This window comes from Muscardinus avellanarius, assembly GCF_963383645.1.
Source record: "Muscardinus avellanarius genome assembly, chromosome: 13".
Classification (NCBI taxonomy): Eukaryota; Metazoa; Chordata; class Mammalia; order Rodentia; family Gliridae; genus Muscardinus; species Muscardinus avellanarius.
Genome location: NC_137799.1, coordinates 23,000,320 through 23,072,408, shown reverse-complemented (window position 1 = coordinate 23,072,408; position 72,089 = coordinate 23,000,320). Strand labels below are relative to the sequence as shown.

Sequence of the window (72,089 nt, the reverse complement as noted above, 5' to 3'; positions counted from 1 at the left end):
TGCATTTATTTATATATCATAATGGGGTAAAAAACTTGTATAGACATCATTGCACATACCACCCAGCCAGCCCCACCCAGTCCTCACCCCTTGGATCCTGAATCTGATCAACGGTAGGTAGCTGTGCCAGCTCCAAGGTCTTATTTATTTCCACTTCAACAATTCTTTGATTTCCCTCAGGACCCAGTGCTCTATAAATGAATCTATATAAGTTTCCAAATCAGTAGCTTTTTCTTCTCTTCTTTTAATATCTAACTTTATGGCATTTATGTATTTATTTATTTATTTATTTTTATGGTGCTAAGAATTGAACCTAGGGGCATTCTACCTCCCAGCTACACCACCAGCCCTATTTTATTTTCTATTTGAAAACAGGATCTTGCTAAATTGCCGAGATCCTTACTAAATTGCCGAGGCTGGATTTGAACCTGTGATCCTCCTGTCTCAGTCTCCCAAGTCCTGGGATTACAGGCATGCTCCACCACACCTAGTCTGGCACATCTTATTAATGATGATCATAGTCATACTCTCTGCTTCTTTTTAATGTGTGCTGACCTTGGAGGAACCCAACTGGCATTTAAGTAACTGAGGACTGATGGAAATCTCACAATAGGGCAGGTTGCTATCTCTATCAGTGTACAGACTCCTATTGCAAATGAGCTGTCAAAACTACCCTGCAAACCTACTATGTTTCTCCAGTCAACTTTCACCCTTTCATTCTTCAAAATTGTTAGTTAAGAACTCTTTCATCCACTGCAGACTTTCAAAAATTTTTTTTTTTTTTTTTGGTGGTGGTGGTAATGGAGATCGAACCCAGGGGCACTGTACTTCCGTGCTATACCTCCAGACCTATATTTTGATTCTTTCTTTTGAAATAGGGTCTCAAGTTGTGGAGGGCCTCACTAAGTAGCCATGGCTGGCCGCGAACCTTGGTCCTCCAGTCTCAGCCTCCCAAGTACTGGGATTACAAGCGTGCGCCACCACGCCTGGCTGCAAATTTTTCTACTCTTGCCTTTTCCCTCTTCATATTCACTCTTGGTTCCTGAGTATTTATTCATCTTTTTACTCTGCAAGAAATGGTACGTGTGTGTGTGTGTGTGTGTGTGTGTGTGTGTGTGTGTGTGTGTGTGTTACTGGAGATTGAACCCAGGAAGGAACATTCTACCTCTGAGCTCTACCCAAGACCCTATTTCATTTTTTAAATTTTGGAACAGGGTGTCACTAAGTTGCGGAGGTCCTCACTAAGTAGCTGAGGCTGGCTGCGAACCTATTCCTGTCCCAGCCTCCCAAGTGCTGGGATTGTAACCGTGCGCCACCACACCCGGCTCTGCAGGAAGTCATTTCTAGGTCTCAGGTAACTCCCACATAAAAAAGATACTTATCTACTAGGAAATAGTATTTATCTTTGGATCTGTTTATTTTGTCCTGAATTCTAGTCTGTCATTTTTATGTGGTTTTCTCCTATCTGCAATGGAAATAACTCTAATTAACTAGGAATTAGGGTAGAGAAAGCTTCAATTTTCTTCTCTTTTAAAATTTTCTTTTTGAAGTGGGTGCACAACTGAGATTCCAGGGAGACTGAGGCAGAAAGTAAGAGAGTCTAGGATCAAAACTTTTAGAGATAAAAATATTAAAACTCATTTGAGAATTTTTTAAAATCTGTGAATATGGACACATACTGGGCAAATAAAACAAGAAAAACTAATTTTACACATACTAAATACCATACTCCATACCTCATCAACATCTCATAGAGTAAAAATCTCATAGATTAGAAATTACTCCTGGCTTCTTTTTATTTCTTCAAATTATTGTTTTTTTTTTTTTTTTTTATAAGAGAGGTGAACCCTTTTATGGCCATCATGGATGTGGTCCTGTGGGTATAAGTGCCAACACAGTTCCCTCAGACAGACATTTTGTTTCCAAATATGCAGATAAGATACTAAATACATTTTGGCCTTTATTCTTTTTTTGGGGGGGCATCCCTTCAATGCAGAAAAAGTTTTTTTTCTAATATTATCATTATTTATCTTATTTGTTTTTAATTTTTACTCTTTTGAGATTCTGGGGTTGAACCCAGGGCCTTGTGCATGCTATATCCCCAGCCCCTCAGCATTTATTAATCCTACAAATTCTATAGCCTGAATTTTATTGGTGAAGTTCTTGGACTCATCAGATCAAATAGGTAAGCTGTTATTTTTTAATTACATAGAGCCTCCTCATATTACATACTGTGTCATCAATACATCAACCTATCGTACTGTTTTGAGAGGAAAATATTTTTAGTTTCTCCGATTCCATCTTGCTATAGCATTTTTCTCATGGTAAAGTCACATGCCATTATTATTAGGTTTTTCCCACTGTGGCTTTTTATTTCCTTGATAGCTTTCATTTTTCTTTTATATATTTACATGCATTCAAAATGATAATCATAGCCTGGCACAGTGGTGTACACCTGTAATCCCAGTACTTGGGAGGCTGAGGCAGGACGATCACAAGTTCAAGGCTAGCCTCAGCAAATTAGCAAGACCCTGTTTCAAAATAGGAAATGATGATGATGATGATGATGATGGTGATGATGATGGTGATGATGGTGGTGATGATGATGATGATGGTGATGATGATGGTGATGATGATGGTGATGATGATGATGATGATGATGGTGATGATGGTGATGATGATGATGGTGATGATGATGATGATGGTGATGGTGGTAGTGATGATGATGGAGGTAGAATGCCCCTGGGTTCAATCTCCAGATGGGGGAATAAAAACCACCCTAAAACAAACCAAAATGATAATCAATGCGTCTTCTAAATGTTGCCACTGAGCAGAAAACCTTTTGGAAGCTTTGGAACATGTCCACAGAGTTGGGAGACTCGCCCTGCACAGAGAGAGGGCAGCTGCCTGAGAAGCAGAGAGCTGGGAAAGTGGGGAAGAGATCAAGGCTTGTGCTTCAAAAACCCACCCGTTAGGAGCTGAGAGGGAAGTAGAGTTCTCTTATTGGGAGTGACACTCTGAGCTGCCTGCCTCACCCAGCAGACGAGCAGCCAGCTCAAAATTACAATCTTTACAGTGTTTAAAGAAAAGTGAAGAAATAAGACTGTGAGTACTTGAAACCTGTTTGACATACTGCACTGTGTGAGAGGCAGAGCACAGAGGATTTTTTAGGGCGTGAACTACTCTAGTACTATCATGGTGGACACGTGTCATCCTAAACCTGCCCAGATCACATAATAAACAACACCAAGAGTGAGCCCTGACGTAGACCATGGGCTTGGATGACATGTGTCCATGTAGGTTCATCCTCTGTGACAAATGCACTACTCTAGAGGGGCATTGACATGCTCGTGGTGTATGGTGACGGGGGGCATGTGGGAAATCTCTCTACTTTCTCTCAATTTACTGTGAACACACACATACTCTAAGAAATAGTATTTAAAATAAGGGACAGCTAGGTATGATGTGCCTGTAGTCCCAGCTACTTAGAAGGCTGAAGGGGGGGAGGATTTCAAGGTCAAAGCCAGCCTGGGAGATCCGATCTCAAAACATAACAAAGCAGAAACAACTTGTGTAATTCAGAAGCAAAGAAGGCAAGAACATTTTAAAAGCATTTATCCAGGTGTGGTGGCACGCGCCTGTAATCTCAGTACTCAGGAGGTTGAGACAGGAGGATCGCAGGTTCGAGGCCTGCCTTGGCAAGTTAGTGAGATCCTGTTTCAAAAGTAGGAAAATAAATAAGAACATCTGGGGGCGTGACTCGGGGGTAGAGTGCCCCTGGATTCAATCTCCGGACACACACACATGCAGCGTTCCTGCTACTTAATAACTGAAGTATATTTATGGAGTTCCCCTAAGTCAATAACTTTGACTTATTTGCACTTTCATTTTGAGTCAAAGTTTGCATTGTGAAATGGAACAGACCAGCTGTGGGAGAGCTGGAGCTCTTGCAGTCCTTAAAACACTCCTGAGATGAGCCAAGTAAGATCAGTGTGTAATCGGTGTTGACTCTACACTGTGAAAGACGCAGAAGCACAGACTCTGTGACAAAGGCTGCAATTGAGTCCAGAGCAGTAAAAGCGGCAGCAGAGGCATTTTCTATACATAGGTCTTGGCCAACTTGAACAACTGCAGAAAAGAGGGGCGAAGACCAAACACGTCTGCTTCTCTTTCTGGAGAGGAAGCTCGTGTTCTGAAGATTTAGGCTGAGCCACCCGCTAGCAGGCTGATGCTCACCGCACAGCGCTTCCCTTTAACCAGAACAGGCCCTCTCCTCTCTCTGCTGGGTTGCGTTGGACTTCTCTGTTTCAGTGGAGTTTGCCTTCAATCACATTCGATCTCCTTAGTATTTTCTAGAAGCATCGAGGGTGTTGGTTCACTGAAGGCATCCTTCTCGTTTGCCTTTGATTCAATGACGTGGTTTTTCATTTATTCTTTCTGTAATGTGTGTGTGTGTTTGTGGGGCGGGGAGGCTGGGATTGAACCCAGGGACATTCTGCCTTTGAGCTGCACCCGCAGTCCCATTTTGTTTTTTTTATTATGAAACAGCATCTCACTAAATTGCCAAAGCCCATGCTGAGTGGCTAAGGCTGCCCTAAAACCTACGATTCTCACATCTCAACCTCTCAAATACTAAGATGACAGGTGTGCGCCCCTGCGCCTAGAAATCAGCAGTATTTTGAGAAGGAGAATTAGTCTCTCTATCTGCCCACCATCTTGAGATAAAGGCCGTTTTCTGTCTTCTGTGTATCCAGGCTTTTGGATAATAAAGATAGTTTGGGGTTCATTTGATATTAACCTATTTATGATTATAATACCCAACTCCGTAGTCCAGAAATTAATCAAAAGACATGGAATTAATGTGTTCTATTTCACTGATACTGCATGCAAAATTGTGTGCTTTGACTCACCACTTAAGCAAGTGTAATACAAAATATATTCTGTTGGTTATGGGGTAAGAATTCTTGTCATTATTATAATTTGTTAGATGGCAAGATAAAAGTATGCGACATGGAAGATATCATGCATGCTAAATTGTTTTCTAATAATATTCATGTAAGTGCAATTTCCAAGGTGGATATATGTTCTAAGTAAATAAATATTATTTTATAAAATTAATGTAAAAACACACATAGCCTGAATAAAAAATAAAAATCCAATTCAACAAGAAGATATAACCATGTAAAGATCAAAGCACATCCCAGTGCTTTGTCTTTAATTTTAACCCCCTCTACCCCCACTTCTTATATCACGGGCATCGTCCATATCATGAAAAGAATATATGAAATTCTCGACTGAATATGGAAAAGGATAGAAAGTATTCTGTCACTCAGAATTGAAAATTTAAACCTGAAGTTATTTTTAAAGTGATTTGGGTTTTATTTGATAATATTCTGACAACCAATATCAGTCATGATAATTTGATAATAATGACTCCCAATCTCAGTGACTTAAAATAACCAAGATTTATTTCTCTCAGGGTATACAAAGGATACCATTAAGAAAGTAAAAAAAAAAAAAAAAAAAAAAAAAAGCCGGGCTTGGTGGCGCAGGCTTGTAAAACCCGCGTTTGGGAGGCGGAGACAGGAGGATCGCGCTGGTTCGGAGCCAGCCTCACTGGCTTAAGAGACCCTGTTTCCAAATTAAAAAAAAATATAAAATAGGTCTGGGAGTGTAGCCTGGAGGTAGAAGGGCTTCCAGGAACCCAAGTATCACAAAAAAATAATAATAAAATAAAAAATAAAACAAAACAAAAACAACAGCAACCCACAGAATGGAAAAAAAGCAAATAATGTGTTTGATTAGGGAGTTGTATCTAGAATATATAAAGAACGCTCACAGGTTCTACAGAGGACATATACAGATGACCAATTGGCACATGAAAAGATAATCAACATTACTGACCATCAGAGAAACACAAAATAATTTCACACCCACTAGAATGGCTATAGTAAAAGAAAAGCAATGGTAAGTGTTCCCTTATACACTGTTGGCAGGATCTAAAATGGTGCATCCACCCTGGGAAGCATTCTTGACAATTCTTCAAAAAGGTAAACATAGCTACTATCTAACCCAGCAATTTTAGTCTTAGGCATATACCACCCTTCCCCACTACTGAAAACATTGATTCACAAAGTAGATTTTACTTTTATTATGGATCTCTCTTCTCTCTCTTCTCTCTTCTCTCTTCTCTCTTCTCTCTTCTCTCTTCTCTCTTCTCTCTCTCTCTCTCTCTCTCTCTCTCCCCTCTCCTCTCCTCTCCTCTCCTCTTCTTCCTCCTCCTCCTTCTTTTTTTCTCTCTCTCTCCTCTCCTTCCTCTCCCTCCTCCTCCTTCTTCTTTTTCTTCTTCTCTCTCTCTCCCCTCTCTCCTCTCTCATCCCTCTCCTTCCTCCTCCTCCTCCTCCATCTTCTTCGTCTTCTTCTTCTTCTCTCTCACCTCTCTCCTCCCTCTGCCGCCTCCTCCTCCTCCTCCTCCTCCTCCTCCTCCTCCTCCTCCTCCTCCTCCTTCTTCTTCTTCTTCTTCTTCTTCTTCTTCTTCTTCTTCTTCTTCTTCTCTCTCCTCCCTCTCCTTCCTCCTCCTCCTCCTTCTTCTCTCCTCTCTCCTCTCTCCTTCCTCCTCCTCCTCCTCCTTCTCCCCCCCCCATACTGCAATTGAACCCAGGGACGTTCTATTTCTGAAATGCACCCCCAGCTCCCTTTTTTGAAGCAGGATCTTGCTAGGTTGCTGAGAGTGTTGCTGGACTGCGGATGCTGTCCTTGAACCTGAAGTTCTCCTGTGTCAGCCTCCCAAGTGCTGGGATTATAGGTGTGCACCACCATACCTGGTTAACTTTTTTTTAATAGGATATTGATGCTATACAACATAATGTTCTGATGTATATAAACTGTGTAATGATTACATCAAGCTAATTACTCCTTTCTCTGTTTTGAAAAGGTGTTTTAATTGTTGGGCATTTCTGGCCTCCCCTCTCCTTCCTCCCTCCTTTACTTCTTTCCTGGATTAAGTCCAGGAGTGTTTTGCCTACCCCCCTAGCCCTTTTTAATGTGTTGGTTTTTTTTTGAAACAGGGTCTCAGCCAGGTGTGGTGCTGTACATCTATAATCTCAATACTTGGGAGGCCAAGACAGGAGGATTGCAAGTTTGAAGCTGGCCTCAGATATTCAGCAAGACCCTGTCTAAAAAAGAAAGAAAGAAAGAAAGAAAGAAAGAAAGAAAGAAAGAAAGAAAGAAAGAAAGAAAGGGATGGGGGTATCTCTCAGTGTGACCTTAAGGTCTCTCACTCCTTATTTTCCTCATTTGCAAATGAGAATAATATTAAGGCCTATGCCAAGAGTTGTCTGGACTGATGCATGCCATGTGTTTAAGACAGCAATAATTAATTAATGGTTTCTGTTATTATTGGCCTGATGAAGTCAGATGTTATCATTTTCTAGCTGTCAGGTTGTAGGTTTAACTCTCCCTAGTTTGTCTTCCTACTATAATCATGGTTTTAAATATCAAACTTGTCTTTTGTATTCATTTTAAGTTATAGAAGTTTTGCTTTGTTGAGTTTGGTCTTTACAGGCCCACTGAGATTGTCTTAAAATGAAGGGAGTTTATATTTAGGCCATTTGAGGGCCTGGTTTAAAGGTTTAAAGGTGCTTTTTATATTTTTAGTGCTGGGGATTGACCCAGGGACATTGTACTTCCAAACTATACCCTAACCCTATTATTATTATTATTAAATTTTTTTTGCAGCACTGGGGATGGAACCCAGGGGCACTCTACCTCTGAGCTACACCCGCAGTCCTATTTTTTAGTCTTTATTTTGTAATAGGGTCTAGCTGAGTTGCAAAGGTAACTGAGGCTGTCCATGAACTGTGATCCTCCTATTCTCAGCCTCTCAAATGCTGGGATTACAAGCATGCGCCATCACTTCCGGCTTTATTACTATTTTTATTTTGAAACAGAGTCTCATTAAGTTGTAGAGGGGCTTCACTAAGTTGCTGAGGCTGGCTGCAAACCTGCAATCATCCTATCTCAACCTCCCAAGTACTGGGATTACAAGCATGCATCACCATACCTGGCTAGACCTGTGCTTTTTAAGCAGGAAGAAAGGACTAAATGCTGGGGCAGGGTGGAGTGGCATGGGAGAGGCGGTGAAAGGACCATGAGCTGGGCACGACGGCACACGCCTGTAATCCCAGTACTTGGGAGTCTGAGACAAGAGGATCACCAACCAGCTTCAACAACTTAGTGAGACTTTGGGTAACCTGGCAAGACTCTGTATCAAAATAAGAAGTAAAAAGGGCTGAGGGTGTATCTTGGAGGTAGAATGCCCCTGGGTTCAATCCCCAGTTTTATTTATTTATTTATTTATTTATTTATTTATTTATTTATTTATTGTTGGTACTGGGGGTGGAACCCAGAGGCCTTCTACTTCTGGGCTACACTCCCAGACCTATTTTATATTTTTATTTGGAAACAGGGTCTCACTAAGTTGCTGAGAGCCTCACTAAGTAGCTGAGGCTGTCTTCGAACCTGTGCGATCCTCCTGTCTCAGCCTCTCAAGCGCGGGGATTACAAGCATGCACCACCACGTCCAGCTTCAGTATCATATATTATGAAGGACTACCATGTTAATGTGGCATTGACTTATTTTTTGTGATCCCAGAAGAAAGAGCTGGGGCCACTTGGTATACGTTTTGGTTTCCTATAAGGAAGGAATTTCTTTTTTCTCTTCTCTTTTCTCTCTTCTCTTCTCTTCTCTTCTCTTCTCTTCTCTTCTTTTCTTTCTTTCTTTCTGGTACTGGGGATGGAACCCAGGGACATTCTACCTCTGAGCTACACCCCCAGCCCTATTTTTTAGTCCTTCTTATGTTTGAAACAGGGTCTCACTGAGTTGCGAAGGGTCTCGCTAAGTAGTAGTTGAGGCTGTCTGCGAACTGCGATCCTCCTGTCTTGTCGGGGCCCACTCGGCTGGACCGAGATGGCACCCAGGCTTGTTGCCAGCGTGGACTCAAGATGGCGCCTAGGCATGTTGCCAAGTCACGAGGCTCACGAGGCTGGCGGTGCCCTGAGCCTGCGCAGTGAGCCCTATCAGGCGTCCTACGGATAATTAGTGACGCAGCGCCTCGTGCTACCACCAGCCCGCCTATGAGAGGGTTGAAAATGCGCATGCCCTCGCGGATAAGCGAGGGACAGCGCTGTGTAGGTTCGCAGGAATTTGCGACGATAGGTCGAAAGAGGAGATTTCAGGGAATGGTCAACAGGCAGTCTCTCAGAGGGATGAGGAGTCCTTTGAAAGCGACTCCTCTAACTCTCCTGAGGAGGAGATATGGCCTGTTTCACCAGAAAGAGATAAGAAGGAAGAAGTTCTGTTAGAATCTTGGCGCAGATTTCAAATGTCTTGTGATAAAAAAAAAGAAACACCCTGAACCTTCCGCTCCTCCCCCTCCCTCTCCTAATCCGCCACCATATTTTACTGAGAAAGGAAGGTCTGATAGATGGAAGACACCTGAGGTTAGTCCGTGGGCGGAGATATTGCCTACACCAGGAGCATTTAATGGATATTGCTAACTCTGTTGGTAATGTTTCACATTAAAATGGGTGAAAAAGATCTTTGGGGAATTATTTTTGCTTTCCCTCTTCCTTTACCTTGGTTAATGATAGTCTAGGTTGTTTTATTGATACCTGTTTTCTGACTTTCTGCTAGAATGCTTCTATGCACCCTTGGAGACTTTGGAATTTCTGCTCTTATTGCTGTAATTGTGGCCTCTGTGGCCGTGGCAGTTACAGCTGCTGCCGCTTTGGCAACATCTATAAATACTGCAGCCACTATGAATGCTCTATCCTCACATGTGGCTGCTGCCGTGGCTCAGCAAGCTCAATTATCTGGACTATATATATAACGTATGTGCAGTAAATTTCTCCCATGCAGGCAATTTGTCTTGTCAATTAAGCAAGATGCTTCTGGGGACTTGGAGCCGTGAATTTGAACACACCATGATTGAGCTTCGAGCATCCATCGCTGCAATTAATTCTACCCGCGTAGAAGTCGCCGCAGTACAACAATGGATGGACTTGATACATGGAACATTGGGTTTTTTAAAAGACTGGGGTGGCATGGCATTCTGGGCATTCTTGCTGGTGGTAGCATGCTGTTTCCTGGTTGGATATATCAGGCGAACTCGACAACGCACACTGCAACAACAGCGCATATTGGTGCAAGCTCTGGCAGCCCTTGAAGCTGGCTCGTCTCCCCACGTATGGCTCAGTATGCTGGATCGGTAGTCAGTGACGGGTAAGATCGTCCCCGGGACCATATCAACCTAAGACAGGGAAACAATCATGCTATTGTTCTCCCAATGACGGGTAAGAATGGCCCTTGAGGGTCGACAACCTAAGACAGGCACGATCCCGAGCCTTATTTTTAATAAAACAAAAAGGGAGATATGTCGGGGCCCACTCGGCTGGACCGAGATGGCACCCAGGCTTGTTGCCAGCGTGGACTCAAGATGGCGCCTAGGCATGTTGCCAAGTCACGAGGCTCATGAGGCTGGTGGTGCCCTGAGCCTGCGCAGTGAGCCCTATCAGGCGTCCTACGGATAATTAGTGACGCAGCGCCTCGTGCTACCACCAGCCCGCCTATGAGAGGGTTGAAAATGCGCATGCCCTAGCGGGGAAGCGAGGAGGGTTGGTGGAGTGATGAGGGAGGGGATAGAAGACTGATGTTGTTTTTACCTGAGAGGGCGTTGAGAGAGCATTAAAGAGGAAGGAGCTTCATCAACAGAGTCGGCGTTCGTGTGTTTCTTCCCTAGGCTCTGCTGGTCAGAGCCCTAGGGATGCGACACTGTCTCTGGCCCAAAAGCTGGGATTACAAGCGTGAGCCACCACGCCCAGCAAGAATTTCTAACAGAGCTTTCTGAACCCTACCTTAGTGCAAGCCATCAGCCTCTCTCTCCTGCTCCACTATGGAAATTCTTGTTCTCCACATCTCTAAGTTCTGTTCTGATATAGTAGCCACATTGCAGCCACCATTATCCTTTCAAAGCACAGCTATTCCTCTGCTTATATCCTTTCAATGACTTCCAGTTACTCCGGGGATAAAGATCAAAGTCCATTGTACAGCCCATATACCTTACCAGGTCTGGCTCTCCACCTCTAGCCTTGTCTTCCTGAACCCTTTGCCGGCAATGACCCAGCCCCGCTGTTCCCCATCATTCGCCTCCTCCATGTCCTCAAGGCTTTGGAGCGTATTCTTCTCTCTACTTATGAGGTTCCGCCTCCATCCCTGTAGTAAACAGTCTCTGGACCTTCAGATGCGAGTTCAGCCACCCTGCTCTGAGGGCAGCCTTGCTTGAGGTTCCTGCCTTGGTCTAGTAGATGTTACCTGAGCAGCACGTACCTCTCATTTCCACTGTTGTAGTTTAATGGTGTTTGTATGAATTTTTGATGAGAGCCTGTAAGGCCCATGGGTGCAGAGACTGTCTTTTTATTATCCTTCTTGAAGGAACATCAGAATGAACACCTGGATGGCTTGCCTTAGGTAGGAATCGTACTTTCACTCCAGATATTTTAAATGGTGGTTACGCCAAGTCAAAGCTTATTGGAGAACCTGAGTCCATGATAAGGGTTCACTGGGCTGCTCACTGAATTGCTGAGATTGACTTTGAACCACTGTAGTCACATCATGGGATTGAAAATGCTTGAGCGCCGCCCAGTGGTAGGAGGAAGAAATGCTCCTTCCAGCCATTCATCGTGGCTCATGCATCCTACGCCAGGTGCACCGCTCAGTTTCTTTCACATAGGCTATGAAATCATTGCGCTCTTTGGAGTCGTGCAACGTGGTATTTCTGGCCCTCTGGGAAGCCACATGTTTCTGGTTAACATGGATGTGTGAACAAAAGCTTGCAGGTATGTGTGATAAGGTGTCCTAAAGTTGTGTTTCCAAGATAGGCTTTGCTCAGTGTGGTAATGGGGAAGGGTTTTAGGTTCAGAGAAAAGAGCCAGTAGAAAGGATATAATGGGAGTATTAGAAGAAAGTAGGCAGAACCAAGGGATCGAGGGCCTGCATAAGAGGGAGGGAGCGGGAGGGCTAGCCTCCCTTTGAGTTGGGGGAGGCTGCAGGGAAGAAAGTAGGATGGACCAGAAGTAGCTGAGCCAGGATTGGTTAGGAAGGAGGAGGACACCTTACGAGAGAGCAGTGTCTTGTCTGCTGGACAGTTCTGGTCTTTTAAATTACTCAGTGAGAAGTACTTTTCTACTGAGCATGTCTTGAGAAACAAACATGCAAGGCAAGTTTTCTCAAACTTACTACTTTTCACTACAAAAATGAGACTGCTTTGTGCTGGGGGTGGTGGTGCACACCTGTAATCCCCGCGCTTGGGAGGCGGAAACAGGAGGTTCACATAGGTTTGAAGCCAGCCGCGCTGGCTTAAGAAACCCTGTTTCCAAATTTTAAAAAATGTATAAAATAGGTCTTGGAGTGTAGCCTGGAAGTAGAAGGGTTTCCAGGAACCCCAGTACCACCAAAAAAAAAAAAAAAAAAAAAAAAGTAGAAGGGTTTCCAGGAACCCCAGTACCAACCAAAAAAAAAAAAAAAGAGAGAGAGAGAGAGAGAGAGAGAGAGAGACTGCTTTAATTGAGATCTGGAGTCAGAGAATCCCTCCCTCCCTCCCTTCCTTCCTTCCTTCCTTCCTGATGGGAATCAAACTCAGGACCTCACACAGAGTAGACAAGCGCTCTACCATTGAACTACACTCCTAAATCTGAAATGGGACATTCCTAACTCTTATCTTCTGTCATGTAGGAGACCGGCCAAATCTACGCCTAGAATATTTGGGGGAGTTTTACGCCCAAAGGTAAAGTAATTGCTTAATTATCTTCCAAGGTGGAGAGCTCAACTCTGAATTTGTCCACCTTTCCTTCCTTTCCAATGGAAAACCCCATTTCACACCATGCTGTGTTGGTTCGCAGCCCCTCCTTAGCTCAGTTTTTCTTAGGAGGTAGGAGGGCAGGGCTCAATCTCTCGTTCTCTTGCAGGAGCACCTATTATATACCGAGAGTAAGGATCAAACACCTGCAACACCCAGCTCTGGAGTTTGTTACTGACCCCAGATAGAAACAACCATCTCTTTCATGTCAAACATGAAGTCTTGCCTTTAACCATTTCCAAGATGGCAAAGGACAGCTGGCCAGGTGGTGTAATAGCATGAGAAGAATAGACGTGTGTGTGTGTGTGTGTGTGCATGTGTGTGCGCATGCGTGTGTGTGTGTGTGTGTGTGTGTGTGCGCGCGCACGTGGAGTGACAGAGATATTGAGTCTAGGATTGCAAAGGGAGTCCAGGTTGGTCTCTGGAGTTAAGCATTCCTGCAGGTTAAAGGTCCCTGGAACCCTGTAGATTGGGGCTAAAAGCAGGCCCAAGGTGTGTGTCCACAGACTAAAATTCGCATGCTCACCCTGTGGGGGGTCCTCTGTACTGCTGCCTCCAGAGGTGACCCAGGGTGAGCAGCATCAAGAGCTCAGAGAAAGCCCACGTGACCTTTCATCTACCTCTTGTCTAGAGTTTGCTGTAAGGACATCATGAAGCTTCTCATTGGGCTCTTCTCCACAGGACAGTGCTTAGCAGTATTAAAAGTATCTGATTAGCTGGGCATGGTGGAGCGTGCCTGTATTCCCAGTACACAGGAGGCTGAGACAGGAGGATCACAGGTTCTAAAACAATTTTAGCAATTTAGTGAGACCCACAGCAATGTAGCAAGACCCTTTTACAAAATAAAAAATAAATGTAGCTGGGGGGGGGGAGTTCAGAGGTAGAATGTCCCTGAGTTCAATCCCCAGTAAAACACACACACACACACACACACACACACACACACACACAAACACACTTGATTAGAGTTGACTACATTTATTAAGGATTATTACATAAATCTCCCAGCTCATAGGAAAAATCTGGCAGCTAAGCCAAGATCAGGAACAAGAAATCGGTTAATCATCCCTTTTCCGCTCTAAGTGCATCCTAAGTGCACATGTGTTCCTACCCTCTTCCTATCAAACAGAGTTAGCATCTGCTAACTCATGTAGGTATCAAAATAGTTTTACTTGTTCAGCAAAAGGAAACGTGAATTGAGAAACAATTTAACCTACATAAAATTAGGGATAATGAAGTCTTAAAGTTTTTCTTAAAAATAATAAGACAAATATTTCCAGCTTTTAAAAATGGGTGCCATCTGGGTGCAGTGGTGAATACCTGCAATCCTGGTGCTTAGGATGCTGAGAAAGGAGGATCACAGGTTCAAGGCCATCCTTAGCAACTCTGTGAGATCCTGTTTACAAAATAAAAAATAAAAAGGGCTGAGGGTATAGCTCAGAGATAGAGTGCCCCTGGGTTCAATCACCATACCTACAAAAAAAAAAAAAAAAAAAAAAAAGAGTCCCTAGGTTGTGTTCCCTGCACAGCAGACTCTGAGATAGAGATTTGTGTGTGGGAGGTGTGCTGTGGCATGCTCTGGGGATCAAACCCCTACAGAGGAGTGAGAGAAACAGGATTGGTCAGAGAGAAGTTGTACTGTGACACAGCTGCAATGAAAGCCTCAGCTGACTTTATGGGGAGCTGAGATGATTCTTCAGCTCAGGTAGAGGCAAGAGGGCCACACTGTTCTGATCCCCATCCTACAACACCGATCTGCCATTGGGCAGTGTAGCCAGTATTTCTTTGGTGATTTCTGAGGTCAGATCGTCTCATAGGAGAAAAGAACGAAGCTACAGAAGATCAAGAAGCCGAAGCGCCTCAGGAATCTGAAGTTCTTTTTCAGTGTGCCGGGCCTCACTGTTATACGGACGTTCTGTTCTCTGCTAATGATCCTGTGGCAACTGCCTCACAGCTGTTCTGCTGGCAAGGAGGACGCAACTGTCCTTAAGTTCAGAGGTGCAAAAGGAGACCAAGGGGGGGCTTCTTGGTACGTTCAGGGTTGAAAGAGTGGCCCTAAAGTCAGATCCACAGACTTGATCCTTCTCTTCAGTCATAAATAACATGATCTCATGACACCTTATTTTGTCCGCAGCTGGCAGGTTTTTTTTTTTTTGAAGATTTAAAGAAGTTTATTAAAAAGATAGAAATACAGAAAATAGAAATACAGCCCCAAGCCAAAATGGCATGGGGTGGGGGTGACTCGAAATGAATACACCCCACAGCTGGCAGTTTAAAGAGTACTGTTGGACCCCTGTGGTTTCTTGGAGTGGTCATTACTCATTGTGTGAATTCTTTTTGCCAACTGTGAATGGAGGTTGTGTTTCTCTTGTGACCCTCTTGGTGTCCACACTGAAGTAGCTCTAGAGGCAGCCCTGAACAAAGAATCCTTCCTTCTAAGGCAGCCTCAAACCCTGCCTATGCACTGGGAAGAGCTTTATGATACTGATATGATTCCCACCCTTCACGTAAAAATCTGCTCATGATGAGCTGGGCCTGGTGGCGCACACTTGTAATCCCAGCATTTGGGAGGCTGAGACAAGGAGGATCGCGGTTCGCGGACAGCCTTAGCTACGTAGGCCCTTTGCAACACAGTGAGACCCTGTTTCTAACTAAGGAATAAAAAAATAGGGATGGGGGTGTCACTCAGAGGTAGAATGCAGGTTCCATCCCCAGAACCGCAATAAATAAATAAATAAATAAATAAATAAATAAATAAATAAATAAATAAATCTTCTTGATGTTTTAAATAGTTTGGTAACTGAAACATGTGTAAGATGTGACTAGAAAGATTCAAGTATAAAAAAAGATCATAGGAGCATAAAGTCTAATTTTGTCATGGAAACAGGTGAACACAAATCTTTATTATGCTATATTTGAGAAAACATTACCCTTAGGTAACTGGTATGGCTTTATCAGCTGGTAGATACAAACCGTCTTATCAGTGTCTTCATTCAAAGGGGACTCATTGAGCAGTGGCTTGTGCACAGCACTGTGATATGAGGGAGACAGTCTGCAAGACCGCCTTCACTTTGACACCGGTCTACACTTGGAGGGAGTTCGTAAGACCACCAATTTACTTGGAGGGCTCACAAAACTCCATGAAAGCCGCTGTACCTGTGGTTATGGTTTATTACAGGAAAGAAACACAGACTGAAATCAGCCAAGGGAAGAGGTGCACAGACAGAGTCCAGGGATTCCCAAGAACAGAACCTGAAGTGCACTTTCTTAGTAGCATCCCGGATGGCACAGATCCCCAGCAACAATGTGTGACATCATGCACGGAGTGTTGCCGAACAGGGAAACTCACCTGAGCTCAGTGTCCGGAGTTTTTACTGGGGCTCCATCAGGAGGACTCCGTCAACCTCTGGAGGTACTGGGTGGGCTCCAAATCCCGTCATAAACCACACTGTGGTGTGGTTCAAAGTTGCTAGTGGACCTCTTACCGGGCGGGATATTCCAAGGACCTGGGGATCACCTCCCAGTAACGGAGAGCAAAAGCCAGACTTGCTTTTGGGTATGGTTAATTCTTTACTACACAGGTAGGTCCTAGGCTTTGGGGATCTTGCAGCCAACAAAACAAACATCACTGCCTGCCCTCCCAAACTGCACTGTGTGTGTGTGTGTGTGTGTGTGTGTATTTACTTTTTTTTTTTTTTTTTTTGCAGTACTGGGGATTAAGCCCAGGGGCATTCTGCTTCCGAGCTACACCCCCAGCCCCATTTTTTTTTCTTTATTTTGAAGTTGCAGAAGGCGTCACTAAGTAGCTGAGGCTGTCCATGGACCAAGATCCTCCTGTTTCAGCCTCCCAAATGTTGGGATTACAAGCGTGTGCCATCATACCCGGCTCTATTTTTTTCATTTTTGGCACTGGGGATTGAACCTGAGGGGAATTTCTACCTCTGAGATAGACCTACACACACACACACACACACACACACACACACACACACACTGTTTTGAAACAGGATCTGGCTAGATTGCTAAAGTCTCTCCCACTTAGCTGAGACTGGTGTTGAACTTATGATCCTCCTATCTCAGCATCCCAAGTATTGGGATTACAGGTGTGAACCACCACATCTGGCTTACTATTGTATTTAAAATAGTATCCCAGAGATGCCTCCCCAATACCCCACTGGCTTATTAGTTTGAACTGCATTATTTTTCCAGGAACTGCTCTCTAAATAATCCTAGACATTGCCAGAAACCCATGCAAATATAACTTAAATACGACTCATAATAGGAGCACTTATCCTCGAGATCCTGGAGTAAAGATGAAGGATGATTTTCTTGTAGATGAGCAGAACACCTGCCAGCAGTTCCTTCTGCTCACTAAGCGGCTGAGCTGCTAGTGACAGAATTCTTTCTTCTGGACTTTAACTGTCTCATTTCCATAGTGTCAAACCGTGGCTCACATCCACTGTGTTTGGGGTGCGGGATCACCCAGACTCTAGGTCCTGTACACCCCGTTGATTTGCTCTGCTTGTTTTCTTATCTGTAGTTATTCTTTCATTCCAGTTTAGAACTTATTTATTATTCCAGATGCTTTCAGGAATCTCTCCATTAGACAGATCTGAACCCATTTTCTCTGCTGCTAGGAACTCAGGGCGTGGCATCTGATTCCTAGATGGGAAAGTCATCCTGGTTATGGGATCGAGTCTCGGAGCGTGGATCCTGGATTCTCAGGAGTGGTAGCAGGCAAGTCAGCCTGGATTGACCATGGCTCCTGCCCACGAGGGGCCTGCCAGGGCAGATTCTGGGATGTTTTACAGGAAGGTGCCAGGTGAGAGTGAGGGGTGTGGATAGGAAGAAGCCTTCAGTTGCCTTCGGTGGCCTTGACCCAAGGAGAAAGGAAAAGACATCTTTAAAATGAACATAAAAACATAGATTAACATGTTATACTAGACATTCTAATTTCAGAATCAAGACCATATGTGTGACTTACAGTAACCCCTGGCTATATAAAGATGTTTTAGTAGATGATCTTCTATTGATGAGGACACTGTGTACAGACAAAAGACAGGGAGTCGTTTTCCTTCTCCTCCTCCTAGCATAGTGCTTTGATCTTATTTTCCTTGGCCTTTAGCCACCCCCTCTTATTCACAGGCTTTTGAGTTTGGACCAGTGGGCTCTGCATGATCAGCCAGGAGCATCCCACAAGACGAGTCTGTTTCCAGCTAGGAAAATATCCTGTGAGAATTGCTTTATTCTGGGGGACTGTGTACTTAAAACGGAATGTGTTGACATTCACAGGCCCCTCATGCAAGGCCATATGAAAATTTCTGAGTGTTGGGATTGGTTTAGATGTTATCTATAATAGTTAAAGTGGTACAAGGGTAGCTTCTCACATTATTATTATTATTATTTTTGGTACTGGGGATTGAACTCAGGGGCATTCTCTCTATACCCTCAGCCCTTTTTATTTTTTATTTTGAAACAAGGTCACTCTAAATTGCTGAGGGCCTAAATTGCTGATGCTGGCCTCAAACCTGTGATCCTCCTGTCTCAGCCTCTCAAATACTGTTATACAGGTGTGTGCCACCATGCCCAGTATAATCTATCATTACATGTCATGAATTCTGTTTAATATAAATGTTCATTTTCCAACCAAATATTTGAAAAGAACAGTTTTCAATTTTTCATTTCACAGAGTAACGAGTACAAAAAGCTTTTAATCTAAAAACACAACCAAGAGCTCAGGGTGTAGCTCAGTGTTAGACTGCATGCTTAGTATGCAGAAGGCCCTGGGTTCAATCCCCAGCAAGAAAAGAAGCCAAAAAGTATGATCTGAGGATCAGTGGTATAGGCGTTCAAGTTTAGCATTTTTTACACACATGTTCCTTCTTTTTCTCACTTGCTGACACCTAATCAGAACCTTTCCAGATTCTGGCATTTGGTAACCAAGACCAATGACATCACTTCAGCTGTTGAATTAACACATACACTCTGATAGAGTGGAAAATCCTCTTAGAGCAAATCAATCAGTGTATAATGCACACCACTCCATACTGGTTCTGGTAGGGCACGTCTGTTTGATAAACAGAAAAGATAGCTACCAAAGGAATTTGCTTCTCTATTTGAGACAAGCACTACATGAATTATCTTTATCCCAAACATAATGGAAATTTTGAGAAATTTCAGAGAAAATAGGGATTCCCAATCAGTGATGTTACTTTTTTTTTTTTTTTTTTGTATCATCAATAGGGAGTTGTCCCGGGTGGACTGTGGTAGCAGCGACACTGGTGCACTATAAAAATCCATTTGCAAGCTGGGTGTGGTGGCACACGCTTGTAATCCTCACGCTTGGGAGGCGGAGACAGGAGGATCGCGCAGATTCGAAGCCAGCCACACTGGCTTAAGAGACCCTGTTTCCAAATAAAAAAGTATAAAAAACATAGGTCTGGGAGTGTAACCTGGAGGTAGAAGGGCTTCCAGGAACCCCAGTACCACCAAAAAAAAAAAAAAATCCATCTGCATATAGTGGTTTAATTTGATTTATAAGCTGTTCTGAATTTTTTAAGTTTATGCTATATTGTGACAAAAGGTAGTTTGCTGCCAGGGTAATTCTCCCTTTGTAATATTGCTTATAAGTGGAATGACATGGATTCTTCAACTGATTGAAAGACTATGTTGGCAATCTGATGAAATTATAAAGTCATATAATTGTTTTTACAGATGTATCTAAAGGGGACTGAAAAGCAAAGTCTATCCAACACAAAGATATTGCATGGGGCCTGAGCCCACTCCAGCTTGCTAACCCCTGTTCCAGAGTGGTAGAAAAGAACGAATTAGACTTCATGGCTCAACATGGACAAATGATTCAAATTGTTTGTGGACGAGCCATTGCAGAAGGAAAAGTATGGTATGATATCACTGACATGAAGTTGTGCAAAACATTCTATATATTTTTCAAAGAGCCGTGTATAATGTAGCAAAAGGCTTAACAAGGAGGAGAAAAAGAACACCTTTTTTCAAGTTAAGGAATTTACAATTTAACTCTGGATGCAGCAGTGCCTTACAAAGGAAAACAAGATCATTTTTCTCTCATGGCTTGGCTTTTCAAAGGCTCTCAACCAATCAGCTCTTGGAATCCACAGATTAGAGATTGCTACTTGCCTCCACATGGCTGGGGCTGCTAAACCACCTAGATGCTGAGACTGAGCCTGGGCTCTAGCTGAGGGCTGAGGATATTTAAGAACGTCATCCCTACACGGCCAGGACTTCATAATGTTTGGACCTAGCACCCCAAGGACGTTGAGAGTGGATTCCAGGGTGTCAAGGAGGCTTCTTGGAAGGTAAGCCCTGTCCCAGGGTCTGGAAGAATGAAGAAAAACATTCTCTCTGCCTTTTTATTTATTTTTTGTAAATATTGTATTTTTAATACAGAAAATCTATTTGATATTTATGAATCTTAGTTTCTCCAGCTATGGTTTGGAATTATACAAAGCATCTTATGACACAGAAGAGTTAAAAAGATTTTTACAAATTGAAGTGTGATACCCTTGTCTTTGTCAGTCAAGGTGCTGGACTGAGGGGCAGGATGAGCACACAGGTACAAGACACAAGCCAATCTTTAGTTCCCAGGCAGCATGCCGAGGGTACTTGATATGGAGTGCTTTACTGACTTCCGGTATCAGGTTGGATTTGAGGGCTGGGCTGCTGTCTGACTGTAGGGGTTGTGGGAGCTCGAAGTAGGGAACAGTGTGCTCTAGAAGGGCCACGGTGACCTCTCAGGCTCTTTCTGTTTTTGTGAGAAACACTTCTGTGCATCCTGTTAAAGTGTTTGCGAGGACCAGTAGCTACCAGAAGCCTTTGCAGGCAGGCATGTGAGTGAAATACGTTTGCTAGTCCTCCCCATCAATAGACAGGTTGGAGGAGGGCGGGGGGCTTACCAGCTCCCTCTAAATCAGTCGACAGGCAGGGAATCCTGGGAAATGGACTGTAAGGTGGACTGAAAAGGTGATCCTCTTTCCAACAAAAATGGAATTACCCTATAGAGGGATTTTGCCCCAGCTGGTGGATTGATGAAACTGATGTAATAGTTTCCACTGGGAGGCCGATGGAAGAAGAAGCCAGTTGCTAGAATCCTACAGCCACCCTTCAGGGGTCAGAACCCCAGCTTTGACCACTGCTTAATTCCTCTGGGGAATACTGTGGAGCAGAGGGCTTTGCAGAGGGAGCTGGGGGGCCAGGAATTTTTCGCTGGGGCTCTTTTTGGCTTTCTCTCAGCCTCTGCATTTCCTTTAGTGGAACTGGAGGAGTTTTTTTTTTTTTTTTTTTAACGAAGTCTGTAATGGATAATTGCTGTTTTCTTAGGAAGGAATAGGTTTGGCATACTCAAGGTATACTGCTTCCAGTTGGTTTAGAATCTCAGGTCCGTGTGTGATGGGGTGTTATGACATGCTAAGAGACCCCTCTCTCCATACAGCAGTGTGTGCACCTTCTACATGAAAGTTGTATGAAAAGTCAGTGCTGTGTTGAAGCATAGTCCCTTCCTAACCACGGGGCCCTCATTCAAGCTGAGAGTTCTGTTTTGTGAATGAATGTGCAACCCCTGGAAGTGGGCCTGATTCAGAGGTCTCAGTTAATCTAACTACAGTGTAACTTGATACTCTCTGTGAGAGAGTCACAGCTTGTGACCTATTTTGCATCAGAGTTGGGCTGATGTGTGTCCTATAAAGCTGGTCCTGTACTACAGGCGAAATCAATTGTTTCCACACAGTGGTATTGAAGGGGTGCATCTGTGTTGGGTTTAGGGAGCAAAGCAGCCGGGCTGAGAGTGGTACAGGGCTGAGCAGATCCCCTGAGCCATCTAGGAATAAGGCCTGATACTTCTTTTTATTTTTATTTATTTATTTATTTTGGCGGTACTGGGGTTCCTGGAAGCCCTTCTACCTCTGGGGTACACTCCCAGACCTATTTTTTATATTTTTGAAACAGGGTCTCTTACACCAGCCCGGCTGGCTTCAAACCTGCGCGATCCTCCTGTCTCCGCCCCCCAAGCACGGGGATTACAAGCGTGCGCCACCACACCCCGCAAGGCCTGATACTTCTGAACTCTGCTGTCTGAAAGCCAACAGGCAGCCTTAGGTCTAATGCTTGGTGTGGGGGGGTTGCCAGCGGGGTTGTCCCATGGTTAATCTGGAGGACTCTTCTACTAGGAAGGCCTTAGAGGCCAGGGCCCAGAAATATAGGAGCCATCCCTGAGAGGTGGGTCCAGAGCTTAGTCAGATAAGCCAGTGGGCATTGGGAAGGAGCAGTGTGGCTGGATAAGGACTCCCAAAGCTATCCCTCTTCTTTCATGTAGGAAGAGTGCAAAGGGCTTGGATATATCTGGGAGCCCCAGGGATGGGGCCTCCATTAGAGTCCTCTTTAGCTGTTGTAGGGTGGCCTTTAGTGTTCATTTCTGGAATCCAATAAAGGTCTTCAAGTCCCCTAAGAGCCTCATGTAATGGTCTGGTTGAAAGTCTCTATGTTGGGATCCAATTTAGCAGAAACCCGCCATTCCCAAGAACATTTTAAGCTGCTGCTTTGTGGCTGGAGTGACTGTATCAAGGATCAGAGCCAGAGGCCAGGCTCTGTTTCTGTGGGGTGAGAGTGAGCCCCAGACGTGGTCTCACTGGGCAGGTATCTGCCTTGCTATGGGAACCTTGTAATCGTGCTCTGCTGGTTGGTGGAGAGTAAGATTGGTGTTGTGATCTGATGCCGCTTTGCTTGGGCTGCAGAGCATCTACCTATTGGAACTAGATACCTGCCATCCTTGAGGAACGAAGAGAAGTCCTCAGCTAGTGCCTGTCCAAACAAACAGGGACCGTCCAAGTAAGTTGTTGGGCACATGGAGATGCCTGGATCCTTCCAAGCCAAGGCAAACAGAACATAAAGATTTAGGCATAGGAGGGTACAGAATATGGCATCCTGGTTGAAAACTGGATTCATTATTTTTGTGTGTGTGTGGTACTGGGGTTCCTGGAAACCCTTTACCTCCGGGCTATACTCCCAGACCTATTTTTTATATTTTTATTTGGAAACAGGGTCTCTTAAGCCAGCATGGCTGGCTTCGAACCTGTGCAATCCTCCTGTCTCCGCCTCCCAAGAGCAGGGATTACAAGCGTGCGCCACCATGCCCCATGAAAACTGGATTCTGATTCAAAGCCTACCGAGTTCAGAATTTTTGTGTTTTTTTTTTGGTGGTACTGGGGTTCCTGGAAGCCCTTCTACCTCCACGCTACACTCCCAGACCGGTTTTTACATTTTTATTTGGAAACAGGGTCTCCTAAGCCAGCGTGTATGGCTGGCTTCAAACCTGCGCGATCCTCCTGTCTCTGCCTCCCAAGCGTGGGGATTACAAGTGTGCGCCACCACGCCCGGCATCAGAATTTTGTTTTGAGATGAACACAAAGCACCAAAAGTTCAGGAAAATGTTCTTCCTGACAAGATCTTTGCATGATCCAGTAGATGCACTCAGCCTCTTGGGTTGCCATCCTGTCCCCTGCCAGAGAGCAGACAGCTGACACATACCTCTTTCTACCCATCTTTGCTCCCAAACTGGGAATTACTGCCTAGGAAGTCATGTTGAAGTTACTGTCAATCTGTTCTTTCTGACTGGCATGGATCCCCCTTTGGGGAGGCAGGAAAAATGATAAACAGCCTGTTTATCAAACAGGGGTGCTATGTTCTCTGTAACTGTACAGTTTATGTGCAAGATATACCAGCTTACCTCTTCCTTGAACACAGTGACTTACACCCTGAGGGATGGTCTTAGGGACTTGGATGGACTTAGGAAAATACCATCTTTTTCCTCGCAGGCCCCCAGGTCAGCCTTAATTCACTGACCAGCCTTCTAAAAAGGAGCAAGCTGGGCGTGGTGGCGCAAGCTTGTAATTCCCATGCTTGGGAGGCGGAGAAAGGAGGATCGTGCAGGTTCAAAGCCAGCCTGCTGGCTTAAGAGACTCTGTTTCCAAATAAAATATAAAATAGGTCTGGGTGTGTAGTCCGGAGGTAGAAGGGTTCCATCCCCAGTACTAACACCACCACCACCACCAAGAAAAAAAAAAAAGGAGCGAATCCCTCTAGACCTCCTCCCTGTGAACCATGGTAGAGTCTTTACAGTTACTATTACATCCTACCCCATCTTGGTTAATGCTTTGGGTTAATTCAGAAACGTAAAGAGCAAGACATTTGGCTTTCTAAGGTAGACACTGACAGTTTGTGAAATTTGTTCAGCTGAAATCCTGGGTGCATAGATGATCAATGTTACAGATTGGTCTAACTTTGCTGCTTGGGTCAAAAGTTGAATGAAGCCGGGCGTGGTGGCGCACGCTTGTAATCCCCGTGCTTGGGAGGCGGAGACAGGAGGATTGCGCAGGTTCGAAGCCAGCCACACGCGCTGGCTTAGGAGACCCTGTTTCCAAATAAAAATATAAAAATAGGTCTGGGAGTGTAGCCCAGAGGTAGAAGGGCTTCCAGGAACCCCAGGACCACCAAAAAAAAAAAAAATTTGAATGAATTTGGTCTTAGCTCCTATTGGGCATATTAATCTTAGTAGATGAATAAATGGTATTTTCATGCAAGAATTTGTCAGAGGCTAAGACAATATAGACAATGTGATTGATATTAGCCTGGGGTGGGAAAAGGGCAACTGTGCAGTTCATATGAAAGGAAGGTGGAGAATGAGATGGGAATAGGAAAAACAAAAGAAATAGGAAAGGGGCAGGTGGGGAAGCACAGGGATACATTAGCTTTAAACTAAAACCCCATGATTATCCTCCCCTTCACTCTCAGGGACTGTTTTCCTCCAAGCCTAGACTCTTAAAAAGTCCAGTAAATCTTAGAGCATGACAGGTCTAGTTGGTGCTTATATATATTTTTTTGGGTTAAAGAATGTACTTTAGATGGATCAAAGAAGTCTAGATAAAGGTGTTGTGACAATCCAAGTGCCATCCATAAATTAAACAAGGTCAACCTGAATGTTCCAAGTGCCATTTACCAACCAGACGACACCAGCCTGAAGATGCTCAGAAGAAACCGATCCAGTTGTCTGCTCTGAGCTCCATGAAAGATCAAGCTCAACCTCTCACATGCTCACTGTTTCCCACCCCAGTGGTTCACTGTTTACAAAGTTTCCCGTAGAAGAGCCATGCTCCCCCAGAGGGTCCCTCTCCTCCTCCTCCTCCTCCTCCTCCTCCTCCTCCTCCTCCTCCTCCTCCTCCTCCTCCTCTTCCTCCTCCTCCTCCTCCTCCTCTTCTTCTTCTTCATCTTCCTCTTCCTCCCTCTCTCTCTCTCTCTCATGAGATGGTCACATTCTTTTTTAGAATATGTACTTCTATTCCCCTTAAATACCCCTGTCTGTAGTTCTATTCTTTGTCTTGAAAATTCTTTCCCAACTCGCATCTATGCCATACAGAAGCATATGTATTATTTCATAAGCCACATCTCAAAAGCACTAGAAACACTGTGAAAATTTTAAGCTTAAAACTGACGTTAAATACATTCAGAGAGGGGCCCGAGAATGAAGTGTATGAAGAGTGGCTGTGACGTGGGGAATAGCTAAGAATCATTTGGACACTAAATGCGATCTCTCAGGAAACCTGTGCCTTGTCCTGTTTGTTTCTGGATGCTCTGATAACATTTCTCAGCAATCCCAAGAAACGGGCTATTGATGTACACAACAAAAATGAATCTCAAAATAATTTTGCGGAGTGGAAGTATCCACCCCACGGAGTACATATGATGATGGCATTAAAATAAATCTAAAAGAATGCAAACTACAGGGACCGTGTTAGTTGGCTTTTCATTGTGATGAAACAACATAGCAAAAATAACTTAAAGAGGAAAGAATTCGTTAGTCTCAAGGATTCAGAAGTTTCGGTCCTCAGTCAGTTGTCTCTGTTGTTTGGGGTCTGAGTAAGAGGCAGGAATAGGGAAAGGGTGTGGAGGAGGAAGGTGGCTCACTGCAGGGCAGCCAGTAAGGAGAGAAAGAGAGAGGGGGGGAGGGGGAGGGAGAGAGAGGAAGAGAGAGAGAGAAGGAGAGAGGGGGGAGAGGGAGGAGAGAGGACACGAAAGAGGAGGGAGAGAGAAAGAGGAGGGAAAGAGAGAAAGAGGAGGGAGAGAGAAAGAGGAGGGAGAGAGGGAAAGAGAGAAAGAGGAGGGGGAGAGAAAGAGGAGGGAGAGAGGGAAAGAGAGAAAGAGGAGGGAGAGAGAAAGAGGAGGGAGAGAGGGAAAGAGAAAGAGGAGGGAGAGAGAAAGAGGAGGGAGAGAGGGAAAGAGAGAAAGAGGAGGGAGAGGAGAGGAGAGGAGAGGAGAGGGAAGACCCCAAGAGTGCACTTCCCAGGACCCACTCCCTTCTCCTGGGTCCCATCTCCTCCAGTTTCCACCCTCTCCCATTTGTCATCCAGCTGTGCACCCAGCAGTGGTTAGAGCCCTCTGGTTCGGTCCCTGCCCTAAGCCCTGTGAGCCTTTGCTGTGTTGGGGACCAGGCCTTCGGCACTTGAGCCTTTGGAGGACATTCCACCCAAACCAGCAGAGGCAGAAAGTCAGTTGCCTGTGGCATGGTGAGAGGAGAAATAACAGAAGGTCATGGAAAACTTTCGAGAGTGGTGGAGATACTCATGACTTTCTTTTATGGTGGTATTAGGGGATTGAACCCAGGAGCATTCTACCTCTGAGCTATACCCCTAGCTCTTTTGATTTTGATTTTGAAATGAGGGTCTCATTAAGTTATAACACACCTGCCTCTAACCTGTGATCCTCCTGTCTTGGCCTCCCTACCACTGGGATTACAGGTATGCGCCGCTGTGCCTGGCTTACACTCATGATTTTTTTCTTTTTTTTTTTTTTGGTGGTCCTGGGGTTTTCCTGGAAGCCCTTCTACCTCTGGGCTACACTCCCAGACCTATTTTATACTTTTTTTATTTTTGGAAACAGGGTCTCTTAAGCCAGCGTGGCTGGCTTCGAACCTGCGTGATCCTCCTGTCTCTACCTCCCAAGCACGGGGATTACAAGCGTGCACTACCATGCCTTGCCTACACTCATGATTTTGACTGTGGTTATATAATATTTTTTTTTTTTTTTTTTTGGTGGTGGTACTGGGGTTCCTGGAAACCCTTCTACTTCCGGGCTACACTCCCAGACTTATTTTTGTACTTTTTTAAAATTTGGAAACAGGGTCTCTTAAGCCAGCCAGGCTGGCTTTGAACCTGCTCAATCTCCGCCTCCCAAGCCCAGGGATTACAAGCGTGCGCCACCACACCCGGCTTGACTGTGGTTATAAACTGAGGAATCTATTCATGTTAAAACTTACCAAATTCTACACTTCATATACCATTGATTGCATGCCAATTTCACTTCAATAAAGGTATTAAAAAAAAGGAAATAGCTTTCTAATAGCATTTTCACACAAGACCTCTGATGTAAAACTGGAAATGCCTATGTCTAGAAGATGGGTCTAAAGACTTCCCCACACTGCATGGCACAGAGGCCTTACAGGGGCTGCTGGGATGAGGCCTCAGGCGAATGTGGGGGACACTGTCTTAGTTCCTAAAGGCACTTTCCTTAGGGCCACATTCTGGGGATACTGAGATGGGCTCTGCCATGGTAGGCTAAGGCCCTTGGTTTCCAAAGCGCTTAGGAGGTTGCCCCTAGCAAATCTTTGGATAGCAGAGAACCACAAACAAACCACTGGCTGCAGGTTCTGCCAACACAAGGCCCCTTGCAGGCCCTTATTCCAAGGCCTGCAATTCTTGCAGGCACCCAAATGAGACTAGAGTGCTCTGGGGAGGCTCCCCATGCCCGTGTTCTAAAAAGGATATGCACCAGCCTAACCTTTTGTGAAGCAGGCTGTAGCCCCACCATCCTCCGTCTTCCTAAAGCCTCCTTGGGCTCATTCTCTTCCATGCTCCGTGGGGACCTGGCTTTTCAGGTCTCCAGAGAATCCTGATTCAAAGTAATTCCTGGTGGCAGCTGCGAGGAATACACAATACACTCAGGCATCCACCAGAGGGCGCCCTGCCTCTGCCCACCTGGAGTGGCTGCAAGTGCGAGATGCCTGAGCCAGAAGCGGCCCAGAGGCCTCTAGTAAGCGCCTAAGACATTCTTGGGGCTTCTCTGAGCAGATTTGAAGGGGCCAATCAGCGACCCACTCACACTGCTCCCCCACCCCCGCCAATTTGTAAGCTCTTGGGGAGGGAGGAAAGGAAGTGGGGAGAAAGGAAAGAGAGGGACAAAGCCACAAAACTAAGAGATTTCTTCTATGGTGACCAAAAGCATTGTTGGGGGCTCTCTGGGCACCCCCTCTACAGGACACTGGGCCAGGGTTCCATTCGTAGAGATTCGGGTTTGGAAATACATAGCATAACCAACTCGTTCCATCCCCACATAAGTGCCTTTCGACTTTGGCTGCACTTTTTGTGTGTGTGTATGTACTGGGGATGGAATCTAGGGGCATCCTACCACTGAACCACACCCCCAACCCTGTTTTTTATTCTTCTTATTTTGAAGCAGGGTCTCACTAAGTTGCAGAGAGCCTCAGTAAGTAGCCAAGGCTGGTGGCGAACCTGCCATCCTCCTGTCTCGGCCTCCCAAGTACTGGGATTACAAGTGTGCGCCACCACGCCTGGCTTGGCTGTACACTGTACTTTTGAATCATCTGGGAAGGTTTTTAGAATTCTGATGCCCAGAACGTCAGTGGCTCCCACTCACTTTTTACCGATCAAAGCAAGTCATGAGGCCACATCTTCCTTCAAGTTACAGAGTATTGTTATAATGGCTCTATTTTATTATTGTTGTTAAGCTCCTGTTGCGCCTAATTTATAAAGTAAACTTTATCACAGGTACATGCATACAGGTAAAATTGAGGAGAAGGGGCCTGCCAGAGGTTAACATTTCCCTTGGAAAAGTCTAAGGGTCTTGGAAAGCCATCAATGGACTTTTGAACTCGCCGAAAGCAGCAAGCTTCTCCAAGGTAAACGTTCCTGTTTTCCTTGCTGGCATAAACTCCTGAGTATCCCATCCTCCTTGTTAACCATTGTGTCAAGGATATTTTGTACTTCCAAAGCAGTTTGCCTATTAATGGTTCCCTCAAGGACTTTCTGGACGTATACAGAGGTGTTTGAATGTAACCTCCTGCTTAGAATGGTGATAAAAGCTGTGGACAAGCAGCCGATGGGACCTCACCTCTGAGTGAGTCCCCTGGCCTGCCCCTCTCAATTTGCTCTCCTTGTCTGACTCATTCCTTTCCTCTAGGATGCGTAAGACATTACTGACATAAAACATAAAGGCTTCATTGCTATCTGTGGCTTCAGGCATCCACTGGGCATCTTGGAATGTAACCCATGTAGATCAGAGGGGACGGCAGTTGTGTTAGGACATGGAAATTCTGGCAGCTTCATAATGGACCATGGGGCTGCTGACTAGGTCTGAGAAGCAGGGCCAGGCTCTCTGGATCAACCTGACATACCAATTCTTTTTGCCAAGTGGTTAGCCAGTAATTGTATTTATTCTCATAGCCTGAGCCAGATCAATCATAAACTTTTGGAATACTGTTTTTGAAATACTAATTTCCAACAACAACAGCTAGTGTCTGGATGGGCCTGTTTCCATGGACAGATGGTATCACCTTAAGTTCTGTCTTGGTGTAAGAGAGTCAAATGACAAAGGCTTAATTAAAGTCAAGAATAGAGATAGTCTTTCCAATTGTCCTTGAAACCTCAAAATAACCCGAGGGTGTCCTGGTTTCATCTTTACTCTGATAGTTTACTTGACATTTATTTAATTTTCTTCCTCTTGGTAGCTGGACAGTGATGGCATAAGTCTGTAATCTCAGTACTTGGAAGACTGAGACAGGAGGACTGCAGTTTCATGGCTAAAGCACAGTAACTCACTGGGGGTGAGCTCAGAAATGATTCTGGATTCTATCCCCAGCACCACATGTATGCACACACGCGCACACACACACACACACACACACACACACACACACACGCACACTAAAAAAACCACAAAACTCCTTAAGCACACAGTCACATAATTTAATGCCTTCTTTTATTCAAGATATTCTAAGGGGTACAATCTGACAGATTTCTTTATTTAGGGGAAAATTCAGTACAAAGCTAACATAAATAGTAGCTGGGGGTAAAGGCCAGAATGTAGAAAAGGGGTCAGGAAGTCTTTTCTCTAAAGGGCTAGACAGTAAATATTTTAGGCTTTTGAAAATCAAGAGGTAAAATTGAGGACATTGTGTAAGTATTCATATAGCAATAGAAATCTGGATCCTCAAGGATTGCGATATTGGTGCCAGAACACATCAGTTGATCCATGGAGCATATAAAAGAGTTCAGTGGCATCCTATGTATTTATATTGATGGACTTAACATACAGTAAAAGTAGCCTTAAAGACCAATGAGCAAAGATAAATCATGTAGTAAATGATACTGGGGAAACTTGATTTCTACTTAATATGACCTATAAAAGGTGAACTCTAGAGTAGAGATTTTGCTATGGTTTGGATGCAAGTCTCTTGAAGTTCCTTGTGTCCCCACAGGGCACTATTGAAAGGTGGTGGAACCTTTAGGTTCATGGGAGGAACTTAAGTCCTTGGGAATGTGCCCCCGCAGGGGATTGTGGGGCTCCAGTCTCTTCCCGGCCCCTCCTTCTGATTCTTGGCTTATGAGTTGAATGGTTTTCTTCACATGTTTCTGCCACTGTATGATGCCATTGCCAGAAGCCCAGAGCAATGGGCTGTCTCATCTTGGACAGAGACCATCAGAACCTTGAATCTGAACCACCTTCTTCTTCTTCTTCTTCTTCTTCTTCTTCTTCTTCTTCTTCTTCTTCTTCTTCTTCTTCTTCTTCTTCTTCTTCCTTTCTTTCTCTCTCTCTCTCTCTCTCTCTCTCTCTCTCTCTCTCTCTCTCTCTCTCTCTCTCTCTCTCTCTCTCTCTCTCTCATACTGGGGATTGAACCCAGAGACATTTTACCATTGAGCTACATCCCAGCCTCATTTTTTGTTCCTTACTTTGAAACAGGGTTTCACTAAGTTGCAGAGGGCCTCACTAAGTAGCTGAGGCTGGCTGTGAATCTGCAATCCTCCTGTCTCAGCCTCCCAAGTACTGGAATTACAGCATGCTCAGCCAAACTTTTTATTTTATTTTGTTTATAAGTTAACTGTTTCAGGTGTTTTTAAGAGTAACACAAAGCTGACTACTTCAGGCCTAAATATGAAAGATGAAGCTAAAAGGTAGTAGAAGAAAATATAGCTGGGCGTGGTGGTGCACGCTTGTAATCCCCGCGCTTGGGAGGCAGAGACAGGAGGATCACGATGGTTTGGAGTCAGCCTCACTGGCTTAATAGACCCTGTTTCCAAATAAAAAATATAAAATAGGTCTGGGAGTGTAGCCCGGAGGTAGAAAGGCTTCCAGGAACCCCAGTACCACCACCACAAAAAAAAAAAAGAAAATATAGAAGACTATTTTGGGCTACCAGGTACAGGCAAGAACTTCTAAAACAAAACATTAGAAGCACAAAACAGCATATGTTTTTGGCCCCTTTGTAAAAAATCAGTTGGTCTAAGTGTGCAAATTTATTTCTGAGTCTTCTATTCTGCTCCACTGGTCTATGTCTGTTTTTGTGCCAATAATTACTATGGCTTTGTAGTATAGCTTGAAGTCAGGTATTGTGATATCTCTGGTATGGTTCATTAGCTGAGAACTACTTTGGCTATACTGTTTTTGTTGTTGTTGTTGTTGTTGTTGTTGTTGTTGTTCCAAATGAACTTAAGGATTGATTTTTCTATGTCTGTGGGGAATTATCTTAGTAATTGAATGGATATTGCATTAAATTTGTTGATCACTTTTAGAAGAATGGCCATTTTATTTTTTATTGGTGCATTATAGTCATACATCTTAATGGAGTACAAGATGGTAGAGGCATACATGCACACATCACTCATTTAACCCTTCCCCAATTTCCACCCCATTTCATCCCCCTCATTCTCATGTTTGGCCTAGTGATTGACTTTGATACGTTTGTGAATGTACATCATATACATTAGGGAATTTCTCTCTTCCTCCTCCACTCCTTCTCAGTTAGGTTGCCTTGTTTGCTCGTCTATAGGTTCTTCTTATTCATCTAGAGTTCCTCCTATGACCTATTTTCTCCCTAGCTCCCACAAATTAGGGAGAGCATCTGATTTCTTTTTGTGACTGACTAATCTCACTGAGCATAATGTTCTCCAGTTTCATCCATTTCCTTGTAAATGATGTAATTTTGTTTTTCTTTATGGTTGAGTAAAATTCCATGTGTACATATCCCACAGTTTTGTAATCCATTCATCTGTTGATGGACATCTTGGCTGGTTCCATAGTTTGGCAATTGTGAATTGTATAGCTATGGACATAGATACACATGCATTAATTTGGCAGTTTGGTTTCCTATCTTTTGGGTAGATACCCAGAAGTGGTATTGTTGGATCATACAGTAAGTTCATTCTCATTCTTCTGAGGATCCTCCTTACTGTTTCCCAAAGTGGTTGCACTAATTTGCAATCTCACCAACAGTGTATTAGAGTTTACACTTCTCCACACCCTGGCCAGCATTTGTTGTTGTTTGTATTTTTAATGATTGACACTCTAATTGGAGTTAGATGAAATCTCACCTAATGATGTTAAGCATTTTTATACATTTATTGGCCATTTGAATTTCTTCTTTTGTGAAGTGTCTATTTAGTTCACTTGCCCATTGGGTTATTTTTTTTCTTAGTGCTGAGTTTCCTGAGTTCTCTGTAGATTCTAGATATTAGTCTTCTATTGAAGGAATACTTGGCAGAAAGTCTCTTCCATTCTGTCAGCTCTCTTGAGGTTCTTGATAGTTTCCTTTGCTGTTCAGAAAATCTGCCATTTAATGCAATCCCATGTATTGATCCACCTTTTTGTTTCTTGTGCCTTTTGGCTCTTGTAATCTCTTTGAGAATTTTTTAGTGCTACTTTGGAAGACAAATTCTTTCAACTTCTGTTTGTTGTGGAAGGTTTTGAATTTCTCCTAAAATTTGAGATATATATTTTTTCTGTGTAGGAAGGTTTTGGCTACAAGTTGTTTTCTCTCTGAGTTGGAATATCTTGTTCCAGGCTCTCCTGGCTTTCATGACTTGGTTTGGGAAGTCTGGAGTGATTAATATTGGTCTGCCTCTGAATGTTGCTTGGTTTTATGCTTTTGTCACTTTTAAGATTCTTTCCTTTGTTTCGATGTTAGTCAGTTTGACTATTATGTGGTGTGGTGAACCTTTTCTCTGATCTTGTCTAACGAGGCTTTCATATGGTTTCTGTTCCTGTGTACTGACCTCTTTTTCTATGTTTGGAAATTTTTCTGATATTACTTCTTTGAAAAGATTGTAGATCCATTTGTTTTCTTCTTCTATTCTCTCTTTTATGCCTATTATTCTTAGATTAGTGCTTTTATTTTATTTATTTTTATTTTTATTTTTTTGTGGTACTGGGGTTCCTGGAAGCCCTTCTACCTCTGGGCTACACTCCCAGACCTATTTTATATTTTTGAAACAGGGTCTCTTACACCAGCGCAGCTGGCTTCGAACCTGCGCAATCCTCCTGTCTCTGCCTCCCAAAGGCAGGGATTACAAGCGTGCGCCACCATGCCCGGCAGATTAGGGCTTTTAAAATTGGCCCATAGCCAGGCATGGTGGCACACACTTGTAATCTTCACGCTTGGGAGGTGGAAACAGGAGGATTGCGCAGGTTCAAAGCCAGCCTCACTGGCTTAAGAGACCCTGTTTCCAAATTAAAAAAAAAAATAGGTCTGGGAGTGTAGCCTGGAGGTAGAAGGGCTTCCAGGAACTCCAGTACCACACACACACACACACACACACACAAAATTTGGCCCATATCTTTTATCCAATTCATGCTGTAGAGTTGTTTTTTTTCTAAGTTATATACTATACATTAATTTTTGGAGTAGTTATCTTTTTTTTTTCCTTCTGGTATTGTGGATTGAACCCAGGTGCATTCTACCTCTGCACTACACCCCCAGCCTTATTTTTTATTCTTTATTTTGAAACAGTTGCAGAGGGCTTCATTCAGTAGCTGAGGCTGGCCACAAACCTACAATCCTTCTGTCTCAGCCTCCAAGTACTGGGATTACAAGCATGCACCACCATACCCAGCATGGAGTGGTCATCTTCTAATGGTGAGATTCTGTTTTCCCATGTGTTCTAGTTTGCTGTAGTTTGTATTGTTGGTTGCCTCCATTTCAATGACTTGCATTCTTTAATTCCTTCATAGATTCTTTCTGATTCCTGTTAAGGGTATCAGAGTTTTTATTTGTTTATTTCTTAAGTTCTTCCTAAATTCTTTTGGGAAATCCGGTATCATTTCTTCTATTAAATTTCTGATTTATCTTTCTGGAGATCTCTACAATTCTGTGTTGTCAGGTTCTGTTATTGTGGGGTCATGGGAGTTCATTGCTTCCTTGATATTTTTCCTTCTCATGATTTTAGGTTTCTTAAGTTTGTGTCTGTTGCTTTTGATATCTTTCTCTCACTCTTTAGATGTTAGCTGGCATACAAAGGGCAAGTTGTGTTGCATTCAATGGTGAAAGTTGAGTGAAGAAGAAGGTGCTGAAGTAGTAAATGCAAGAATAGGTTAAAGTAGCAAATAGAATCAAGTAGAATGAGAGTTTGAGTATGGTGAGGTATAGTAGGTATTAGAGAAAGTGAATATATAGGAAGATTCTAGTAATCAGTGTAGAATATTAGGTATAGTGATCGGAAATGGATTTAATACAAGACAAAGAAAAGGAAAGAAAAAAGGGATGGAGAGAAGAGAGTAGATATGAAAGAGGGAAGAAGCTTGTAAAAGCAGTGGGGAAGAGAGCAAACAAAGAAGCACACACACACACACACACACACACACACACACACACACACACACGATCAGAAAACAAAACAAAACAACACCAAAATGAAACAACCCTACAAATGTATGAATATGAGCCAATTTGACTTCTGAAATCCTCCTGAGTCTGCATGGATTCTTTCAACCATTTCAGATTCGCATTCTCTAATAAGTTCTCAAGTGTTTTCCAAGCACTTTGATTTGTTCTGTAACCTATAGAACCATGTCAGTTTGAAGTCCTACTTTTTGGTCTCCTTCAATGATTAGAACCCTGGCCTGGTTCTCTCTGTGCAGGTGCTGAGTGCTACCAGTGCCTCTCCTGCTGCAAGCCTGGGTCTCTAAGCTCTCAAAAAGGGTCTGTTTCTGAGACTCTCAGTCTGCAGGTGGCCAGTATCACTGGGGCTGGATCTAGTGTAAATATGGGCCTCCACGCTTTCCATAGACCCTAAACTTGCATCTCTCCCTGCTTAAGTAGGTAGCAGGTACCACTGAGACCAAGCCTAGTGTGTACATAGAAGTCCAGTTCTCCACAGATAGGGCTGGGTTGGTCTGACTTCTTTCCAGTCGACATGATTAGGTGGTCTGTGGCCATCTCCAGAGGCCCAGCTAGAGCTCTGTGCCCTGTCAACAGTAGGCCTCTTTGCCTGCTTGGCCCTGGGGGCTGTCTCTTCTACTCTCTGCTGTGTCCAAAAGTGGACTCTACTCCCACCTTCACCAGGGTGAATTGCAGAGTCTCAGACCCTGAGAGTCTATTTCTTGCTGTGCAAGTCCCTGTGGCCATTCTGGGTGTTCTTCCATGGGTACAGCTAGTTCACTTATGTTGTTGTTGAGTGCCGCTCTGGAGCCCTGGAGGAAGAGGTGAGTTCAGCTACCACTGCTGCAGGTATAGCTGGGAGACCCGGCAATAATATCTCTGTGGATTGTGGGATGAGGAGCCAACCACTTACAATTTTGATGAGTTGCAACCACTTACTTTGCTTTGGGTTATTGTTTTTTTTTTTTTTTTTTTTTTGCTGAGGGGTCTCTGGAGGCTGCAGTGCCAGCAGTCACAACAGGTTAGTCAAGATGATGCCGCTATGGTCCCTGTAGCCACAGCCGTTGTGGACAGGTAGGGTACTTTTCTTTCCTCTGTTCTGCCTTCTAGCTTTGTTTCCGCTGCCTTCAATTTTCACTGCTCTGTTCAGTTTTATGTTTTTTTTTTCTTTCTCTTGTCACGACACTGTTTTCACAGCTATTTAGATCCAGTGTCAGCAGAACTGAGATATGCTAATTCCCTCAGTCGCCATTTTTCTGAAACTCAACTTCTAATCTCCGCCATATCATATATGCTTTGAGCTAGCCTTGGCTAATAGAAATCATGATAAACCCTGCTTATAAATAAATATTTAGGTCACTCAGTAGGGCCTCTTAAATACAGTGTACTTAGTGTCTTATAAAGTTTAAATCCTGGAGATATTTGTTGACTGTTTTCCTCAACGATATTAAGAACATGAATCTCAACCAATGGAGCAAGTACCCCTTCATATTCTATATATTTGCCATGTTATTATAAAAGTACCCTTGCTAATTTAATGTGTTTGAATATTCCCATTATATTGAGACATCTGGACTTTACAAACTCATTCTTTTCCCCTGGATATATAACAATTAGTCACAATTGGGCCATAATCAGTTAATTGCCTGATTTTGGGAAGTGCATGCTCCCTAGGACAGTAGTACCCTGAGAAAAGAGATGAGTGCTTTTTATGTCTTTTTTTTTTTTTTTTTTTTTTTAGAAAAAGAGGTTTTGGACCTTGTTGCAATAAATTGATACTGCCAACATATTAATTTAATAACAGATTTTATTATCGGCCATATAAATGTGAATTTTCTTTAACAAGTTTAAAGAAAATGTTTTAGCTCTGTATTAGCATCATTAGATCTCAAAAACAAAGCATTACAGCATATCCACTACAGTCCTCCACTCTACCAACTGAGCTATCACCATAGCCAAACTATGGAACTAGCCAAGATGTCCATCAACAGATGGATGGATTACAAAACTGTGGAATATGTACACAGTGGAATTTTACTCAGCCCTAAAGAAAAACACAATTACATCATTTACAGGGAAATGGATGGAACTGGAGGACTTTATGCTAAGTGAGATTAGTCAGTCACAAAATATAAGAAAGCGGATGCTTTCCATAATATGGTAGAGCTAAGGAGAAATGAGTCATAGGAGGAACTCTAGATGAAAAAGGAAATCCTATAGAGGAGCAAATAAGACAACCTAACTGAGGGGAAGTGAGGGGGGAAGAAGGAAACTCTCTAAAGCACACAATGTACTTAAACATATCAAAGTCAACCACTAAGCCAAGCATGGGAAGGAGGGCTGGGAGGGAATGGGGTGGGGACCGCATAGGGGCTAACTGGGTGATGTGTGCATGTATGTCTATACAAGTTTTTTTTTTTTACCACATTATGATGTATGAATACAATGCACCAATGAAAAGTTAAAACAAAACAAAAAACAATCCATTGAATGGCATGCAGAGTATGATACATGTAAAATTTACTTAATACATCAGGCAATGCAATATATTATGCATGGATATCTATATGTATGATAATGCAGTGCTTTTCATGATTTGCATACAGATCACCCAGGGATCTTGTAAAACTGCAGGTTCAGATTCAGTAGATCTTGCATGGAGCTTGAAATTCTGATTTTTAACAAACTCTCAGGTGATGTTAAAACTGTTGTCTGTAGTCCACATTTTGAATAGCAGGACATTAAATTATTTAAATTGATTGGAAGGACACATACTAGCTTGTTATAGAATTAACTCCTGAGATGTGAGTAATGGATGGTGGAAACCTATGTGGTTACTCAAAGAGTTACTCAAAGGCAATTGTGGTGCTTACAAGTCAAGATGTCTACAGGCAGGTACCATCTCCATCAATTTCCACTGGTACCCAAATTGATCCTAACAGAAAACCAACACTGATACTTAGTGATTCTCCGATCATTTGCTTTTACAGGTGCAACAGTTCGAATGTTGTTTTTCCCTCAAGAGTTTATGTGTTAGCCAGGCATGGTGGCACATGCTTGTAATCCCCACACTTGGGAGGCTGAGACAGGAGAATTGCACAGGTTTGAAGACAGACTCAGCTACTTAGTGAGATCTCAGCAACTTACTGAGACCCTATTTCTAAACAAAATATAAAATAGGTCTGGGAGTATATAGCCCAGAAGTAGAAAGTCTCTGGGTTCCACTCCCAGTACCACCAAAAAAAAAATTTTTTTTCTGTGTTAGGAGCCTGGTCCCCGGGTGAATGGTAATGGTAATGGGAAGTGATATGCAGCCTTTAAGACATGGGATATAGTGAAAGGTTATTAGGTCAATTGAGATTGATTCCACTAATGATCAAGCATAGATTGCACAGATTCCACTCACTAGCATCCATAGACATCCCCAGTTACTATCTCATATCAACATCTCCTTACTGACTACCTCTGGTCCCTCCAATCAAAAAATTACAAAAGTTCCTTAATCACTGAAGTCTGGAGGCTATCAATAATGACTCCATAAAGATGCTCCCGAACTCAAACTTTGACCTCTTTCCCCACTATCATTAAAACCTATAGCTTTCTGACTTCCTAACGTCTACTGGACTGCCTATTCATTCATCTCCAACCAGTATTCTCTCACTTAGGCTCTGGGTTTCTGAGCTCCAAGATACTTCAATAACTGACTCCCACCAACCCTCAGTAGTTGATTCCTCATCTCACCTCTTCTCTGACCTCCCCAGTTGCTTCCAAGGATGCTCCCTAGACTCAGCCCCTCCCCAAGATGCCTCTGAGCCTCACAATTCCCAAAATTGCCTGTCAAATTTTGTACCTTGCTGGGAATGGTGGCGCACAACTGTAATCCTAGAATTTGGGAGGCTGAGGGAAGGGGATTGGAGGGTTGAGGCCTGCCTCAGCAATTTAGTGAGACTGTCAGCAGCCTGAGCATCCTCTGTATACAGTGCTGGAGCACAGACCGACTTTTCCCCAACAGAACAGGAAAGAGAGAAGAGGGGAAACCCTAGATACAGTTCCGATTAGACTGCCTTGTGGATGATGTTCTGTGTTAACATCTGTACTTATTTCTAATATGCAAGTTTGTGAGGTCTTTGGCTATTTTCCTCTTTTGAGGAAAGTTGGTAAGAAATGAGGTCAGAAGCCAGGTGTGGTGGCCCTACCTATAATCCCAGTACTTGGAGGCTGAGGCAGGAGGATCACAAGATCAAGGCTAGCTTCGAGAATTTAGTTACTTTTTTTTTTTGGTGGTGGTACTGAGGTTCCTGGAAACCCTTCTACCTCCGGGTTATACTCCCAGACCTATTTTATATTTTTTTATTTGGAAACAGAGTCTCTTACACCAGCATAGCTGGCTTTGAACCAGTGCGATCCTCCTGTCTCCGCCTCCCAAGCACAGGGATTACAAGCGTGCGCCACCACGCCCGGCTTAGTTACTTTATTTTAAAGTAAGAAATATATAGGGCTGGGGCTGCGGGCTGCAACTCAGGTAGAGTGCCCCTGTATTCAATCCCCAGTGTGTCTGTCTGTCTGTCTGTCTGTCTGTCTCTCTCTCTCTCTCACACACACACACACACACACACACACACACACACACACACAGTAAAAGGTAGAATGGAGATATAGCAAGGAAATAAAAATTTAATTTAGAAGTTCTACATACTTTTCCAGGCCTTTCACTCCCTAAACCAGACTCTCTCCCAGACCAAAATTTCTGAGAAATCTGCAGTTAAAAGTTGTTGACCTTAACAAATTCACTCACTTGTGACAGTTGCTTTGTGTGGTATCAATTATCCCACCAATCAGTAGATTATTAAGCAAAGAGAGATATGGTATTTCAGTGATAACTTAAAGGACTTTCCAGAATTATCTATCAGTCAGACCATAGAGACCCCTTTGGTCTACGGATCCTGCGAAGGGCCAGGCCACCATTAACCGTTTTGTGAGCACTGGGCTGATGTCCTATCTCCGTGCTTTCTATACCCACCCCACACTTTTTTTTAAAGGGGATCCAGAGCCGGGCATGGTGCCTCCCACCCATAATCTCAATATTTGAGGCTGAGAAAGGAAGATCATGAGTTTGCAGCCAGCCTCAGCTACTTAGGCCCTCTGCAACTTAGTGAAACCCTGTTTGAAAATAAAGAATAAAACACAGGGCTGGGAGTGTAGCTCGGAGTAGAATGCCCTTCAGTTCAATCCCTAGCACCACAAAAAATAATAATAAATAAAAATAAATAAAAAATAAAGTTTTCATTGGAAGCAGTGTAGAAAATAGAATGATGAGTGGAAACCAACACAGTGGTGGTTAAAGTCAATAGCCATGGCTGCACTCCTCAAATTTTTGAAAATAACAGAATTTTCTATCTTCATAAGGGATCATAATGTGTATCAGTTCTGTAGTTTAGTGAGACTCTCAAACTAATAGTTGCAAATTATACACATGTACGCACACACACACACACACACACACACACGCACGCACACCTTTTTGCCACAGAAACCTCATGATGTGCAGAGGAAGAAATCAAATTTGAAGGGATGGGACTGCGTGGGTCTCCGGCTGGCCAATACATGGTGGCGCTGTGTCCGCCTGCACTGGCAGCCTCTGATGTCAGCCAAATTGGAGTCCTCTTCCTCTGCCAATTGCAGTTAACCTCATCCATCCAGAGCTGCCATGGAAAAGCAGTTATGGGTTCTTCTTTCATGGCTGGATGAGCTGAACAGATCCCCACGTTGATAGTTAAGAGATCTTGGAGAGGCTGCTGTGCCTGTCGCCCAATAGGAACAGGTCGATTCTGGTTTCTCCAAGATACTAAATCAAATGGACATCTTTTTCAGTTCTCTTTTACTGGGTTTTCCAGCAGCATTTGACTGCCTTGTCTCCTTCGTGTTTTTATATACTAAAACAAAGTACTGAATAAGAAGTGCTCCCCAGGCACATACATCGGATAGATTATACCACATGCAGTTAAGCTAAATGTGATGAGCATATAATATGGAATGTCATGCAAACTGGCATTTCTCTTTGTACAAACTTTTTCTTTAAAATTAGTGCTTATTAATTATACAGAATAGTAGGTGTCATTTTTACTGGAGATTGAATCCAGGAGCATTCTACCTTCAAGCTACACCCTCAATCGTGTGTGTGTGTGTGTGTGTGTGTGTGTGTGTGTGTGTTACTCAAGATTAAACCCAGGGGCCTTCTACCTCTGAGATATACCCTCAAGTTTATTTTATTTTTTCTATTATTATTATTATTATTATTATTATTATTATTATTATTATTATTATTATTATTTGAGGTACTGGGGATTGAACCACCCAGGGGCATTCTACCTCTGAGCTACACTCCCAGCCCTATATTTTATTCTTTATTTTTAAACAGGGTTTCACTAAGTTGTGGAGGGCTTCACTGTCCTTGAACCATGATCCTTTCTCAGCCTCCCAAATCCTGGGATTACATGCATGTGCCACCATGCCCACCCTTATTTTTTATTTTGAAACAGAGTCTTGCTAAGTTGCTGAGGGTCTCAGCTAAGTTGCTGAGGTTGGCCTTTATCTGTGATCCTCCTGTCTCAGCCTCCAAAGTATTGAGATTATAGGCGTGAGCCACCATACTTGGCTGCTTCATTTTTTGTTTTTGATTTTTTGTTTGTTTGTTTTTGGTACTGGGAAATTGAATCCAGGGGCATTCTACCTCTGAGCTACACCCCCAGCCCTGTTGTTGTTATTGTTATTATTATTATTATTATTTTAAACAGGGTCTCACTGAGTTGTAGAGGGCCTTACTAAGCAGCTTAGGTTGGCCACTGTCAGTGTCTAGTGCACTGGAGACCTAAGGGTAAAGCCAGTTCACGGGACACAGGGGATGCAGGTTTCATGTACACTGCATGTTTTATTGAAAGAGCAATCAGACTTTATTATAGAGAAAGCTTCTATGGGATCCATAGACAAATTAACTATTTTAGACATTACAAGGTTATCTTACAGCAACGATGGATGTGTGTGAGTAAAGCCAAAGGACGAGTCTCAAAGGAACTTTTTGTTTTACAATTAGAAGCAAAGAACACCTGTGACCGCTCATAACATCTCAAGCTGTTTATCATACCAATAAGTTTTCTGAGAGATGTCTGTGCTGGGAAGAACATTCAGAGAGAGGGAGGGCCGGAGCTGCTTCCGACCTTGAAGGCAACTCGGCAAGACCCATAGCTCACTGATTAGAGGAAGCGCGCTCGCCTCCCAGCCTGGCATTCCACGCTGCTTCTCAGGAGCGAGTTGCTTCATTAACCCTTCAAGCAGGAGCCTGCATCTCAGTCCTCTCACAGGCCACAAACCTGTGGTCCTCCTGTAAGTTGATGTGAGCCCCACTGAGTTGCTGAGGCTGGCTTTGAGCCTGTGATTGTCCTGTCTCAGCCTTCTAAGTACTGGGATTACAGATGTGTGCCATCATGCCTGGCCTTAAATGTAATTTTAATTTATTTTTTGCACAAGGCATGTCCTGAACCACTTCTAGCTGGTGTTAGCCTCAGGGGCATCTATCTATCAGTGCCCTCAATGAAAAAGAGAATTCTAGAATGGAGAAATTATAAAGTGAGTTTTATATTCTCATGGTAGATAGAATGGTCTTTCTACTCAGGTCACTAAAATATAGGCAGACCGAAGGGCAGGCAGCAGTCGGGGGACCTGGGACAATGGATGGGGATCATTGCAGAGGAGGGAAAATCCTGACACTCCAGCAGATTCTGAGGCTCTAGAGGAGATTGTGGGTACAGGGCACAGGAGTCTCCTCGTCCGCACACCATCAGCCTCACATCCTCCCACACACAAAGACAAGTCACCTGACTTCAAGGCTAAGTGTTTATTGAGCAGGCAGAGGAAGATCTCATTCATGTAGAGTTGCCCTGGCTGTGGCAAGGAGAGAAATGTAGAGAAAACCTTTGATTCATGGTGAGCTGACGAACGTTTCTAGGTAATGAGTGCAGATGCGAGAGAAGTAGAGCTAACAACTTCACATCGAATGGTGATGGAAAGCAGGTCCCAAACTTGTCACAAGATGCTGTGGGGATGAGGACGGGATGATGCTGGAGAAAGTGTTCACTCAGAACTAAATGAGAGGAGGAGAAAGAGGGCACAGAAATGTATTAAGCAATCTGGAATTACTCAGGATAAGATAAATTCTTTTTTCTTTTTAAATTTTGTACTGGAGCCGGGCGTGGTAGCGCATGCTTGTAATCCCCGCGCTTGGGAGGCAGAGACAGGAGGATTGCGCAGGTTTGAAGCCAGCCCCGCGCGCTGGCTTAGGAGACCCTGTTTCCAAATAAAAATATAAAATAGGTCTGGGAGTGTAGCCCGGAGGTAAAAGGGCTTCCAGGAACCCCAGTACCACAAAAAAAAAAAAAAAAAATTTGTACTGGAGATTGAACCAAGGGGCATTTATCTCCAAGCTACTATATCCTCAAACCCCCCCCCCTTTTTTTCTTTTTTTGCAGTACCAGAGATGGAACCCAGGGGCATTCTACCTCCAAGATACACCCCCAGCCCTATTTTTTTTAGTCTTTTTATTTTTGAAACAGGGTCTCACTGAGTTGCAAAGGGCCTCGCTAAATAGCCGAGGCTGTCAATGAACTGCAATCCTCCAGCCTCTGCCTCCTGAATGCTGGTATTACAAGCATGTGCTACCACACCCAGCTTCCCCAACCCTTTCTTTTTTTTTTAAATTTTGAAACAAGTTCTCGTTAAGTTTCTGAGGGCCTCGCTAGGTTGCTGAGGGCCCTCACTAAGTTGATGAGTCTGGCTTTGAATCTGAGACCCTCCTATTGTAGCCTCCCAGTACTGGGATGACAGGTGTGTACCACCTGGCTAAAAGAAATTCTATTCCAGAAAAAAATGGTAAGGAAATAGCTTTCGCCTTGGATTCTAGTTTGTGATATTTACCAGACTAAGGGGAGGAAGGGAGTTCACTGACTTTTCCTTTATTGCTTTTAACTTTCCCCCAAACGAATTTGTGAAAAATGGAAGAGAGGGCGTGGAGGGTCTGAGGCTTGCTTCTGCCATCTTTAGCGTAAGAAGTTTTAAATAATTTTTTTTTTATAAATTGGAGAATAATGAGTAAAGCCATAGCTACTTTTTAGTAAATGTTTAGATTGGGGTTTGAATGTTTGGATCTAAAGTTGAATAAACGTTTAGATCTAAACATCATCTGGGGGGCACCAAGAGCGTGTGCATGTATATCATTGTCAACATGATTTACATTATGATGTGAAACTATAAGACACAAAAAAGCTCAAAAAAGAAAAAAAAATATTATTTGATGAAGCCCCACAGTAAGTCTGATGTAAAAGATAGATGAGGAAACTAGGGGTCTGTTCTGTGAGGTCGGACAGCTCCATTCCCAAATGAGAAGTCAGGGTTGTACAGAGTTCTAAGGAAGACATTTTTATCTCAAATTGTAGGGTGGGATGTGGACAATGGATCACAAATACAGATACATACTCATGCTCTACCAATTTTTTTTGGTGTGTCCACCAAGATTGAACCTGAGGGCATCAACCTCTGAGCTACACCCCAAGCCCTATTTATGTATTTATTTACTTACTTAGAAACAGGATCTCACTAGGTTGCTCAAAATCTCAATGAATTGCTGAGGTTGTCCTTGAACCTGTGATCTTCCTATCTCAGCATCCCAAGTACTGGGACTACGCATGTGCACCACCATGCCCAGCTGCTACTATTACTTTTCTACTTGAAAATTTATCCTAATGATCTTTAGCACAGTATTCATTACTGAGCTTTTGTCACCCATATTGCACCCACATGAAACTCTGTAAGGTATGCTTGATTGCTTCCCCTTAAAAAAAAATATATCTTAGGTCATTTTCCTCAAAAGCTCAGGGTAGGACTGAGTCCTGAACCAAGGTCATCCAACTCCAGATCTCAAGCTCCCCCACCAAGCTTCCCCACCAAACTATTTTTAATCATAATTACTGAACATACACTCCCAATACCGTTGGAAGAAACTGGTCCCTGATCCACACCAGGGTGAGAGAGCACATACCTGGAGCATTAGGCCTCTAATTCACCTCGAGTCAGGAGACAGCGATCTGCAGAGGCAGAACAGAACACATTCAGACTCCAGTCACAATGGACTTCCCTGAGCAAAGCCAGGTGATTCTCCAGGTCAGGAAACAGGGGGGTGGAGGCTGACTACCTTCCCTTGACTTCTCCCTTCTGTGATATAGTATTCAGGAGAAAGCCACATAGCTCAACTTACCAACTTGGGTTAGATCCAATATATTTTCAACTGCATGTTCTTTACAAATTTCCACAAACTTTTCCTTGAGTTTTGGACTCAAATCTGGTGTTCGGCCTGTGGGAAGAGTGACAGTAACTACTGGGTCTTGGGTATTGGTTATAAAGGGCCAGGGGTTTGGAAGGAGGGGAAATGAGTAAATACAGTTAGGTCCTCAGGCAGGAGTTTTGGGTGGACTCTACCCTGTTCTGAACTCAATATCAGTAAGAGATCTTTCTAGCATGAGGAGAGATTGCATATTCTTCCCATTACTGAGTCTGAGGGGTTACCAAAGGTGAGCATCTGTATTCAGTGGGGAAAAGATGGTCCTGGATAAGATTGAGAAGATTATTTTGTATCTAGGGTTCCTTCCTCCCCTCTCTTCCTACCCCAAAATGAGTGTCAGCATGAAAATACTCTACCATAGAGTTCCAACAGTTGGAATGAATCCCCATCATCTTCATTCTTGAGATAAAATATAAGATACTCATCGTAGATTGTTTCAACTACATAAAATTTATTGCGTCCATCGTCTGTGGAGAAAACAGAATCCAGTTCAAAAATTTTGGCCCATGGAAAGCAACAGAAACTCTTTCCAAAAACAAATTCAAATGCATAATCTGGAATACATTTGTACTCTTTACAAAAACAAATTTAATTGCATATTCTTAAAGAGATAGTAAAAATGTCTAATGCCTTTATTTGCATCTCCCTAGGCTTCTCAAGCGACTTCTAAGAAAAAAAGATCTTAACGAATAGACCAGTAGTGTAGAAAAATTTAGCCACAGCAGCAACCCACCTTCTATCATCCTCTTTGAGACCTCTCCACCTCCTTCAGCATCTCTGCCAGTCATTTATCTCTGTCCTCTCTATCAATTCACTAGTATTACATATGTGGTGCCATATACTGGGTAATATACTTGGCAGTGGCCACCAGGTATAATCATACAGGCGACGGGAAATGAGAAGCTGTCTTGCCCAATTTACTTTTCTTTTCCCGCTAACTATCTTTGTTTCTGGAGGTACAGTTGACTAGATCTGTATAATTATTCTGGCCAGGCGTGGTGGCGCACGCTTGTAATCCCAGCACTTGAGAGGCTGAGACAGGAGGATCGCGGTTCGCGAACAGCCTCAGCTACTTAGTGATACCCTTTGAGACTCAGTGAGACCCTGTTTCAAAATAAAGAATACAAAAATAGGGCTGGGGGCGTAGCTTGGAGGTAGAATGCTCTTGGGTTCCATTCCCAGTACCACAAAAAATTATTCTGATAGAATTATGTGCTAGGTGTTGACTTTTACACACGTTTCTCCTAAATTCAGTATATTGTCTTGAGATGGCCCCTACTATACTACTTATATAACCATCAGCTGGAACTGATCAAGATCCTAAAGATATTGGGGTTTAGTAAATTCCTTACAGTTGGAAATATAAGTTACATTTTTAAATATACTTACATTCAACAGTATAGGTACCATCTCCTACTTTGTCAGCAACCAAAAAAAGCTTAGTACACTCTTCATTTATACTGAAAAATAGAATGAATTGGTGTCCAGGAGATATTGAAGAAGCTCACTCCCTCACCCTTATTCCACTCATAACTTGAGTCCCTGGTTCCACTTCGCTTTTGAACAAGTTTTTGTACACTTACCAAAATCTTTTATTTATAATCACTTCACTTAATTCAATACTTTAGGAATGGCTTGAACAACTGCTTCCCCTCGTAACTCTCACCACCGCTTCCCACTGTTACTATTTCTGTACTCTAGCCGCTTGTCAGTAGCTGAGCCTTCACCATCTGCCAGCTTTCAGGTCGATGTTTCACAAACATTACCTGAGTGGGTCCTCACATGAAACCATGAGGGAAAAATTATCATCACCCTTTTACCTATTGGGAAATGAAGGTAGGAAGGGATGGATTTTCTTGTTCAATGATGAGTAAGAGATAAATTCAAATTCAGGCTGTTGATTCCAAATCCCATGCACTTAACCTTTCCCCCACTCACAATAAATGTATTCCTATAAGCAACTTGGTTGAAAAGCTTGAGGTCCACCAAGACCTGGATCCGTGTCAGGTGAAGAACTCTGATTTTAGGCACAGGCCTAGTGTGTGTGTGTGTGTGTGTGTGTGTGTGTGTGTGTAGAGGTCCAAAACACCACACCTAGCATTTCACTTTCCCTTTCCCAACTAAAACTGACTCCACTTACATTGTTTGGAATTTAAAGAATAAGGAACCATCCTCCAAGGCCTCGATGTCTTCCACAAAGACCCTCATGCTACCATTTTCTTCTATCTTTTCCTTTTGGTCAGAGGCCAAGAGAACAGAATACCACTTTCCTGAAAACTGCAAAAAATAAGAAAAATGAGTAAGGTAGAAAAGAGGCAAAGGGATATCACATGGGAAACTTTTCTTCTTGAACTTGGGCTAGTGGGCCCAGACCCAGAGTGGTGAAGGGAAGATGAAATGGGCACGACACCCAGAGCTATTTCTACTGACCCTTACTTAGAGAGAATGGAAGGCCCCAGGCACTGTCATATTGTAATACAGTGCAGTTGCTCTTAGGGCAGGACAGAAATCACTCCTTTTATCTAATACGGGAAAAGACCCACCCGACTTCTGAATCCTGCACACCACCCCCAAAGTCAGATGTTGCTACGCTCCATGACTCTACCTTGGATGCATCAAAGTTGCTTCTCACGACTTGTCTGTGGGCACAGACTAGTGTCAGCCCCAGACACAGCAGCAGCAGCTTCATCTTGGTAGAGGATTAAACTGTCTCCGCCACGGACACCAGGAGTGAGCGCTTCCTGAAATCCACTCTACTTCCCAGCTCCTGAGCCTTTATATCCATGCTGGGCCTGTTTTTGGTGGTGGCTGTTTATGGATTTCTTTCTTCCTTCCTCTGCCTCTGTGAAATGGTCTTGCATTCAAGTTTCATTCATGCGAGGCCAAGGACTGTTCTTGCCCTTTTAAACTTGGCAATCCTATTAATTTTAGGTTTACTTAGTGACGTATGTTTTCAGAATATATTCTCAAGAAAAATAGTGAACTCTCTAAAGAGCTGCCAGTTGCAATTAGAATTAACTGTGGGTCTGGCTGGGAATCAGAAAGTCAATTATATGCGGGAGCACTGGGCATCACTGCGGGATGGAATGTGTAGAGAATCCCTGCTTCGCTGCTCTCCATAGATGTGAAATTAGGTGAAGCAGCCGGGCGTGGTGGGGCACGCTTGTAATCCCCACGCTTGGGAGGCTGAGACAGGAGGATCGCACAGGTTTGAAGCCAGCCTCAGCTACTTCATGAGGCTCTTAGCAACTTAGTGAGACCCTGCTTCCAAAGAAAATACAAAAAAAAAATAGGTCTGGGAGTATAGCCTGGAGGTAGAAAACATCTGGGTTCCACCCCTGGTACCACCACCACAAAAAATCAAAAATCAAAAAAAATGGTGGAGCATTCAGTTTTTACAAACCCCAGAAACACTGAGATTTCCTTTACCAAAGAAGGGGCATAGCCCCTTCTCAGAACACATTAAAATAGACTGAATAAAATACCGTCTGTGGTTGGGAATTAGCTCAGTGTTAAGAGTGCTTGCCTAGCATGCTAAAGGCCCCAGGTTCAATCATCAGCAACACACACACACACACACACACACACACACACACACACACACACAGAAAAGAGAAATCCAGGTGTGCTGGCACATGGCTGTCATCCCAGTACTTGGGAGGCTAAGGCAGGAGGATCACAGGTTTGAGGCCAGCCTCAGCAACTTAATAAAGACTGCAGCAAGACCCTGACAAACTAAAAAAATAAAATAGGGGTAAGGATGTAGCTCAGAGGTAGAATGTCCTTGGGTTCAGTTTCTAATACTACCAATATGATGACTACTACTGCAGTCTGTAAAGTATGGGCAGGATCTAGTATTCAGTACAATTGAATTCCTTGTCCTTATTCTCTGAACCCAACTACTACACCCTGCCCTCTCACCACAATAAATGAACTGGTATTATGTGGAGGTCTATACCAGGACCCTAGGAGAGCAGGAGAACAAGACAGCATCCTTCAGAGAGCCTTCAGTGTACTGCAGAAAGGTCACACGTACCTATGTGCTTAAATCTACAAGTATATGGAGGGACCCAACTGATTGGAAGTCAGTCCTGACTATAGTACAGGTGTGTCGCTGAGGAGGTGGCGTCACGTAGAAAGTGCTTAGGAGCACACATGGAGCCAGGCGTGGTGCTGCACACCTGTAATCCCAGTACTTGGGAGGCTGAGGCAGGAAGATCCCAAGTTCAAGACCTGCCTTGGCAAACCCAGAAAGACTGTGCTTCAAAAGAAAAAAAAAAATCAAACAAGGGTTGTAGCTCAGAGATACAATGCCCTGGGATCAATTGCCAACCCCGAGATTCATTCCAATCTCTGCCATTTTGAAGTCATGGGGACAGGACTTGGCCTTGCAGCACCTTTGGTTCCTCTTACTAAGGGTATTATACCTGCCTCGTGGATTGGGGGGATTCAGTGGGGTGCAGTGCATGAAACCCTCAGCATCTTGCCTGGCATTCACTGGCTTGGGTGAGCACATCCCTGGACAAGGAGGTCCTCGGGTAGGTTCTGAACGTGGGGAGGGCGTGGAGATGCGGGAGGCATGTGGGAACAGCAATCCAGCTGAAAGTTGTGAGTTAAGACCCTGTGCTGCCAGCTATATCTTTAAAAGCTCTGGATCCTTTCCTGCCTTGTGCTAACAGGACCCCCCGCAAACAGAAAGAGGCTGGTGTCACAGAGGAGGTGGGGCCCAGGCAATGAACCTAGCTGCTGTAGCCTCCTTTCTGCCAACCTCTTTAAAAAGCCATGACAACCTGGAGAACATTATGTTAAGTGAGACTAGCCAGTCATAGTAAGTGAAAGATCATATATTTTCTCTCATTTGCAGAAGCTAGGGAGTGAGGGGGATACAAGAGGGAAGATAGATAAACCCCAGTGGAGCTAGGGGGTGGCCCAGGGAAGGCTTGTGATGGGGGAGGAAAATCAACATAGGAGGCACTTCCATTGCTATTACCTGCATGTGTGAGGATACCAGTGCCCGTCTCAACGTTATATTTGGGGAAAGGGATGGAGTGGAGAGGGAGCCTGGGGGAAGGGAAACTCGCCAAGTGCTATGTGCGCGTAGTTTAACGTATATTACAATGTGAAACTACAATGCACCAATAAAGGTATATTTTATATAGTCATGCTAGTCAGGTGTGATGATGCATGCCCGTCATCCCAGTACTTGTTTGGGAGGCTGAGCCAGAAGGATCACAGGTTCGTGGCCAGCCTCAGCATCTCAGAGTGCCTGTGTTTCAAACTAAAAAATAAAATAGAAAATAAGGCTGGGGGTAGCTGGGAGGTAGAATGTTGCTGGTTCAATTCTTAGCAACACACACACACACCCCAAAACGAACAAAAAAACCATTCTAGCCCCTGTGTGATCATTCCCAGTTTGTGTTCAGCCACTGGTATTCTGAATCCTATGTAACTTCAGCCATCATGGGTAGCTGTGTATTTTCCTGACCCTAAGATGGGAGTACTGAGCTTGACAAGTGGTGGGAAAAGCTGTGTACTTTTTCCCCCTCATTTGAATCTCTCTAGAAATAGAAAGCAGCCTGTGGGCCACCAGGGTTTCAAAGTGCAGCCCCCTTGCTGGGTTGTGAGACGCAGGCACAGTGGCTGCTCTTGTGGCGAGGCCCGCCTCAACCTCATCCCACCAACGCTAACCACTTCTGTGCTCCTTTATGCCACCTGGTAACTCTGCTTCTGTTTTTATTCAGAAAGCAAACTCCCTTCTGAAGGGTGAAGTCATTGTTCTTGTTCACTATGAGATCTGAGGAAGCACCTGATACACGGTGTTACCTTTGGAATGTTCGTCCACTAAAGTCACCAGGGACTCTTGTGAGTACAAGGAGCCTTCTTCTGGAAAATCCTCTAGTAAATAGGAATATCGCTGTTGGCCAGTGATCCTGATTCCTGTTTGGGGGCCATAGGAGTAAGGAATGTTGAGAGCATTGTTAGGCATCTGCTTTGAAGTCACTTTAGTCTGGCTTGGGAAGGGCACAAACTGCCCACCTAAGTGGGAATTGTTTACAAGCAGACAAGTTTCCAAAGACCAAATGGAACCCATAAGCAAGGACCCTGACTGATTTCCTATTTATCCTTTTCTTCCCTGATTCATCTATGACCACCTTGGTGTTACTCCCTAACTCACCTTATTATTTCTTTGTTATTTCCTGTGATTAATAATATCTTATGATGTTTTGGTTATAACCCTCAATAAAAGCAAGATGCTAGTGGCAAGATAATAGGAGTCGGGACATCTCCCTCCTCCCTGGCTCCCCAGCTGCCATCTCGACTCCACTGTCATTCATTAGAGACACTACTTCTCATTAGTCAATCAACATCCATGCATCTGCGGCAGAGGGAGAATGTAGAGGGAAGTCTCTGATCAGAGGCCTCTGGTCGGGATGAGCATATCCATTAAGACCTGAGTTCACTACTCACTTTCATTTCAAATTGACCACATTTCCCCCCCCTAAAATTTTTTATTGGTGCATTATAGTCATACATCTTAATGGGATAAAAGAAGGTGGAGACATACATGCACCCTTACCCAATCCCCACTCCATTCCCTCCCCATTTCTCCTTCCCATGCTTGGCTTAGTGATTGACTTTGATATGTGTAAGTACATTATGTACTTTAGAGAGTTTCCCTCTTCCCCCCTCCCTCATTTAGGTCACCTTATTTGCTCCTCTTTAGAATCTCCTTCTTCATCTAGAGTTCCTCCTGTTATCCATTGCTCCCTAGCTTTTCCATATTAGGAGAAACATCTGATTTCTTATTTTTTGTGACTGACTAATCTCATTAAGCATAATGTCCTCCAGTTCCATCCATTTCCCTGTAAATGATGTAACTGTGTTTTCCTTTAGGGCTGAGTAAAATTCCATTGTGTACATATCCCACAGTTTTGTAATCCATTAATCTGTTGATGGACATCTTGGCTGGTTTCATAGTTTGGCAATGGTGAATTGTGCAACTGTGAACATAGATACACATGGTAGTTTGGTTTCCTTTCTTTACGTAGATACCAAGAAGTGGTATTGCTGTATCAAATGGTAAATTCGTTTCCATTCTTCTGAGGATCCTCCATATTGTTTTCCAAAGTGGTTGCACTAATTTGCAATCCCACCAACAATGTTTTAGAGTTTCCACTTCTCCACATCCTCACCAGCATTTGTTGTTGTTTATGTTTTGAATGATTGCCCTTCTAGTTGGAGTTAGGTGAACTCTCAGGGTAGTTTTGATTTGCATCTCTCTGATTGCCAATGATGTTGAGCATTTTTTCATACATTTATTGACCATTTGAATTTCTTCTTTTGTGAAGTATCTATTTACCTCACTTGCCCATTTTTTTTATTGGATCCTTTGTTTTCTTAGTGTTGAGTTTCTTGAGTTCTCTGTATATTCTAGATATTAATCCTCTATCAGAGGGGTAGGTGGCAAAAATCTTCTCCCATTCTGTTGGGTCTTGGTTGAGGTTCTTGACAGTTTCCTTTGCTGTACAGAAGCTCTTCAGTTTCATGCAATCCCACTTATTGATTTGCCTTTTAGTTTCTTGTGCCTTTGGGGTCTTGTTGAGAAAGTTTATATCTGTGCCTCTTTCTTTCTCTCTCTCTCTCTTTCTCTCCTTTCTTTTTTATTTTTTTTTGGTTGTTGACTTTTAAGAATTGACAGAACAGTCTGTAAAACACGAATATTGCAACGTCAATGCTGCAAAAACACTCAAGAGTTGTTCTAGTTAAGGGCTTGGTGAAAGAAAACTCAGATAAAACCAGTGTTAAACTAATATTAGATCAGTCAGGAGTGACACTTCACTTTGCAATAGGATTCCCTTAATTAATTCTCCAGTATCAAATGTAAATGTCTGTGTTAAAATGATTAATTAATGGTATGAGAATACTTCCACAGATCATAGATGATCAGTAATCATTAAAATCAAACAAAGTACTGGTTTTTTTAAACTGGGGAGGGAGATGAGGAAGGATGACCTCCTGCCCCCAAAGGAATGATGGCCAATGTCAGCATCTCCCAGTGGAAAGTGTGAATACATGGAACCACGATTCAAATTCATTCACAGGGCCATCCATTTATAGGGAATATATCTATTGAGTAACGAAAGATACACAGTGTAATGGTTTTGGGTGGTTGGTGGTAGATTCTTCTCCTAGGTTAGTTTAGGGGAAAAACCTGGAGACTTCCTTTGATTTCAATGCTTATGCAAATTTTTATTACAAGCACACAGAGAGAATGAGGGGAAATAAAGAGAAATAAAGAGAACACAATGGGGCAAAGTGCTGATATCCCCTGGACACCTGTACCTCAAATAGGGTTTGTCCTATCTAATCTTCTTTATCTGGATTCCTAAGTTCCCTGGACAATAGCCTATGCTTTGTCAGCATCTATGTGAGAGGATAATGTATTTTTTGGTTGTTGTTCTTCCCAGGGCTGTAGCCTTCTGGTTTTTAGGTCTGTAACTTTCTTAGTGTTGGCCTTCAGCTTATCTTTGTTGCCATGCCAATCCAGCAGGCTGAGGACAGAAGCCGCCCAAATAGCAGGCTGGCAAGACTAGGAATCAGTCTGATTTAACTTTTTAAATGCCTGTTCTGCTTTATAAAATTATCTAAAACTGGATCATTTCCCCCTCTTCTATTAACTTGCTTACACCCATAGGCAAGGGAACCAGGTTTGCAAGTCTCTCTGACTACTTCCATGCCGATAAGAAATGGAATGGGGACCCAGCCTTGAGGCAGCATGCAAGCAGCTTGTCTTGGGGGAATTAGATTGGCAGATGTCTCAGGTCACCACAGCCATCTAAGGGATTCTGGTAGATGCTCATCTTGGGTTTACTCTTAGCACCATTTGAAGTATGATAGCTTTAAGCCTATTGAAAACAAAAACTGATTCCAAGATTTAGCAAGCATAGTCCATATAAGCAGAATGGCAACCAGGGATCCCAAGAGAGGTGAGCTTAATAGAAACTCACTAGAAACCTTTTAACTATTTTTTAAATACAATCATCTTTATCAAATATGCAATATTCCTTTTATAAGCCTTATCCTTTGCAAGCATTTTGTGACATACTCCATACCCTCTGTGACTTGCTTTTAACCATTTGCTTTTATTCTAGTCCTTCCTTTTCCATATGGAAGATCCTTAAGATTAACTTTACCATACAAAATTTTCTTAATCTCAAAATATTTTTCTTTTCTTTTTCTCCTTTCTTAACAAAAACTTCTCATACCCATGTATCTTTTTATATTTCTCTCATTTTTACATACTGGTTTCTTTCTGTCTTGATTCTTTCCTTGCTTTACATTTTGAAATAATTTTATAAACTGGTTAACAAAGTAATGAACAAACTAAAACAATCTATCCAAGTTTTATAGTGACCTGGACTTTAAAGCGTTACAATTTTATTTAGAGGTTTACATTTTTGCTAGGACTGGCTGAAATAACAAGCACTTAAAACAATAACCTTGAACAGTACTTTATCATAGTTTATTGATGGCTACCCAAACCAAGGCCGTATCATTAGCTGTTTTGATGATTAAACAAGCTAATTGATTTATTTGTATATAATCATCTATTAACCCAGGGATGGCCAATAAAGTGGCTGTGAGTTCGGTAACAAGATCTAGAGACCAAAGGTATAAATAGGTATTACACTCGGGGTAGGGAATGCATGACTCATGAATAGGCTGATGACAATGGTGAAGGTAGAATCAGTAAGAGTTTTCCCATATAAGAGCAACCCTTAAATCCTCTAGGAATTGTGGAATAAGAGAAATTAAAACAAAAAACTGACCAGTCTAAGGGTAAATTTATTTCTGTTTTTGGCACTGGGCTATCTATTGTGTGATTGCATTTTTTGTGTGTGCACTGTATTCATACATCATAGTGGGATACAAACTTTTGTAGACATACATGCACACATCACCCAGTCAGCCCCCACCCGATCCCCACCCCATTCTCTCCCCATCCCTCCTTCCCATACTTGGCTTAGTGGTTGACATCTAGTATTATAGCAATTTATCCAAAATTAAAAATGATAATCTCACATAACAGTTTCATTTGTCTGATACCAAGCTTTTGATGACTTAAAGATAACATTTAAATATTTCTTTTTGCTTTCTTTATTACAAGAGAATATTTTTTTTCTATTTTTTTAGGTGAAACTATCATATATTTATATATTTATTTTTTAGAAAAAAATCTATCCTAATATGGAATATGGATTCTAGATACCCAAAACGATCTTGAAAAAGAACAAAGCTAGAAGATATATATTTTCTGATAAAGCTACAATAATTGAAACAGTGTAGTACTGTTCTAAAGGCAGATATATAAACCACTGGAGTTAAATACAAGCCTAGAGCTAAATTCTTACCTATATTATCAAGTTATTTTTGACAAGGTTTCCACGAACATTTGGTGGTGGAAATAATAATCTTTTAACTAAATATTGTTGAAAAATAATAATTACATGGAAAAGAATAAAATTGGACCCTTACCTAATCCCATATACAAGTATTAAGTCAAAATAGATAAAAGACCTAAATATAAATCTTAAGACTATAAACTTTTAGAGGAAAATCTGGGTCATAAAACCTCACAACATTGAAATTGGCAGTGATTTCTTGGATATGATTTCAATGGCACAGGCAACAGAAGAGTATACAAACTCCCTAAAAAATAAAAAATTATTGTATATCCAAAGACAATGTAAACAGAGTTAACAGTTACTAATAGAATGGGATAAAATATTTCCAAATGCTATATCTGAAGGTATATTAATATTCCAACTAGAAATCCTAAAAATTAACAACAATAAAGGCAAACAATACAATTTAGAGATAGGTAAAAGACTAACATAAATAATGAATCTCCACAGATAACCAATCTTAGTTTTCTGTTGGATGGAAAATCTTGTTTCTCTGGTTCTGGTGTGTGTTACCTATTTCTTCTTTGTAGTTAATCTCTTTGAGTATTTTCTCTAGCACTGGTTTTGAAGACATAAATTCCTTCAGTTTCTCTTTGTCATGGAATCTTCTTATTTTTCCATCTAATTTGATAGAAAGTTTTGCTGGGTAGAAAATTTTTGGCTGGAAGTTGTTTTCTTTCAGAGTTTGGAATATGTTACTCCAAGCCCTTCTGGCTCTCATGACTTGGTTTGGGAAGTCTGGAGTGATTCTAATTGGTTTGCCTCTGAATATCACGTGGCCCTTTGTTTTTGTTGCCTTTAAGATTCTCTGCTTGGCTTCCACATTGGTCATTTTGACAATTATGTGTCGTGGGGATCCTCTTCTCCGATCCTGTCTAAAGGGAGTTCTATAAGTTTCCTGGACCTGTGTATCAACCTCTTGCTCTATGCTTGGAAAATTTTCTGCTATTACTTCCTTGAAGAGATTGTTGATCCCTTTGGTATCACTTTCTTTTCCCTCCTCTATTCCAATTATTCTTAGGTTAGCTCTCTTAAAATGGGCCCATATTTCTTCAATGTCAGATTTCTGCTGTTGGATATTTTTTCCTAGATTAGGAACTATGCCTTCATTTTTGGAATGATCATCTTCTAAGAGAGAGATTCTGTTCTCCATGTGGTCTAATCGGTTGTTTGTGCTTTGAATTGAGGCCTTTACTTCATTAATTGCATCCTTTATCTCTTTTTGGCTCTTTCTGAGTTCTTTTCAAAGCACCTCTATTATTTCTACAGTTATTTTCCTGATTTGATCTTCTAGAAATCTCTGATTTTCTGTTTTATCAGGTTCTGATGTTGTGGGGTTGTGGGCATTCATTGCTCCAGTGTTATTCCTCTTTCCCATGATTTCGGAAGTTTGTGCCTTCTCTGGGTTCTTCCCTTGGGTCACTATGACTTCACTTAAGGTGCTGTGGATCTCGAGTCTGTAGTATCTCAGACCCCACTACTCCTTTACTGGGTTGTATCACAGAGTCTCCGACCCAGGGAGTCGATAGAGGCTGCTTTAAACTATGGGGGGTGCCAGGTTGCACGTTCTCCTATGGTGTGATATCTCTGCCACTGCCACTCCCCCACTGGGTCAAGTCCCAGGGAGTACAGTACTGGGATTTCTCCTCTGTGGCCCACAATTTGACTCACTGTTCTTGAGTTCGAAGATGTAGCTGTACTGGACTCGGTGAATTCGCTGCTGCTGCCGCTGGTGGAAATATGGTGCCACTGCTACGCACTCGGCCATGAGGCTGGCTTATTTCTTCTTGGTTTTGAGCTCCACTCTGAGTCCCTGCAGCGTGTGCTGAGCTCAGCCACTGGGAGCTTTAGATGTTCCCTGCGCTGAAAAATCCCGCCTGGCTGTTCCGCAGCAGCTCACCTCAGCTTGCTGTAGCCATCTGGTGAACTCGCTGCTGCCGCCGGCAGTATGGCGCTGCTGCCGTGTCCTCGGGCGTGAGGCCGGTGTATCTCCTCTGTGGCTCTGAGCTCTGTTCTCAGTCTGCTTTCTCTCTGGAGCCTGGTGATTTTTTTGTTTCTCTGGTGATGGTGTTTTCTGGCTATGAAAGGCGCTGATTTTGTGGTAATGGAGATTGGTTGTTAGCGGGGCTCTTAAGTCCCGCTTTTCTCGGTCACCATCTTCCCGGAAGTCCTTGTGATTGCATTTGAGACCATAGGACATTGGTTCTATCTGCAGAAAGTCTCCTGGGACAATCATCAAGATTGAAATGTTGTCTTCTGGAACTTGAGCTTTCTTGCGAGAATCATGAATATAGCCATCAAAACCCAAAACGGATGTCATGTAGGATTCGTCTGTTTTTTAATTCCTCATTCAGTTAGATCAAGACCAATTAATTGTGAGGTTAGGATCTGTTTAGATGACTTGGTCTTGAACACACAGAAGAAAGGTGTATTTAGTATATTTTGTGTCACATGAGTCCAAATGTTAGTGCTGTGAGGAGCAAGAATAAATTTTGGAGTGTTTGAAAAGGGGTGTGGAAGATGGCAGCAGCCGGATAGGACATGTATGCCTGTGAGAAAACCTGGACAGCAGATTTTGGTTTAATATCTGATTGGGACAACATAGACATTTACAGCCATGACTTCCTATCTAAAATATAAGGGAGAAGAGATGGACCAAGATGATGATTGCAGTGGCCAGTATTTGGGAGAGGCAGACAGATCCAATCCAATCTGCCTTTAACTGTTGGAGAACTCTCCCTGAAAATAGACTGCTCCTGCCCCATATGCTGAGAAACTCTGGACAACATACTATTTAAGAGAACTGTTCAGGAGAAGAACCAACATGGTGGTGGTGGCAATGGCCAGAATTCAGAAGCACACCTATTCAATCCAGTCCACTCTGAACTTTTGAAGAAATCTCCCTGAAAGTAGACTGCATCTCCCCCACATGCTCAGGAACTCTGGAGAACATACTATGTAAGAAAAAGGTTTGGAGGGACTTCTGGGAAGATGGCGACGGAGAAAAGTGGTGGTTATGAATCCTGCTAACAATTGATATCTATTACCACAAAACCAGCACCTTTCATAGCCAGAAAACACCATCAGCAGAGAAATAAAAACTGTAAGTACAAGGGACAGAGAAAAAGAGGGCTAGAAGAACAACCAGACACCAGAAAAGAAACCAGCCTGCAGTGCCGCAGCCAGAGCCACGGCGCAGAGCTGCACCAGCGCCATCTTACCTCGCAGCACCAGGCTCCAGAGAGGAGGGGGACTCAGAACGGAGCTCAAAACCAGAGAGGAGATAGGCTGGCCTCATGGCCGAGGATGCAGCAGCAGTGCCATACTGCTGGCGGCAGTGGCGAATTCATTGGACGGCTCCAGATCAGTGCACTCAATAATCTACCAGCCTCCAGAGAGGAGGGGTGGACAGTGAACTGAGGTGAGCAGCTGCGGAACAGCCAGGTGTAATTCAGCAGTTTTTTGGGTGCAAGGAGTGTCTAAAGCTCCCAGGGGCCGGGCCCAGCATTCCCTCCAGGGACTCAGAGCAGAGCTCAAAACCAGAAAAGAAATATGCCAGCCTCACGGTCGAGGGCGTGGCAGTGGCACCATATTGCCAGCAGTGGCAGCGGTGAGTTCACCGAGTCTGCAACAGTTACAGATCAGTGCACTCAACAACCGTTAGTCAAATGGAGGCCCCTAGAGGAGAAATTCCAGTACTGCACTCCCAGGGACTTGCGCAGCTTTGATAGTCTCCCTGGGTCAGAGATTTTTCAGTCCAACCCATTGGGGGAGTGGCAGTGACAGAGATATCACACCCTTGTCACAGCTCCCTGTGGGAGAATCCCCAGTCTGGCATCCCCATGGTCTCAAGCAGCCTCGATTGACTCCCTGGGTCTGAGACTTTGTGATACAACCCAGTGAAGGAGTAGTGGCAGCTGAGATACCACAGACTCGAGATCCAGAGCACCTTAAGTGAAGTCGTAGTGACCCAGGGAAGAACCCAGAGAAGGCACAAATTTCCTAAATCATAGGAAAGAGGAATAACAATGGAGCAATGAATGCCCATAACCCCACAACATCAGAACCTGTTAACACAGAGATTCAGAGATCTCTAGAAGATCAAATCAGGAAAATAACTGTAGAAATAATACAGGACCTTTGAAAAGAATTCAGAGAGAGTCTAAAAGAAATTAAGGATGCAATCATTGAAGTAAAGGCCTCAATTCAAAGTATAAACAATTGATTAGACCACATGGAGAATAGAATCTTGCTCTTAGAAGATGATCACTCCAAAAATGAATGCACAGTTTCTAATTTAGAAAAAAAAAATCCAACAGCAGGAATCTGACATTGAAGAAATATGGGCCCATTTTAAGAGGGCTAACCTAAGAATAATTGGAATAGAAGAGGGAAAAGAAGGTGAAACCAAAGGGATCAATAATCTCTTCAAGGAAGTAATAGCAGAAAATTTTCCAAACATAGAGCAAGAGGTTGATACACAGATCCAGGAAACTTATAGAACTCCCTTTAGACAGGATCGGAGAAGAGGATCCCCACGACACATAATTGTCAAAATGACCAATGTGGAAGCCAAGCAGAGAATCTTAAAGGCAACAAAAACAAAGGGCCACGTGACATTCAGAGGCAAACCAATTAGAATCACTCCAGACTTCCCAAACCAAGTCATGAAAGCCAGAAGGGCGTGGAGTAACATATTCCAAACTCTGAAAGAAAACAACTTCCAGCCAAAAATTTCCTGCCCAGCAAAACTATCTCTCAAATTAGATGGGGAAATAAGAAGCTTCCATGACAAACAGAAACTGAGGGAATCTATGTCTTCAAAACCATGGCTAGAGAAAATACTCAAGGATATTAACTGCAAAGAAGAAATAGGTAATACACGCCAGGACCAAAGAAACAAGATTTCCCATCCAGCAAACAACTAAGCCAAGAAGAATAAACAGTATCTCAAACAGAAAGAAAATCTTAACATGTTAGGAATTAAAAATTATCTCTCTATGATCACACTGAATGTAAACGGCCTCAACTCCCCAATAAAAAGACATAAAGTGGCAAAATGGATTATAAACCAGAATCCATCCATCTGCTGCTTACAAGAAACACACCTTACAAGTAAAGATAGGAACAAACTTAAGGTAAGGGCTGGAGCAAGGTAATCCATGCTAACGGAACTTGAAGGCAAGCAGGAGTAGCAACTATGATATCAGACAAGTTAGACTTCAAACCCAAACTTATTAGAAGAGATAAAGAAGGTCATATTTTACTGGTAAAAGGAACAATCCAGCAAGAGGAAATAACAATAATCAACATCTCTGCCCCAAAGATAGGTGCAGCTACTTTCATAAAACAAACTCTTTGTGACATTAAGTCACACATAAATCCCAGTACAATAATACTGGGAGATTTCAACACCACTCTCACACCATTAGACAGATCTTCCAGACAAAAGGTCAGTAAAGATGCCTCAGAACTAAAAAACACCATTAATCAAGTGGACCTTTTGGACACATATAGAATATTTCACCCAATTACAGCAGAGTTTACATTTTTCTCAGCTGCTCACAGAACCTTCTCTAAAATAGATCACATCCTGGGACACAAAATGAGCACTAGCAAATTTAAAAAATGTTACATATTTCCCTGTGTCTTTTCAGACCATAATGGAATGAAACTAGAAATCAACTATAAGAAGACCCAGAGAAACCACATAAACACGTGGAGACTAAACACCACACTTCTGAATGAAGAATGGGTCATAGAAGACGTAAGGGGTGAAATCAAGAAATTTCTAGAAACAAATGAAAATAGAGATACAACATATCAAAACCTCTGGGATACTTTAAAGGCATATTGAGAGGAAAATTTATAGCACTGAGTGCTCACATAAGAAAAACAGAAAATCTTCAAATAAATAACCTAATGACACACCTCAAAGCCCTTGAAAAACAGGAACAATCTAACCCCGACGCCAAAAGAAGGCAGAAAATTATTAAAATCAGAGCAGAAATTAATGGAGTAGAGAATAAAAAATACAGAAAATCAACAAAACCAAAAGCTTGCTTCATGAAAATATTAACAAGATAGATAAACCACTAGCCAACCTAACTAAAAAAGAGAAAATCAACCCAAATTATAAAGATAAGAGATGAAAAAGGAGACATTACTACTGACAGTGTAGAAATCCAGAGGATTATCAGAAACTACTTTGAAAAACTATACTCCAACAAAATGGAAAATCTGGAGAAAATTGACAACTTTCTAGATAAATACAACCTTCCTAAACTGAGTCAAGAAGATATAGAAAATTTAAAACAACTAATAACAATCAAAGAGATTAAAACAGCAATAAAGAGCTTACCATCAAAGAAATGCCCAGGACCAGTGGATTTTCCAAATGAATTCTATAAAACTTTTATAGAAGAGCTAACCCCAATACTCCTCAAACTATTTCGTGAAATAGAAAAAACCAGGATCAAATACATTCTATGAAGCCAACATCACACTAATACCCAAACCAAATAAAGACAGTTCAAGGAAGGAAAACTACAGGCCTATATCTCTGATGAACTTGGATGCAAAACTATTAAACAAAATACTAGCAACACGCATTCAAAACCACATAAAGAAAATCATACACCATGACCATGTAGGATTCATCCCAGGGATGCAAGACTGGTTCAACATATGAAAATCAGTCCATATAATTCAGCATATAAACAGAATCAAAGACAAAAATCACATGATCATTTCAATAGATGCTGAAATGCATTTGATAAAATCCAACATCCATTTATGATAAAAACACTGCAGAGAATTGGAATAGAAGGAACATATCTCAACATTATTAAGGCAGTCTACAATAAGCCCACCACCAACATCATATTAAATAGAGAAAAACTTCAAGAATTCCCCCTAAAAACAGGAATAAGACAAGGATGTCCATTATCATCACTTCTCTTCAATACAGTATTAGAGACTCTAGTCAGAGCAATAAGGCAAGAAAAGGAAATCAAAGAAGTATAAATAGGAAAAGAAGAACTCAAACTTTCACTATTTGCAGATGACATGATACTATATTTAGAAAACCCAACAAACCCAACCAAAAGGCTCATTGAACTGATCAACAAATTCAGCAAAGTGTCTGGATACAAAATCAATCTACAAAAATCAGAAGCTTTTCTGTATACCAACCATAAATCCACTGAAAAAGAAATTCAGAAAACACTTTCACTCAGGATCGCCCACAAAAAAAAATAAAATACTTAATAATAAACTTAACTAAGGAGGTAAAAGACTTCTACAAAGAAAATTATAAGACATTGAAAAAAGAAATCGAAGATCTTAGAAAATGGAAAGATCTCCCATGTTCATGGATAGGCAGAATAAATATAAGACATCCTGCCCATGGTGATAGGGACCAGAGCCTGCCGCACAGCGAGGCTGGGTCTAGAGCCAGCGAGGCCGGGCCCAGAGCCTGTTGCATGGTGGGGGCGGGGACTGGGGCTTGCACCACAGCAAAGGGCCAGTGGGTCCCTGTAACCATGCGGCCAGGTAGCACTAGAAGCTGCCTCTGCCTCACCTCATCCCTCAGCAGATTCCCAGATCCAAGTGACTTCTATTTAAAAAAAATTGATTATGAGTGGATCATCTTGTCAGAGTTACTCATCTTCTGGCTTTCAGGATTTCAGTAAGTGGGAATCAGTGTGGAGATTAAAAGAAGGACTTCCAAGGAAGAAAGAAACTGTAGTTGATTGGATGTGAAGAAATAGAAGCTCTAATACATTATTGGTGGGATTGCAAATTAATGCATCCACTTTGGAAAACAGTATGGAAGATCCTCAGAAGAAGGAAAACAAACTTACTATATGATCCAGCAATACCACCTCTTGGTATTTGCCAAAAAGAATGAAAAACAAAACACCAAACTAATGCATGAGCAACCATGTTCATAGCTGCACAGTTCACTATTGCCAAATTGTGGAACCAGCCAAAATGCCCTTTAACAGATGAGTGGATTACAAAACAATGGGATGTGTACACAATGGAATTTTGCCCAGCCATAAAGGAGAACAAAATTATGGCATTTACAGTGAAATGTCACAAAAAGTATGAAATCAGGTTCTTTCCCTAATGTGTGAAAACTAGGGAGAAATGGGTAACGGGAGGAACTCTAGATGAAGAAGGGATCCTACAGAGGAGCAATTAAGGTGACTATCTGAGGGGATGGGAGGGGGAAGAGGAAAACTCTTTAAAGCACATGATGTACTTAAACATATCAAAGTCAATCAGGAAACCAAGCATGGGAAGGAGGGAGGGGAAGGGAAGGGTTAGAGATTGGGTAAGGGCTGATTGGGTGGTGTGTGCATGTATATTTCCACAAGTTTTTTTTTTATCCCATTAAGATTTATAACTACAATGCACCAATAAAAATTTATTAAAAATTTTGGAGCCAGGCGTGGTGGTGCATGCATGTAATCCCCACACTTGAGAGGCGGAGACAGGAGGATCGCGCAGGTTTGAAGCCAGCCGTGCTGGCTTAAGAGACCCTGTTTCCAAATAAAAAGTATAAAATAGGTCTGGTAGTGTAGCCCCAAGATAGAAGGGTTTCCAGGAACCCCAGTACCACCAAAAAAAAAAATTGGAGTGTTTTAAATAAAGATTTTTGTTGATTTTCTATGTGTTATATTATTTGAACTTTTCTTTTGCATGTTAATACATTTAACAGTACTAATATTTATTAAAGTGGCTTGAGGCAGCTTAATGGAAAAATTAGTGTTCGAATGCTTTGATTAATTGGTCAGACTTCTAAATCTAGTTTGATAAACCTTATAAGAAAATATTGTTGCAGAATCCCTTGTCCATATGACATGTCCAACAGGGAGGCTACGATTAGTCCAATAGCATAATGTTAGGAAATCACCTATAGCCATGATGTGGCCACAGGAACTGTAGGCTGTTAGGTAGCATCTTTAGCCACTGAATATATTAGTAATAAGAAAAGGCCTAATGTGAATTGATCCACTACTCCCTTGCTTATCTGGCATGGGGTGTATGGACAGAGGGTGAATCCTAAAGGATAAGAAAAACAAGGTAGTATGAAAAGAAGCAAGATTGGAAGTTGGTATATTCTTAGAAGATCTTGTAAATCTAGTACAGAATATCATTGTGCTCCACAGAGATATGAGTCAGTAAAGTGTAAGAATTTGGAACCACCAGATAGAGAGGAAGTACTACTTCATTAATAAGCTTAACAAGCGGTTATAGTCCTATTTTACCTCTGGTCTGAGTGGATATTGTTTTTGCCAGGGAAAAAAGGATGGGTCTTTTAGCTTAATGAGGACAGGCTTAGTGGAGAGGGACTACCCCACAGCTTTGCTTCTTACCATACTCTTTGGTTGATGTCTGTTTATGTCATAGGGAACTACTCATGTGGTTCTGAAGGGAGAATTACTCCTACCTTGTTTTTGTTTTTTGGGTTTTTTTTTTTTTGTGTGTGTGTGGTACTGGGGGTGAAACACCCAGGGGCCTTCTACCTCTGGGCTGCACTCCCAGACTTATTTTATACTTTATTTGGAAATAGGGTCTCACTAAGTTGCTGAGAGCCTCACTAAGTAGCTGAGGCTGGCTTCGAACCTATGCAATCCTCCTGTCTTAGCCTCCCAAGTGCTGGGATTATAAGCATTTGCCACCATGCCCTGCCTACCTTGGTTTTTAACATCGTATCTCTGCCCAACTGTGGAGCTCTTTCTGTTATTACTAAGAAAGAATGAGAAAAGTGGAGATCACCTCAGGAACAGGCTAGGTTTTGTATAAAATAAATGTTCAAGGGGCTGGCCTATATGCCCTGAACTGTCACTTTACAAGAGGACCTTGGACCAGGGGCAAAACGCAACATGGAGAACCTGGCACCTGTGTTCATGATAAACCAGACAGGCTGTAATTTTACCTTCAGGGTCACCCAAGGTTCTTTATATTTAACCCAGGTGGGGTGGTGGGAGACTGGAGAGGTGGCTCTGGGACATATAATTGGGGACATGGGGTTCAGGATCTCTAGGGGCACTCGGACTTCCAATGGTCTCCTTTACATCATGAGCAGAGTTGTTGAGGGTGTTTTTGTCCACCCTGTTGAGGATATTTGCATCTAAAATGCCCTGACTCCCCACACCTAAAACAGACCTGAGGCTGGGCCCCCCTGGGTAAGCTTACATATGCATGGCAACCAGAATTTTCCCATGGCATTTCCCATTTTCCAAGGCTCTGTTATAATAAACCAAATTGGCAGCCTGTGTTAGTTAATCCAGAGTAGACTTTTCTTGGATCTGATACCAGTTATTGGGGTATTTGCCTTACATCTGGCATGGATTGAGTCAGTAATTTATCTCTAAGGATGGCCTCCTCTTCTGTCAATTTCAGGGTCAGGTTACCATGTTTTTCTTAAGTCTTTTCAGGATGGTTGTTGGGATTAATTTGGGCCTTGATGTATGGCCTCACCTGTCCATAACTGAACAATTTAACTTTAGCCTATTATAGTCCATAAAATATAAATAATACTTTTTCCCACCTCTTGAGCTCCCTGATAAATGTGCTCTCTTTTCAAGGATGTTAGTGTCTGGTTTAAGAGTTACTCAGTAACTCAAAGGGCTATACATTACTCTGGTTCTGTCCCTGACTATTTTTTTCCTTAGGGCCTGGGGTTAGAACTTTTCCCCAGTTTTGGAGAATACATGCCAGGGAGTTCAAACTTCCACCTTGAACTGCTGGAGTCCTAGCTAAGGGAGAGAGAGTGTGTGTATATATTGTGCTTAGAAAGTTCCCCTCCTTCCTTGCACCTTATGATAGAAACTAAAGGCCCAGCTGGAAGCATTCACCTAGGCGTTGCCTGTGGACCTGGTGAGCATGGCCTCACGACCCACCAGGGAAGGTCTAGATGAGCATGAGGCATTGCCACTCTTTCTCTGCCTCGATTCACCCTTCCCTACCTGTATCTTTTCCTCCCTCTCTTTGGTGCTGTGGATGGTATTTTTGTGGGGTCCTGTATAGCCTCTTTTGTACCCTCAATACCACTGTATTTAAACATTGCTATTCTCAAAAAAACACTCTTAGTAGCCACAGGTGGATGGTGGATATCAGGGCCTCGCTGTTTGTTATAAGCTCTTGTTCTTGTATTTTTTGTTTTTTATAATTACTCCCATTTGTCTGGCAGGGCCAAAGACTCAGAGTCCCACTCATATCCTTGTGTAAGGAAGATGATCATAATGTAATAAGGAACATATAAATATAAATCTGGAAAGGCTAACACCATTTTGTATTCTGTAGATGCCATTAGCTTAGTAACCTTACATTTTGTATTTTTGAAGTCTTGAATGCTTTGAGATCACAAATTTTAAAAACATTGTTGTCAGTATCTAGCAGAATACCATCTCAATAATATATAAAATTTTGGTATCTAGCTGACTTTTTGTAAAATTTTCCCAAAAGCAGATTACTATTTTAAGAACACCAAATTGCTTTAAACATGTGGAATACATAGAATCAATGTATCTAATATGACTTTTAACCAACCTTATTATACATTTGAGCTTTCTTATATATCTCTTTTTTTTTTTTTTTTTTTTTTGGTGGCACCTGGTTTCCTGGAAACACTTCTCCAGGCTACACTCCCAGACCTATTTTATATTTTTATTTGGAAACAGGGTCTCTTAAGCCAGCAAGGCTGGCTTCAAACCTGCTCGATCCTCCTGTCTCCACAAGCGTGCGCCTCCACACCCGGCTCTACATCTCATCCTTTTTAAATTAATTACAACTTAAAATATTTCTCTCTTTTAGATTTCTTTATCATAATATCCCCGTATGCCTACAGATATTCACTTTTATTTATTGTGTTTTCTTTTGTCTTTTTCGGCTCTGGTGATGTGACAATTATTTATCTGTTAGTGTGGCCATAGTGGCCACAACTGATTTACTTTGTTGGCATAGCTTTTAATATTTTCTTAGTACAAACTTTAAATTCCATTTTTTCCCCTGAAAAACAGATCTAGCTATAAGAGAGCGTCATCATTTACATTTCTCTCTGGTAGCTGTCCACTGTTCCTAGGATGATGACCAGTAAGTGAATGAGACTTGAGATATTTAGCATCAGGACCAACAAAAATTGTCCTTCCTTTTAGAGGGCTTGAAATTTTCCTAAAGATTGTTAAGGAGTGTTACATTGGTCTAGTCATTGTCTCTAAATTCTTAGGCTATTTATTTATTTATTTATTTATTTTGGTGGTACTGGGATTCCTGGAAACCCTTCTACCTCTGGGATACACTCCCAGACACCTATTTTTTATATTTTTATTTGGAAACAGGATCTCTTAAACCAGTGAGGGTGGCTTTGAACCTACTCAATCCTCCTGTCTCTGCCTCCCAAGCATGAGGATTACAAGCATGTGCCACCACACCTAGCTCTTAGGGTATTTAGATAAAATAAAATAGATATTTCCCTCAATGTAATATATACAATATTATATAATGACCTGAAACCTGCTTTCTAATAGCTTTTGTTATATTTTAGTGAGCAACTGTTTTTTAGGAAACAATACCAGTTACTTGTAATTTAGATGACCATCATTTGACTGGAATGTTATTGTAGATTTATAAAGCCAAGAACATTTTAATACTTCAATTACTTTTCACATATACCTAATTTAACAATTAAATTATTGATCATTCCTGAAAATTAAGACACTGGAATAACATCATTTGTGTCCTAACACCATTTTTCTGCCAAAGAAAACACATTTAAAATCAATGAACATTGTACTTAGAATCTTTTATAAAAGCAAACATAATCTTGAGTAACTAGGAAAAAAAAGCATGTGTTAATAATTTAGAGGATATTTTTATTTTAATTTTATGAACATTTCCTAGATTTGCTCACTTTTTTGGTACTGGGGATAGAAGCCAGGGCCATTCTACCTCTGAGCTATACCCTCAACCATATATATATATATATATATATATATATATATATATATATATATATATATATATATATTTTTTTTTTTTTTTTTTTTTTGCAGTACTGGGGATGGAACCCAGGGGCATTCTACTTCCGAGCTACACCCCAGCCCTAATTTTTAGTCTTTTTTATTTTTTGAAACAGGTCTCACTTGCTAAGTAGCTAAGGCTGTCCACGAACCATGATTCTCCAGTCTCAGCCTCCTGAACATTGGGATTACAAGCCTCCCCCACCACTTTTTTTGAAACAGGATCTCACTGAGTTGCAAAGGGCCTAACTAGGTATCTGAGGCTGTCTGTGAACCATGCTCCTCCTGTCTCAGCCTCTCAAATGCTGGGATTATAAGTATGCACCTCCATGCCTGGCTTACTTTTTAATATTATTTAAGTCATGTGAACTCAGAGGCATTTGGTTTTGTTTTTTAGAACATTTATTAGCACTCACCCATTAATATGCTCATCTGTAGTACCATGTAGACAGACACACTACACTTACAGCATAACAAACAACATCAACAGATGGTGGACAGAGAATCACAGGGGGGAAATATATATATTCTCCCAGACTGAAGCCAAGTCCTAGACATAGACATGAAAATAAAACAAAACAAAACCTGCATAGATGGTAATGCTTGGTTAGCCTACCATCAACAACACTGAATCAAATTTATTCAGATGGCCACTTTGCCCCACCACTGCTTATCTCCTCTTTTCTAGGATACCAAAGAGAAAATTGACCCATAGATAGCTGCTGAATAGAGATAGGAAGAGAAGAAAATCTTTACAAAGATAGGAACCTAGAAAGCCTCTAGTTAGATAAATAAGAACAAATATATATGCATGTAGACCCAGGTAAAAATCCATAACCTCAAAGGAAAAAAAATGGCCTTAGTTCTAGCAGTAAACAAAATAAAATACTGGTGGAAAATTGGAACACCAAGCCCTAGAATCCTAGAATTAGAGTGTAAGAAGAGAAGTCATATTAGTACAAATTTTTACAAGAAACATTTAAACTTTAAGCATCTATCATCCCAGAGCATAAGTCAGTCTGCTAGCTGGTGAGATGTTGCCAGCCATTTCATGGGAAGAGCTGCTTACTCCTTCCAGAGGAAGTCTGGAGGTGGGTCACTCCCTGGTAGCAGCACTCTCCTTCTTCCCATCCTGCTATCAACAGTTAAGTGTTTCTCAGCGGACTGGCTTAGCTAAAACATAAGATAATTTTACGCAAACAGTTTTAGAGTTCATATTTATAAAAAAGGCTTTCAAAGGTAAAAGAAATTGGCTGGTGAAAATATATCAGATCTCAAAATAAGAGTTTCAAAGCAATATTTTTATGCTTCTTACACAGTTTATACAATATATTGGGAGAGGAGGTAGACAAAGAAGAATAGGACCCATTGAGCTCTTGAACAGTTTTTGGACCAAGTTTATGCTGTTTTGGTGTGTGAAAATAAAGGACAGAAACTTTACAGACACACATAAGCATAAATAAATTTAGAAACAGGGAGAAAAACACCAAAAATATTTTAGTAGACTTACTAAACTTGATGTTCCTGAAAGTTCCATGGGTGGGGACAAATATGTAACAGTTTTGGGTGATTGGTCACCCACCTAGTCATGGATTCTTCTCCTAGGCCAGTTCAGAAAAAAAAAAAAAAAGCCTGGAGACATCCTTTGGTTGCAATGCTTAAGCAAATTTTTATTACAAGCAGACCTAGAGAAGAAGGGGTTGGGGAAGAGACAGAGAACAAAGCACCATGCCTCCAAGGAGGACACAATGGAGAAGAGTGCTGCCACCTGTCAGACCTCCAGATGAGTTTGTTCTATCTGTTCTTATTTTGAGGGGTTGCTAAATTCCCAGGCTAATAGCCCATGCTTTGTCAGCATCTACGTGAGAGGATAATGTTTGTATTTCAGCTCCTCCCAGGCCTGTGACCTTCTATATATTAAGGTTTGTAACTTTATTAGTGTTGTCCTTCATCCCATCTTTGTTGCTATGCTGATCCAGCTGGGGACAGAAGAAGTCTAAACAGCAGTCTGGGAAAGCTAGAAGGCAGCCTGTTTTAACTTTTTAAATGCCTGCTTTGCTTTATAAAATTATCTATAACCAGATTACACAACTACAGCATAGATTGTAGCATAATTTTATCTGTGGTTTAAGAACTCAGGCGATGCCACCAAAAGATATTTGACTTAATTCAACTACCAGTATTAAGTGCCTACTCTATACTATACCTATACTGGACCCTTTGAGGGCTATAGTGATAAGGAAGATGAAAGATGCCCTCAAAAAACTCCTGGTCAGTGTGAGGGCAATTTAGATACAGTCTAACTACCGCTAGAAAAGAGATATAGGATAGAGAGGAGTTGACAGGAATGAATAAGAAGGCAAAGCATAATTTGGTCTGATTACACAATGACTGCCTAATTCCTGGTACACAGCCAGATAAGCAGAGTTTCACCTAAGGAACACAGATTTAAAGGCAAGGGTGAGAATCAAGTAGGCATCAGTGACTCTGGCTCTCCCCTAGTTCAACAGGGAGGGCGATGGAGAGTCTCTGGGAAGCAGAGGTTCTGTCCTTCCGCCAGGGAGAGAGGGAGGGGGGGTGAATTGTGGTGCCAAGCTGTGAGCCCCAGAAAGGAATTCCTTTCTTTCTGCCATTTGAGGACCAGCAATTGGTTCACCAGTAGCAGATAGTTGGGATATATGTCCTGCCTCCTGTCACTGCCCTGGAAAACCAGTCTACAGACTTTCCCTTTCATGGGTCCAAATAAACATAAACATGGCTCTCCTCAAAAGTTCTTCCAGAGATCTTTACTCTGCTTATCTGGCTGTGTACCAGGAATTAGGCGGTCATTGTGTAATCAAACCAAATTATGTTTTGCCTTCTTATTGATTCTTGTCAACTCCTCTCTACCCCTGTAATGGAGGTCTATTATCTAGAATATACAAAGAACTTAAAAAACCTTACACTAGAAAAACAAATAACCCAATCAAGAAATGGGCAACTGAACTGGATAGACATTTCACAAAAGAGGAGATACAAATGGCCAGTACATACATGAAAAAATGTTTAACATCATTAGCAATCAGGGAGATGCAAATCAAAACTGCACTGAGATTCCATATAACCCCAATCAGAATGCAATCATAAAGAAGTCAAATAACAAATGTCGGCAAGGCTGTGGGGAAATAGGCACTCTTCTACATTATTGATGGGATTGAAATCTAGTCCAGACCTATGGATATCAGTGTGGAAAGTCCTTAGAAAATTAAAAATGGATCCACCATGTTATCTGGGCATACCACTACTGGGTATGTTTTCAAAGGGGCTGATACCAGAGAATTA

At 42.4% G+C, this 72,089-nt stretch overlaps 1 protein-coding gene across 1 annotated transcript; it reads right to left on the bottom strand.

The window, feature by feature from the left end:
• Positions 1-38,142: 38,142 nt before the first annotated feature.
• LOC308272128 (allergen Fel d 4-like) lies at positions 38,143-47,957 on the bottom strand (the record flags this gene model as incomplete). The annotated part of the gene is made up of 7 exons (XM_080708911.1): positions 38,143-38,196; positions 42,876-43,018; positions 45,185-45,280; positions 45,625-45,735; positions 46,658-46,728; positions 47,409-47,545; positions 47,874-47,957. The coding sequence occupies 7 exons, from the start codon at positions 47,955-47,957 to the stop codon at positions 38,143-38,145; spliced, it is 696 nt and encodes a 231-aa protein (XP_080565037.1).
• Between the last annotated feature and the right edge of the window lie 24,132 nt (positions 47,958-72,089).